The following is a 72,089-nucleotide window of genomic DNA, read 5'->3' on the forward strand; positions in this document are numbered from 1 at the left end:
AGACTACAGCTTTACATCAGGTATTACCCACAGCCAGTGCTTTTAAAAGCAGGTAAATGGCAGATCATAATGCAAATAAAAATTGACCAAACACTATTAATTTTCCTGCAGTGAAAATCCAGGCTAACCTGGCAATTCCTGTTCTTGCATTCAGTCCAAAATGGTCACACTTATCTGAAACATTTGACAATAATGAACACATTTCTATATTTTCAACTCTGTACCACTGAAAAAACTGGATGTACAGGGCCCAGTTTGTGAAATTAATTTTATTTTTGAAACATGATATCCAATTACAAATAAATAATTCATACAATATAACTCAATTAGGGTATACAATGTTCAGGCAGTTCATAGTAACAACCAAGATCACATTGAAAATGAGTTTAAATTAAATAACCCATTACAATATACAATTGGTCATTCAATTAACGTTTCAGCCTGGTCCAAGGTGTAGGCAAGTTGAAAATTGTTCCTCTTACCAGTAAAGAAACAGATGTACATGATTTTATACCAAGTCCAAAGTAGTTGATACACCACAGTAATAAAAATTAAAAATGCTGCATTGCATCACCTAAATGTAGTTTTCGTACAGAATAAAAAGTCTGTGAATTTTAGCAGGACAAAGTTATTGCAAAGGAGTTTTATGTCCTATAGCCATCTCTGCATAAACTTACCAGCTTTACAGGGTGTTCCTAATGTGTGGTTTGGATTCCATACCCTTCTCTGCATCCTGTCTGTACAGGAGTGGGATGTAGGGACCTGTTTTGTTCTTAGCTCCAGTCACACATTGCTTTTCACTGCCATTTCAGCGGAATCTTTCCCTGCTCAGCTACAGCTCCCCTTTGAGGTGTGCTCCTGCCTCTGTGAGATGTGCAGCAGCAAACTCAACACTGTCTTTTCTGACATGCAAATGCTGAATTCCTCACCTACCCCAGAAACCCCATGCTCTGCAAAGAACACTTACATCTAGATTGCATGACAGCCTAAGGTCCTGAAAATTTTTTAAAGAATTGTGAAATTTAAAGGATATTCACAGCATCCCTGGAATTTCACAGTCAACCATTTTAATAATGAAGTACATAGATTTTCATAAGAGAGTAAGTACAATTTTCAACTATTCAGAGATCTGGTAAGTTTTTATTTACAAAAGTTTTGTTAAAAATCCCCCTCTTTTGGGGGCCCTTCAGGTGAGGTATATGCCCCTTGCTCTTAGTTTGCACTCAGATTGTTTAAAGTTACAGCTCTTTCCATTACAAAATCCCCCACGTGACAGAGACCAGTCCTCCCAAACACACAGCTCAGCTCCTGCACAGCTGCCCACAGCCCCTGGGACAGGGCAGTGCATCCCAGCAGGTACTTTTGTTCTTGTTACACAGGGCATGGGAAGACACACAAAAAAAAAAAACCCAAAAAAACCAAAAACCAAACCAAAACAAAAAACCCCAAAACAAAACAAAAGGAGGGAACTCCCAGCTGGCAAGCAGTGCATCTCTGTAGGGCTGGAATAAATCCCTCCAAAGCTGTTCTGGTGCTCAGCAATGCAGGAGCACGGGGTGGCAGCCAGAAGGACCTGGCAGCCCAGAGGAGCAGGGGAGGGAGGGAGGGAGGGAGGGAGCCCCACACCTGCAGTGCAGCCCGACTGAACATCCCATCACAGCCCCCAGCACCTCCAGCACAGGTGGCCTCAATGGGACGTGGAAGTACTCACAATCCAGCAGGAGTGGAGTCTCTCTTATGCTATAAATCAGAAGAAAATACCCCACACTCATCACAAAGATTTTTAAGTCTATCTCCAGCGCTGAGACTAAACTTAATGAATTGCTTTGTTTTCACATTCTGTAGAAGAAATAAATGTCCACAATGAATCTGATACCTAATGAAAGAGGAACTATATATATCACATCCATTTTAAACATAAAAAAACATGAACTGTAAAATCAAATGCACAGTTAGACTGCAACCCCATCTTGTGACTGGATTAGAAAAAAGAAAATAAAACTACTATTTCCAAACCATTTTAAAAGTTTCCTTTACGCAGTTTCTCAAAAGGGGATTTAAACCCTTAGCAGAACAAAATACTGACTTCAGATTTGTTTAACCAAAAGCAGATTTATTTTCTTAAATCTGCTGCACAATGCACCAAGTGATATACATAGTACTTCAGCAATTTATTATTTTTCACTAAAAATCACAAAAATATTTGAACGATGTACAGTCTGTGCTGAGTTCTATTTAAGAACCTGTTGATGGAGCACAGATACAAATTTAAGTGTTAGTAATGTCTAATACATGGTGTGACACTTCCCTACAGCCTTGGCAATTTTTCCATGTTTGGATTCTTCAGTCATTTTTCAACATTTGTCTCATCTCTATTTGCCACAAAGTTTTCATTTATGATCTGGATATCTAAAGGCAGTAATCTCAAAAATATGGTTCTGATTTCTTTTGGTGCTTCTATTTCCATTTGATTACTTACACCAAAATTTACCAAATGTTAACAGTTTGTCATGGACAGCAGCAGAGGAAATCCATAATTAGCACAAAGCCTCTCATCATTTCATCAGGGAACCTGCCTGATAACCTTCAAATCCTATGAATCTGCTTTCTGTAGTCAACAGAGAGCATTAATTAAAAAATATTTCAGAGGTTTATAAAATGAGAATTTGCACAAATACCTCCCAAAACCTCATGTCACAAAGACAATCACCAGGAACTGCCTGTTCCAAACTAAGCTTCTGGCCTTCAGCATTGCTATGTGCTACCACAGCAGGGCACTAAGTAAGCATCTGGACCTTGAGTTTTAGTACTACAAGTAAATGATACACAGGACAGTAATCTCCAAATTAAAGCCATTTTAGTATTTGCTTCATCACAAAGTTGACTGATTTATGCCTTTTCACATTCTCATGCAACCCTGAATATTCTTTCCAGAAATATTTTGAAAATAAAATTCACATCTGAAACAAATCTGAATGCTCTCATTCAAGATGAAAAGAGCTCCCATATTTTTTTCAAACAATATCCATGAATCTCTATTGAAACAGAAATTGAGACTCCTTCTCAAAGTAAGAGTTAGGTGTAACAAACCAAGCAACATAAATAACTCTGGCTGATAAATGCTTCAAATATCTATTTTTAAAGCAAAAAGTGCTAAACAAAAGAACAGAGAATCAAAGGGAGATTTTTAATGGCACAAAGGGCAGCTAGGCACTGTGTGAGCTGAGAACATAACTGTCATTATGACTTTAAAAATCCCCCCAGGAAAATCTGCGTTGCAGCTAGAGCAGAGCAGGGGTCTTGCCAAACCTTAATAAACAACAAAAGAGGAAATCCACTGTAATGTCCATACCTAATGAGAAAATACAAAGGTTGCTACAGTCCCTCTGTTAAAAGGACACAGTCAAGCCTGTAAAGTATAAGGTGAAATTAATGATGGGAGTTCATATTAGCACTACACAATTCAGCTCTGGATGACATGGTCATGAGCTATTAAAAAAGGAGTTTCTGTATCTGAGATATTATTCTTAGGTTTAACTTCTGCTGTGTTAATAGCATCTTCTGTATTAAAGGAGCTTTAACTAACACCTGCAAGAGTACCTGCCTCGAGGCAGAGCTGTGCCATGACCATCCTTCCATTTTCAGATAAAAATAAAAGTAACCATTAGGCACATATTGAAGGTGCATTACACAAGCTGGAATGTCAAACATTTTCTCCCTCAGATTTACACAGAAAAATAGCACAGCAGCAAATAACCTGGTCCTCTGTTCAACAATTACCTCGTTACAAGCATTTTCAATGTACATAATGTCACAATATCAATACCTTCTTATCTTTAAATAATTAGGTAAAAAAAGGCCCCCAGTATAACCATTTCTTATATAGCCAAGGTCTCTCTATATACATCCAAATTTTAAAGATACAAATAAAACATTGTACAGGATTTATAAATGTTTAAAAACTTGAGGCTTCAGAATCATGGTTTCCCAAAAAGACCCGGGAAAATCCACAGACTGACAAGGTAGCAGAGAAAACTGGAAAAAAGGAGACAGACACAAGTTTGCTGCCATAACATTTTACTAAACTTGCCAGTCATCATGGAGACGTCATTAGAAAGAACAGTTTAAGCTGGAAATGAGGAATGGTGGTTTTGAGTGTTGATCTCAAGTGTTGAGTTGAGACAGGCAATTCAAGTATTTCCTATTTGATCCAAGCTCACCGCAGCAGTGGTGCACGGGAGGATTATTTGACGTTTTTGCCGTACATTCGATCAATGTCCGTTTGATAGAACGCCGTCAGCTCCTTGCGCTTCAGTTTGAACGCGTCCGTCACCAGACCAGTCTCTGGGGTCCAAGGATCAGGGCTCAAACGGATCTTTACTGGGATTTCAAACTTCTCCAGGTTTGCTGTGAAAAGAAACATTTTTAATACAGAACCTAAATGGAACCATTTTCCTAAAGTTAAGCACAAAAAGAGAAATCAGAGTCTCACGCACGTGACCCAAATGAAGAAGTGCTCCTCCAACCCCCATGGTTGGTTTCACAAGCCTTGGTGTCACCAGCAGAGTGACAGGATCTGCTAGCACCTGTTGTCCAGTTTCCACAGAAATACTGGAATGAAGCCCAGCTGTTCAGGTATCTCTGCAGCTCCCTAACTTCAAAAAAAGCCTCAGTGCATGGAAATTATATCCTCAAAGCAGACTCTATCAGCATCATGGTACCCATCATCTGGAGAGAAAACCTTCAAATCCATACTATTTGCTTAGGAAAAATGGGGGTGTTTGTTTTTTTTCCCCATAGTTCTAAATTCATCAAGGGAATTAAGTTCATGTGGGAGCTCTTCCCTGTACTGAAAGAGAGCAGTGGTCTCCATGTTGTACCTTCAGCACAAAACACTATCATTTGCAACAATTTCTGCTGTGGTTTCAGATATGAGAAAAAAAATTACTAAGAAAGTAGCCAACAGATAGCAGTAATAAAATCCTCTCCTTCCAAGATGAATTTCAGTAATATACACAAATGTATATTTATCATGTGCAACCTGCCATTTTATATTTTCCTGCCCCTTTTTCTTCTTTTGGCATTAGATTACTAGGTTTGGGTTTTCAGGCTTTTTGCCATTTATCACTAAAACCCATAGTATTTAAAAGTAAAGCCTGTGATATCAGAGTGAAAACCAAAATCAAATATAAAATAACATCAAAATCATTGAATCAAATACTACCTTTCATTCAATTTTTAAAGAGTATTTAATTCTCTTTAGAATAATGTTGCACAAAAAATGAAAGCAACTTTGTATATGCTCCCCATCACAGCAGCTTCTGAGAATGACTTTGGCCATGTGCTCCACACAGTGAAGAAAACCAGACTAGAGAGATGGGGCAAGAAAAGAGCAGCTGCAGTATTGAGACAGCACTCATGGCAGGAGGGATGGGAGCTGGCAAATATCTCATCAGAGTTTAATATATTCACAAGCAATATGGAGAAAAGACTAAAATTAACAAGCAGAGATTGCTGAGAGCATGTAGTTATCCAGGGCAGAAAGGATGAGGACAGAGGGCAAAGAGGGACAGGAGGACATTGTGATACTGAGCAACTGCAAAACAGCAGCAAACATCCATTGCAGGAAAGCGTCAAGAGATGAGTATGGAAAATTCTACACCCCCGGTGACAATTTAAAAAAAATCATTCTGTGGCCATAACTGACTGTGATGAAAAAAGCTCAGTGCTCAGAAATGGCCAAAAGCAAAAATAAGGCAGAAATTATTACAAAGAACAAACAAAATATCCCTGTGGCACTGCCTCATTCTGCACCAGAACAGCCTGACAGAGTACGGCCAATTAGCATGAAAAAGACACTGAGGGGGAAGAATGATGCACACTGCCAGAATCACAACCACCCCTGGGACTGCTCACTGCCCCTCCCAGAGCACAGCTCAGCAGTTCAACCTGAGCTGGGACAAACAAGGCATTTCTTCACACAAACACGCCAAGAAGCTGCAAAATCATACGACATACTATGGACACTGGTACAGAATATCTGAGTAATTTTCAAATGTGGCTAGAAAAGTTACTGTAAGGAAAATCTTCTGAAAATTATTAACTACAAATATGCTGCTTTGGTTTTGGAAATTCTTCAGATGCAAGTGGAAGCCAGGAGAGCCCCTGGCATCATGGGTTTATTTCAACTCTGTACTGGTATGTAGCATGTGAGATTGTCTGATACCAAAAGCTTATTATGATTATGGATCTATAGCTGGCCCACACTGGTTTTGGACCAGCAGCAAGGCCAACAGGGGCATCTTAAAGAACTCCACACATACACACAGAGAACTGTACTTGTAAAGCTTCACTTTTTCTGTTCTTTCTTCAGCTATGGGCCACAGTAAAAGAAGCTGCATGAAACAAAAGGACTGACTCAACTCATGTTTTGTTGTTGGGGGTTTTTATATGAAAATCTCACTTCATACAGGTTCAATGAAATATACAAACACAAGGAAATATTTTAGGGCCTATGCTTATCTATTTCACAGGCATTGCAGTCCACAAGATTGATACCACCTACCCAGCCACTCACCTGCCATGGCAGCCTCAGCTAGCACCTTCAGAACCTCTTTTTCCATCTCAGGACTGTTACAGATCTCTTCCCAGGTTCCTTTAAATCCTTTTTTTCGGGCTAGTTCTGCGAGCTCCTTTTGATTTGGCACAACAAATCCAATGACATAAGAATGGAAGCTGAGAAGCACAATATGCTTGAGTATGAATCTGGCAAAGTAAACAACTCTTCAAAAATAACATTTCAAGTTGGGGGGTTTACACTTCATACAGAGATATTGCTCTTAACAGCTGGCTTTTGTTCACCTGATAATCCTCCTGAAACAGTTCACAAGTTACCTCTGCCTGCTTAAAATAAGTAGAAGGAGAAGCTACTTACCTTACAGTAACTGGATTGCTTCAAGGTGTGCTGTCCATATGCATATTCCACTGTGTCTCATGCCCAAAGCTTTGGGAAGCAGCACCCACACGATGTCACTGCGCCCTGCCTCTGCTCATGCTTTGCAGCCCGGAATGGAGACTGGTGTGCGGCTTCCCTACCTCAGTTTCCTCTCAACTGCAGAGTCCAGTTACTGTAGAGGAGTAGAGGACTGCAGTGAAGAGGGGTTGGACAGCAGGTTGTGGAATGAGCATATGCACAACACATCTCAAAGGATGCCTGCTTCTGTAAGGGAAGTGACTTCTCTTTCTCTTTCAAGTGATTGTCCATACATTCACTCTTACTGTTGGCACTTTTTTTGTCTGCTCCTGACATGCCCAGAACATAGGAAGCTGTGATCTCAAAGTCTTTGGGCCCTAAAGCACAGATCACTCTGAAACAGGTATTCAAAGCTTTTCAGATGGTGTAAAGTTTAGGTAAAATTTGCACAGAACCTCACTCAGCAGCTTGACATGTTCTAACAAAGCAGATCACAGAGCCAGAGTTGAAAGTGAGCTTTCAACTCTGAAGAGCTCCTAATAAATTCACCTGCCCTGAAGCAGGGTGAGATACATCTAACAGATGTTTGTCTACATCTTTCTTCAACATCAGCAAGCACTAATGCAAACGCTTCATCACTCCTAGCACGGATAAGCTGCTGCTGATGGCAACTCCTGACTCTTCCTCTTTGAAATTTACCTCACAATTGTCAGACAATTGTCAGTCCCTCTCTTTCCCACAGAAGCTATGTATGCATTCACAGATTTTCCTTGTCACCTTTTCAGTCTTGCTTCCTTTCTTAGGTTCATTTAGACATATCAGCAGTGCCCTTTCGTCCTAATTCATGTCATCACAGGTCTCTGCACAGACATTGCCATTTTTTTCCTGGACTCTTTTCATGAGGTCCATCTCTTCAGATGTGCTACATGTGGAACTCAGACCCTTTAATACTTGTTAGAGCAAAGAGATCACTGTGCATTTGGTAGGCAATACATCTGATTATGCCCTTTACCTTCTTATAACAGCATGGCACTTGTGAACTCATGTCAGCTCCTACAGAATTGCTACCAACTGGTGGCTCTCACCCTTAACTTCTGCAGTTTGTTTAGCTGTAAGTATAATTTACAACTCCTCTCTTTAAACTTACTGCCATTTTCAAGCAAATCTCCATCTAGCCAAGCTTGCTCTGAATTCTCATCCTATCCTCCACACGGCTTCGGTTCCCTCCCATCTTAACTATCTACAGATTTATTAAATCTTTTCAACTCTCACCAGACAGACCATTAATACAAAATATGGAAACTTAGCCCTAGCATGCAGATTACTGTACTATATCCTTTAAGGTCTTCAAGATACTACCTCTAAATACGCTTTTGATTACTGCACAATTCAATTTTCTCCTTTGTTACTGGCATGAATCATAATGGGCATCTGACAGGAGTTGAGAAGACTGCACCAGAGTCCATTATAAACACAGACTTCCCTGGCAGCAGCATCATAAGTTTTGCCTGCCAGCTCAAAATCATTTTCATTTTCCTCTTCCTGAAAATGTATTACAGGATGATTTCAGATTAGCCTCACTATCACTACTGCTTGCATCTCACCTTCTGCCTTTGTCTCTATCCCATTTTCCCCCATGCCCACTCATGCTGTACTCTGTACTGAACCCCTGTAACCTTGCTCCCTACTGTGCACATATTCTGTGTGAAGGCACCTGGGACACAAAAGACTCTGGCACTTTCATCTCTGGTTCCTGTAGTCTCTTGAAATGCTCAAGATCACGTCCAGCAATATCACCAGTGCCTCCAGGGATAAACAACACATAGAAGTAATCAGCTGGCCGGGTAAGCATCAAACTTTCTGTTCATCTAAAATTCAGCCCCTTCAGTAGAAGTGTACTTGTTCTGGACAATCAGGTTCATCCAACTGTTTTTTCTTGGAAAGAACACCTTGCAGCTCTCAGTTCCTGGTACATGTAGTTTTTCATTCTGTGCTACAACTTGTTGCAGTTCAAATGCTAAAGCACTGTTTTGTCTTGAGAGGTATCCTGAAGGTACATCTTCCCTCTCGAGCAGTTATTTCCCTGTCGCTGCTCCTTATGCTGATCCTTTGTATTTGGTACCTTTGTCTTGGAAGTGATTTTCAGTGGACATTTTCAGACTTTGGTCCTCAAGACCTCCTTAATCATCTCTTCCATGATGAATGATTTTGCCAAAATGTCTGCACTACACTAAGCAGCCTCATTCTTTTGCTGTGCTTACGATTCTACCCACGTACAACTCTCAGACCTGTGGTGAGAAACATATTTAGTGGAACTACACATAGATACCGCTGCTTCTATTCTGTAAAGTCTGGTCCTTATCTCCTTGAGATGACTGAGGACTCCCTCAAGTTTTTTGCCACATTTGCTCATTCCTCAGGTAACTGAGCTACTCATTTTCCTGATGTGATGCTGGAAACCCACTTAATGTGTCTTGGGTGAAGTGTTGATAAAGCAGTAGGAGTCTCCCCTGACAGAGTTCTAATCGCCATTCCTTTCAGCAAATGTTTTTGTTCCTTATCTCACTTCTTTTGTCTCAAGTCAATACAGCTTTTGAGGTAGCAACATCATGCAAACAATTCTGATTCCCTACTACGATGTTCAGAGGAGCTTTGCACCCTAAAATCTAAGGTGAAATCACATATTAAACCCATTTGTAAAAGTCTGCCCTCCTTGTCCTTTTGCATGTGGGAGACAGAACAGCTACAACTAAAGGACTCCTCCTGCATACAGGATCACCCAGGCTAAGTATAAAGAGAGACAGGATCCAAGAAAGGTCACAGGCACAGTTACAAAACCTCTCTGAGCTCAGACTGCTGAGGTAAGCACATGCCCACAATGAAACGTGCTTATGGACAATTATTCAGGGACTCTATTACATGGCTACTCAGGCCACATCACACACATTACTGTATTAAGAAAATACAGCAGCAAGAGAAAAACCAATCTGGAACGTCTTGATTGTCCTTGTTCTGGACTCTTGTTTGTAAATTACCTTTAAAAATTACTCATAGGTTTTCCTGTTTTTAAGTAATAGACATGGCATGGCCTATCAGAGTCAAGTGTCTGCCTTGCAAGTGCATTTTAGCTTCCAATGTTATGTTGACCTGGCAAAATTAACACAAAAATTTGGTAGCACAAGTCCAATTGTGAACTGCAATCCTGGAAGAGAAGAAATCACATGTAGGAAGCTCTTTCTCCACAGATTACAGAGGGTGCTTAAAACAGTCCCAACTTCAGGCTGTCAAAGCGAGCAAACGTGAGACTCACACAGGGAGTCCAAACCACAAATAAAGCTTAAAAGAATGGAAATTTCCTCAGCAGTGGCAGGCCCAATGCATGCCAGCCTACTGATCCAAAACTGTCAAAACTGCAGTTAGACTACACAAACCTCCCCCAAAATTACAGAGAACCAGGTGAACAAACCAAAAGTTAATTGTTTTATTTATTACCACTGAGCAATTCTCTGGTATAGTTATCCTGGCTTCTTTCAAAGTAAAATGGGGCTTTTGGGACATAATGGGAGTCAGAATATTTCTGATCATTCAGAAGCTCCAAAATAACTTTCCAAACATCAATGTCAAATGTAAACAGGAAACAAAGACCACCTGAAGTATATTTATATGTGTAAGAGCTAAGAAACTCTAGAAATAGAAACTTAAGACATGTTTGAGCCCTTATCACCTCATTTACTAGTACACATATAAAGCAAATAGAAATTACATTTGATTGTCATTTATTGTATGTTTGCACAGTGTTTAGAGTGTGTTTTTTCCCAAGCTTCAAGGTGGTGTACTGCAGGGATAAAAAAGTAAATTTAATTCACAAGCCAGTTACTGGGCCACTGATGGATTTTTCCCCATCTTCCTCTGAAGTACCACAATACCTCCCTTGAAGGACAAATCACAACTAAACACAGCAAGAAACAAGGTGTCCTAGGGCTTCTAAAGGTAACAATTCCAAAGTGCTTGAGTGATGCCTGTAATTAATGCAATAGAGCTCAGCTGCTTTTCAGATAGGGGAAGGGGGAATGCAAGACTCATCATTGGTATTTTCCAATAAGTGTTGACAACAAATGAGAAAGGAAAAATAAAAATGGATTTCAGATCTTTTAGTTTTGATAGAGAGTTATTCCATTGTATTATAAGTACAATAATTTTTTTTTAACTGATTAAAAAAATTCTACACGTTGAGTGGCAAAAAATTTTGCTTGAAGAGGACAAAGAACAGAGCAGTAACAAAGTATAAGCTGCTCTTACCTGCTTGCATATGCGCAAATATTATCCACCAGTGGGAGATTCTTCAGAGCTGCTTCGACTTTGCCAAGAGAAACATATTCTCCTGCCTGCAGTTTTACAAGATCCTTTTTTCGATCTATCGAGGAAGAAAGGAATGTTAATTACAAGTGTAATTAAGTAAATGTAAGTGTTAATTACAGAACAGAAAACTTGGAAACATTAATTTTCCATTTTCCTGAAATGCTCATTTAAATATCCAAACCAGAAACCTTTAATGTATGGTTCCCAGACTGCATTTTATCAGTCTGTATGTCCCAACAAAATCAGGGATATTACAATTCCATGCATTTTCTGCCTTCAGAACAGCATTTCCTACATGACAGCATCATCATGTGCATGGAAGACAAGCAGGACTAAAGCCACTGTTAGCCAGAAGCACACATTTTGTGCTGTCTGGCCCAGATCATTTGGCAACATTATGTTATTTATTTCAGGCTAAATCCATATTTAAAGAGCAACTGTTCACCTTCTACTTGAAAAACAACAACAGGAACCAAAAATTACGCCTAAATTACTTGAGGTTATTCAACACAATCATACAAAATTATACAGTATCAGGCATCTTACCTACTCAGCTTATATTTAACTCTCTAATTACTACCCAGTCTCACTAACTTAGGGAGTAAGTGTTAAGACTGTTTCAAAGTGAAACAAAAATCAGCTTCTAAAACACACAAGCAACATACAGTAACATATCAGAACTTCCCTGGGATACATAGGAAGGCTTTAGATTCCATGACAAGATATGGAGGTTTTTTCATTACTGTATTTCACAGCCCTGAAAAATGTGTGTATATGAATATCTACACATATACATGTTACCTGAATTTATTAACTCACCAATAATTTTTAGACATCCATCATGATGAAACTCTCCAATGTCTCCAGTATGGAGCCACCTCTGCCCATTCTCATCAACAGTGAAATCCTTTCTGGTTCGTGCCTCATTTTTGTAGTAGCCCACAGTCACATTCTGCCCTCCAATAAGGATCTCACCTCTAGGATATGGTTTATCAGTATTGTAATATCCACCTAGAAGGATGGGGAGTTTTATTACGTTTATGAGAATCAAAACATATGCCAAAGCAAAAATTTGTGCCATTCTTCTGGCAGAAGTAAGTAATGTGCTTTATCAGTTTCACACAGGCTCAAATAAAACCAAATAATTTTGCCTCATAGTTTAGAAATGAAAAAATCCACAAGGTTTTGCATTAGTCCAAAACACACTTTGGAGTATTTCTACTCTACAGTACATAAAAGCCTACAGTGAAAGGAAATACCCAAATGCATTTCAAAATGTATTATATGTACTTTATAAAGTATCCATTAAGCTTCTATTCTACATGCCAATTTTTAATGGCTTTAAGAATATTATTATGAAGATTATTTAAAAATAATATCTTAATGGCAACTGAAGGTATTGTGCATACTACCCAGTCAAAATGCCACTTGCACTGATAACTTCTGTGTGGATATTTTCCTGTTTTGAAAATACTGAGGAATTTATTTTACGTTTCTTCTTCCCAAGAGAAAACTTTTATAGACAAAAGTAGCATTTAAAATGCTAACAGCCAAAATATAGTCTTTAATTACTGCTACTGAGCAAAGCCCGATAGAAAAACACAGTTCTTACAAACATATTACAATTAAATCATAAGCAGAAATTCTCACCTTCTTCCCAGTTCATTAACTTGATTTCACAACAGACCAAAGGTGCTCCCACTCTTCCTGTAGTGTAGTCCCAAACTAGAATTTAAATAAGTGCATTTTCAGAAAAGCAAAAAACCAAACATAGTTAGAAAAAAAAAGATCTTTTGTTGTCATGCATCCTCAGTGAAGATTAACTGCTATTTATTTCTGAACTTTAATTCACAGAACCAAATCTCCAAGAAAACACAGCCGATTTATCAAGAGAACACAGATAAAATTCTTATCCCACCAGGAAAGTAGATGGCTGTATTAACACATACTCTCAGTTACTAAAAGGCAACTGAAACCATTAGGTTTGTTATATGAAATTAAAATCTGGTGCAGGAAGATTTTAATTCCTGACACCTCAATATACTAAACAAAGTTTGAAAAGAATTATTCAGTTCATGTGGTAAGTACAACGCCAAGATCCCATTCACGCTAGAATGGGCTGCTCCAGCACAGATGAGAACTTTCACTTTACACGTAGGTCACCTGCTTCTGCACAGTGCATCCAAATCAGCACTGCCACTGTTTTATACATTTTTGGAAACACCTAATTCCAGGATTCCCTGCTGATGTTGGTGGCACCAGCACAGGAGCAGGCGGGCTGAGCTGAGCCGCGTGGGGGCGAGCGCGGGCGCCGGTGCCCCAGGGACGCGGTGCCACCCACCTTCGGTGATGGTGCCAGCCCCGGCAGACTCGGTGAGGCCGTAGCCCTGCCCCACGGGGCAGCAGAAGCAGATGTTCATGAAGCGCTGCGTGGCCGCCGAGAGCGGGGCGCCGCCGCACAGCAGCACGCGGATCTTCCCGCCCAGCAGCATCCGCACCTTGCGGAAGATAAGGCTGAAACGCAAAGGGAAAAGGACATCCTGGTGCTTCAAAACAAAGCAAGAGAGCACCTAGTTTGGGATCTGAACTGAGTTTCCACTGTCTTCAAATACACTTTTATGACTTCCAAGGAAAGCCTTGAAGGAACACATTGATGTTTTCAGAAGTACAGGCACAGATTTCTAAGAAAGCTTCAATGTTCTAGTTTGAAAATGGGTTAAATGTTTGAGAACACAGATTTAATGAGGCAGTAAAGTTGCATGATTTTCTCCTAAAAATACTTTTAAGTTGTATAAATTTTGCAAATACATTATCTTTACTCTCATTGAAGCCCAGAGTTAGACTCAATGATCCTGTGGGTTCTTTCCAATTTGAGGAATACCATTGTGGCAAGCACATTTCTCTCCCTCTCAGGATTTTTCATTAAGGTGCACAGAGAGAAATGAAAGAGAAAACAATTTCTATTTCTGCTCCTTGTTTTTCTCTTGTGGAAGGTGTCTGGAGAATTGTTTACCTGGAGTGATCGCTTGGCTGGATCACGGTGGATTGTTTGGCCTGATGGCCGATCGGATCCACCTGTGTCTGGACTCTGGAGAACAGGGTCACTAGTTGTGTGGGGTCACGAGTTGTGTGGTAGTTAGAGATGATTGTTAAAACAAGTAGGTTTTGTAGTTTTAGTGACTTCCTTTATATAGTATATTAATGTACTTTAACATAGTTATAATAAAGAAATCATTCAGCCTTCTGAACTGAGTCAGACATCCTCATTTCTTCTCACTAGGTTCGCTGGCATCAACAAGATACCATTGCTCTCTTCTGCAAAAATGTGGAGTCTACCGTTTTCTGTAGGAATAAACTTCTCATCTTACCCAAAAATTGTATAAATCTATTACTAATTTCCTGATGGCAATGCAATAAATGTAAATTTTCTATCAGTTTTAAGTTAAACAACACTCACTTAAATTGTACCAGTAAGTATTTAAATCCATCACACAAACTCCTGATCTGTTGTTTCAATTTACACTCAAGTACAGATTTGTTCATGTTCAAAGGGTCGACAATAAAATGAAGAAAAGCACAAGAAAACCAGATACTGCTCCCATGGTAAGACTTTGATTTCTTGGTGCCATTACAAATTAAGGTAACATTACCTGTCGCAGAGTGGGGTAGTGTAACCTTTGGAAATCTGTTCCATTTTGTAGTTGTAGGCCAATATAAATAGATTCCGCTGGAAACTGGTCATTTCATTCACTTTATTCATGACATTTTTGTAGATTCGATCCATAATTTCCTAGTTATGTAAAAATATGAACTTTAACTCAAAGAAACAGAAATCCTGACTTCAGTACAGCAAAAAGAAAACACAATCCAGAAATTCAAGTGAGCTTCAGGTGACAACCCACTCCCAGGTTCCCTCCTCTTCCCTTACTAAGAGACAGCAAGATGTTCATGGAATGGAGGAAAGCAAAATCTGGGCACAAGCAGAAGTTAACCCCCAGCTGCCAACTGTCTTAATTCCACTCTTTCACTGTAACAAACTAGAAATGACTAATTAAAATGGGAATTGCAACTCTCTAGCTATCTTAACTTTGAAAAAGTTTGATACTCATGTCATGGTTGTTTATCCCCAACACACAAATAAGTACCACAATTATTATTTTAAGGCAGCTTAACATCAAAGATTCTACCTTTTCTATCTAAATGGTCATGGTATTAATTTTGTTGCTAAAAATCGAATTATAAATTATATTTTGAAAAAGGTTTTAAAAATTATTCACCCTTCAGTTACTTACCGGAACTGCTGCCATTAGAGTTGGCTTCAGTGTAGTAACATCCCCTTTGCTTCCTTTCTTTATCTTAGAAGACTAAAGTGAAGAACAAGTTTACTAGCAGACACATTCAAGATCTTTAACATCAGAAACAAAATTTGTACTGTTTTTAAAGAAATAGTACAAAGATTTAATGTAAGTAATTTTTTTTTTGTTTTGTTTTACTCTAAGGACTTACACCTACCACATACCTGGTCAGCCAGCGTCTGAGGGGAAGAGTAACCGATGCGGCACCCGTGAGACAGACACACAAGCTCAGCACTCAGCTCCAGAACATGGGCAAGGGGCAGGTACCCAATATAAATGTCTTTTTCCCTGCAAAGAATTTTTAAGATCTAGGTTTATGATGTATCACTAGAGTCCTCAGCTGCATCATTAAGCCAAATTTATGCAAAATTTACTGCAGAAATGGAGAAAGTAGAAAATGCCTTTCAGCTTGAGAGCATATTACAACTCATGTGGGTTTTGTTTCAAAAGTTGCACACTACACACTGTAGGTTTAAGGCATGAAAAAAGGGTGATGGTTACTCAACTCAAGACAATTAACCATGTGTTATGGTTGCAAAGGCAACTCAGTGGATGAGATTAAAAACTGCACCAAACAGAAAGAAGCCACAGAATTTAAACACTAACCAAGGGAAGCACTGCTTAGGAAGGATTTCAACCAATCTAGTGCAAGGTGGCCTCACAGGTTTTTGTGTCCTGGTCTTGCCCACATACCAAAGAGGAGAGAATAAAGAGTACATGAAGTAGTATCATGTCATTTAGTGCAGTGCTGGAAGATGCTCAGATGTCAGTGCGTAGTATGATGTGTCACAGCCATAGCAATGTAAAACAGTCCATATTTTACAGAGTAATTAATCTAAAATTACATGCAATTACATGACTTTTTTACTAGCTGGTCAGAAACAGTTGGTACGCACCCCAGGTTTGGGATCCTCTCAGCCATTCCAGTTATCCCAGCAATTATGTTGCAATGGGAGATCATAACTCCTTTGGGAATTCCTGTGGATCCACTTGTGTACATGATCACTGCAATATCCGAGGGCACAGGCCTGGATGGCTGCTTGTTTCCTGCAAGTTGTTAAAAAATAGGATGTGTGATGTGTGGAGAGCCTCTTGGGCTGGGAGATCTGACACACAGACACATTTCAGCAGTCACTGCAATACAGCACCACAGGACTCCTGCTATTACATTCTGCTTTTGCTTGCAAAAGATTGTGGTCAAGCTTAAGTGCCTTCACAAAGAGTAGGAACTTGGCATTAGCTGAGCAATACTTTGACTGATTATCTTTATCCACCACAACAGTTTTCCTATTATTTTTCCTCTACTCCTGAAGCGGGGAGAAAAATAGGCAGAGCTTTGGCTTGTCCAAAGCACCACTGAGCATCCCTGCCTTGGGAAAGTTCACTGCCCTGGTTCCACCCCTCTGTGCCTGGCAGGGAACAACACACTGCCTCATTTGCAACACCTGCAGCAAAGCACTGCTGAGCTAACCTGAGGTCCCATCTCCATAAATATTTAAAAGAAGTTCAACAGCTTTCATTGGATCAAAGTACTTTTTAAATACTTATGCTGAGAGGAAGAAAACACAAAAACTCCTGTGCTTACTCAGAGGAAACCACATCACACACAGTGCATGTGGCACAGTGCACACACTGAATGAGTGGCATAAAAGCAACATTTAATCATTTTCCACTCACTGAATCCTGCCCATCCTGCACAATGAACAACACAGAGGAAAAAAAAAAACTAAGCAATAGCTACTTAATATTAATTGGACATGCTTGACCATAAACAATTCATGATAGCATTTCACAGTTTATGAATGGTTAACTTGACAAAGATAATGTTCCTTTATTGTAGTGCAGAGCATGTGATATTTAAAAGACTGAAGAAAAATTAAATACCTTTTTACATAGCACATAGATTAAAAAATTTCAGGGAGTTAATGAATTTCAGCCAAAATTTTTCTGCTGGTGTTGTATTAAACTGTTTTAGTAGTATATAAAACTGGTACATCAAATAGGGAAAAGCATCTTCTAAAGAAATTGAGAGGTCATGAAGTTTGGAGCAAATCTGCCATTGCCCTGAACATCAAAATCGGATGGATTGAACACCCCCCTACTCCTAAAATACAATCCAACATTCTTATGCCTGCAGTAGTTAAGGGATTCTGAAAACACAAAGAACAAAAGAAAGCAACTACTGAATATATTGAAATCTTAAAATACTGGGATGGGCAGGTCTTCAGAGCCAAGAATAAAAATTTACAATTAAAATAAGTTCTAAAATTCTGAATTTCAGTTCTAAAATTGTTACAGAGACCAGAAATAGATTTCAGTGATTTTAAATAAATCAATACTTTCAGAAATGCAACAAGTGACCAAGTTCTATCAGATCAAAATGATTATTTTAGATTTTGCTATTGGTGAATTTTACAAAACTTAATGGCAACAAATTACTGATTTATTTTGTTATAAACTACACAATGATTTTCCTTCTGTGCCCTGAATAATCTGGTTTTACTAAGTCTAGTCATAAGAATGCTTTTTAAGTTTCTATCCTGAATTAATTGCTTATCCTAAAACCTATCCTTCAACCTGTGACACTTGATTGTAGAGTCAGTTTTTACTCTATTGAAAAACAAAAACAATCTTACACCCCAAAATCCAACCACCCACAACCAAAACAAAACAAAAAAAAAATCACACAGCTTTTATTTACAGGAAAAGGAGATCAGAAAATTTTAAATCTACATTGTTTTGAAATCTGCAGTTTCTTCAAGTTTACTCAATGGGGTCAAATTAGGGCACCAAAAGAGATGGTCTGAAGAGGAAGAACCTACCAGTGTCTGCCTTGGCCCCCATGGCTTGCACAGATGCCATGGTGTGAACAATGACACCCTTGGGGAACTCCGACCACGTTGTGGGTTTGCCATCCACTGTAATTATATGCCGCAGTAGTGGAACTTGAGAAACAATTTCCTGTGAAAATGAAAATTCAGTCCAGAAATTAAAAATTCCTTTTATGCAAGGAAGTAAAAAAAAAAAAAAAAAAAAAAAAAAAAAAAAAAAAAAAACAAAAAACCCCACCCAAAACTAAGAACAAAAATCTCCATGCTATCTGCTGTATACTTTTTAAAAAGCACTAACATAAAACACCTCAGAGTTTTAAAGGATAAACCTCCCAAGCTCAAATAGCTGCAAAGCTTGAAGCTTACCAATTTTAAGTCCAAAAACTTCTCCAAACATTTACTGATTTGTATTTTATTTCATGAAAACCCCACAGATAAGACTGCAGAGATTTGCAGACACAACTGACTTTCCCTTCCCATAGAACACTGAGAGAAACTGGTGATACTGAGCTCACAATAATTTTTAGGTTACTCCTTGGTTATTATGCTATTTAAAATAAACAAAAGCTAGCAAAAATACTGAAAATCACTAGTTAAGCATTTCAAGCAAAACATGAGTTCAAAGACATTTATCAGTGTTCTCATGGACAAAGAGAAGATCATCACCTATAGCAGAGCAAATACATTCTCTCACTGCAAGCTGAAATAAATATGCATGGCATAGATACTGTCATTGTAATAACTTCTTTTTAAAGTCTGGGACATTCTCATTCAAATTTCCACAACAGCACAGTTTTTCATTAAAACAATTGCTTTATCTGAAAGGTCCAGTTTCCCCAAAACACACAATGATGAAACTCATGCAGATTAGCTGTTCCACTTAGGTATTCCATCAGGGTCAGTAAGTCAAAAAAGTTCTTTGACTGCACTAATGTTTAGCGAACTTTTTCTCCCCCTGCATGGAAAAACAGCTCTAACTCTTTAAACACCCATCTTTAGACGTAAAAACCATTCTCTGCTGGGAAAACATCTGATAATAAGCCAGGAGCATGATCACAGTTAGCTCTTTATACATTTTTCTGTTCTTCCCATTGTTACATTTATAGGCACTAAATCCACCCCGAAACCACAGCAGTTTCTTGTAAAGGTGTTTTTCCAGGCAGCACTCCAGCTCTGCAATACTGCAAATTGCTCATTCTCCACTCACTGAGCAGCCTAAAACCCAGTGAAAGCACACTACCACTTTCTGTAGATGAAGACAGATACATTTTCTTCCAAAAGCATCTGCCTTATGGAAAGGCAATAAATCATTGCTCTGTACAATGGAACCAGGCCATTTAACAATGGCAAACAGACACACTGGAAAGAGATAGCCAAGAACAGTTTTCTGACCTTCAATTTTGTTTGCATCAGCTCTTTACTAGTAATGATGGTGGTCACCTCAGTTTCGTTCAGCCCATGAACTATTGCTGGGCCCCCCAGCGTGGCGTACAGAGTAACAACTGAAACACAAAATGGGAAATGGTCAGTCCCCGGGTCACGTTTTTTAGTATAGTTTACAAAAAAGAACTGAGATTAATCTATTCCAACTTAGGCAACAGAGTAAAAATATTTGTCAACTCAAAGATAGGACTGTTTTGTATTTAAAAAGCCTCTTAACAATTGAACTTAAATATAGTGTGATCTTCAGTTACTGCCCAGAAGGCAGAATGAACAACCATTCTCTACGTGATTGTTTACTCTTTTCCAAGGTCTAATTAGAGGTCCCAAAACCACATCACCTTATGAAATTCTCCTGGATCCACTCTCATACTGTCATTGCTTTTACCATTTGAAAAGTAGGCAAGCTTTCTCAGTTTAATCACTGTGTAACATTCCTCTTGCACACAGGAAAGAAGCAGCTTTCATCCATGTGACTTCTCTTTCCAGAATTCACATACTCTGTTACTAACCTTTTACAATTGACTACTAATAACAAATTATTACAGCACGGCAATATGTGTCATCAGCAGAGAATTCTCACACTCAGGAATAAATCTGTGACTAGCCTGTTCTGACATCTATTTAAAATAATGTAATAAAGGTTTAATCATCACACTCATTAGACTTTGAACTGACATCATGAGAATCATACAGAATAGCAAGAAAGAAAATATTTAGAAAATTGTCTATAAGAAAATAGTTTCCTGTTTGTAAGGTCAGCTCATTAGTGAGAGTGTTACACATTGATTTAATATTAACACCTTTAAAAGAATATTTAATTTCCTGGTATTATCAATGGAACTGAATGACAAGAGACCAAAAGAGACTATGGAAGAAAAAAGACAGCTCAAAATTGCAGGGAAGCATTGCTCTCAAAAAAAAAAAAAAAAATTCTATTTTCCAAGCAGAACACTAAACAGGGACATCTCATAAAAGCTCTGAGATCAATCAACACAATCCATAATTACAATATCCTTGCTGGGAGTTTTGTCACAGGTATCAGACTATATTCTGCTTTTTAGTCTGTATATAGCTGAATATTTAAAGAACGTAATTATGAAAATAAGATACCCCATTTTACATTAGGATTGCAATCACTGCAGCAAAGATGAAAAACTAAAATTAAATATAGTTCTGTTGTAGTCTAAGATTTTTATTTTAATATTTTAAATCCAAGGAGTTACTAACCCGAAACAATTCAAAAGCAGTCTCCTTACACAGAAAAGTAAGTCGTTGACCTCTACTTATTTTTTTTCTTGTTAAAACAGCCCATCATAGTTCAGAACTGTTGCAGGGCAAATGCACATGCACTATGTTTTCTTTAATTTGGTGGGAGCAAAGTCCAGAAGAGTGCCTCTCCTCGTTCCCACGAGCTCTCTCTGCTTACTGCAGTGACCCCTGTTATATAAACATGTAGCAGAAATTCAGCTGCCCCGAGCCAACGAGCAGAACTGAGCTGACAACACCGCCCAGAAGGCAAAGCATCATCTCAGGAATAACCACGGGGGTACTTAATTACTCATCTGCAAATAAGTACATTAAGACACTCAGAGCTATATGACAGAGCTAAAGGGAAAGAGACCATTTATATGATGGTGCACTGATGTCATGGAGAGAGAAAAACTGAGCAATGACTCATCTCTGAAATTCTCCCTTCTCCACACTGGCATCTAAAACTTTTTCAGGCAAATCCAAAAGTTTTGATAGTTTTTTCTCTCCTCATTCTCTTGAGAACGTACTGAGACATTATTATTTTGTATTCATCTTTATACATGCGATAGTACAAGTGAGTCTTTGTTATCTGACCAAAGGCTTGACAAAAAGAAAACCCCCAACACCACTAAATTTGTCAGCTCATAGAAGACAAAACCTTACCCTGAAGAAACAGATAGAACTCTTACAATTTATTTCAAGGTAACTGGAATGTTAAACAGTATTTCAACATCCATCATACATCAAGAATAAAAAGCAAAATGAACCTTTAAAGGCTTCAGCCAAATTTAATTCTGACCAAACCACTTCTGCTCAAGCATGATTGGAAAATGAAACCTAAGCTCTCCTATTCCACCATTTGGCTATGTACTTTTGTGTTTTATCTGCCTACTCTGGTGAAGAGCTGTTCACACACATGAAGAGGTACTTAGGAAGAAAATCTGATTTCATGTTAGTACTACTTCTGTCTGATCTAGCAATCCCACTCTACCTCCTGCAAATATAAGACTTAGAGAACTTCAGAAAAAGTCACATTTAAAATCAAGCAAGTATTTCTAACCATAAAATAAATTGTTTGTGCAAGTAATCCATAACAAACACGACTTTCCTCATTTTAATTCTGTAGTGCAAAAGGCATTTTCTCCAACACTATGTACGAAGCAGATGAACCTGCTCTGTTCACACCAGCTCTGGGGCCACTCCATCAGACTGAACACATTTCACATTTGGAAAAAATGTCCCAACACCCCCACAGCAGTTAGCTGGTATCAAACCTGCACACTGAAAAATGCTAACGTAGCAATGTCTTGCCACTATAACCGTTTCAACATCATCTGAATCATGCAATTTGTCCTGCAAGCTGCCTGTGAACACTGCACAGCTCTCTCTTCATCTGCCAGCACAAGTCAGCCAAGTTCACAGAAGATGACACAGCTTAGATGCTGAACACCACGTCAGAGTGTGTGCCGAGGCACGTCTCAGCAAGGGGATTTAAAGCACTAATCCAGCAAACCCAAAACACACACATACCATTCTGCTCACAACATCCAGCCCCTCGCTCAGATTTCTCCTCTCAAATTACAAATCTCCCTAGGATTTGTAAATGCGCTTCAGTTCCAAAGAGAAAAAAATTATACAAGCCCTTGCATTTTATTCCCAGGATAGCCACTAGGAATCTAACAGATCCCAAAAGTGATAAAAGGGAACTGGCACAGAGACACGTAGTTTAAAAGCAGCACAGGCATCTTATCTAAGAATAGTTTGTGCAGGTCTTTGCTCTGGTAGGCAGGTCAGCAGCATTTACTCACTGAAGAACCAACCAAAAACATCACCAATTCAGGTGGGAAGGCACCTGCACAGAGCACCTGCACACTCCACCCATTGCAGCAGAGTGCTCAGAGCCATGGCCCGTCTGGGTTTTATGGATCTCCAAAGATGAAGATTTCACAACCGTTCTTTGTTCCTGTTCTGATATGGAACCACCCTCACAAGGAAGATGCTTGCCCTAGTATGCAATCAAATTTTCCTGCCATTGAACTTGTGACTGTGGCCTGCAGTAGTATCAAAGCACACCTTTGTGAGCAGAGCCTAGCTCCATCTCCTCTGCATGCTCCCACTGGGTAGTGTCAGACAGCAACAAGATCTGAACTCACTCATCTTAACACTGAACAGACCCCTCTCTGTCAGCCTCTCCTCAGATGTCACATTCTCCAACCTCACCAGCATACTGGCAGCCCTCCACTGGACTTGCTCCAGGATGTCAGCACCTTTTTTCCTGATAGCAAGCCCCAATGCAGACACAGTAGTCCAGGTGTGGTTCTAGCAGTGTCCAGAGGAGAAGGATCATTTTCCTGGACCTAGCTACTACACTCATGCTACCATCCAGGATGCTGCAGGCCTCCACTGCAAGAAGGTGCTGCAAAATCCTGGGTGACTCATGGCCCACCAGAACCCTCAGGTCCTTCCCTGCAAAGCTGCTCTCTCCAGCTGTCCCCCAGCCTATACTGGTGCATTCCAGCACACACAGAGGAAATTTTTAGTGCCTTTTCTGAATTCCATGAGGTTCCGGACAACCCACTTTTCCAGCTGACAGGCTCCCCTGCACAACAGCCCCAACCTGGAGTGTACTGGCTGCTGCCCCCAACATGCCACCAGCTGGGACCTCCTGTGTTTGCACTCTGCCCCATCATCCAGGCCTTCAATAAAGAAATTAAGCAGTATTGGAGTCACTGTCAGCCACTGAAGGCTGCCCAGTAACTCTGCTGTGTGGCTTACAATCCTTGCAGCCAATGGTCCCTCTGACTCATCTTTATGTGAAGTTTGGCTGTACAGGTACCACAAGAGGCCATGCCAAAGGCATTGCTACAGTCCCAGTACACAACATCCACCCTCTCCTTGTCCACAGAGCCACCTGCCACACAAGGCAAGCGGCCTGACTTTGAAATGTTAAGGGCCAGAGCAGTGCATCTTGTCACCAGCTCCATTCTCAACACTGAGGGACCAACACAGCAAAAGGTACATGCAAAACAACCAGAGACAGGAGTTTAAACTTATGTAAATGGAAACTGCTACATACTCATCATCATGGTCTTCTCCAACTGAAACAGACTTGTGCTCAGAGCAAAGAGGGATCATTTAAATATAAATCTTATTAGACTTGCTTCCAAAATCTGAAAAAAGTATAATTGATAGACATCTTTAGTGTATCTAGACAGGAAATCAGGAAATTCTGCACACCTGGCTTTTACAGCCCACCTCTTACTGAAGGAGGGTAAATGTGGCACAGGAGGGAAAAGGTCAAAGCCTGTGAGGAACAGCAGTTTCTGGCATGTCTGAGGGACAAGATGTGTCCTCCTGAGAGCATCACAGAAGCCAGCCAAGCTGGGCTTAGTTAGGTAAAGGACATACTAAGGAGCGATGACGAAACAGACATTTAAACAGCTATAGCACACTGAGACCAGCACTCAGTACATTCCTGACCAAGAAAAAATGGCCAGACCAAAATCAAAACTGAAGAACTGACAAAATATCCAGATAAGATAAAACAAAACTTGCAGGCACAGATGAAGGTTTGACGTCAACTCCTGAAACTGAGTCAATGAATTCATGTGTGATTTTTGTTTGTTTGTTTTCAGAAACTTGGGAATCTGTACTGATTTGAGATGAAAAAAAAATAAACCTCTCACAAATTCATTGAGCAAACTATACTTACCCAAACTATTCTCCCCATCTGCCAATAGATACAGGTTTCTCTAGTCACTAAAGCAAAAGGCTACCAAGCGCAAGGTTTCTACCTTATGCAGTATTTTTTTATTTGAAAAGTCTGATGTTCTATATAAAATCTAGATAAAGTTTTCTAAGTACATAAAGCAAAGCAAAAAAGAGTTTTGTTTTCAGACTGTGGGATCAAAAGCCGTAAAAACTTCAGGGAAGACAGGTACTCACGCTGGTAGTTGCACATAAAGCAGGCCTGGGCTGCAATCATCCACTCAGCTCTGGTCTCACAGAAGATAGCAATGTTAGTCTTTGGCTGCTGACCCAAGACTGCTAAGCCATTTCCAAAATTAACAGCTTTAATGTATACATCTTCGTAAGAAAGCCAGGTGTACTTGCCAAGGATGACCTAATAAGAATAATAAAATCAATTTAGAAAATGAAAATCCTTAACACATGTCCTACTAGATCTTCAGCCATAGGAAGAATCCAGGGATGTTTGAGTAACATGTGCTTGAATTGTAACAGCAGTTTACTCAAGATAAAGATGATACCTTTTCTTGCCAAAAGCTACAGGGCCTGTGGAAGTTCCAACATAAATACCATATCACAATGCAATATCTCCATGCATGTTACCACCTCAGTTTCTATTTTCACAGAAGGGAAAGTATATTATTCCCACCATCTTTTGTAGCTTCAGGAGCCCTCTGAAAGACTGTGTGGTAATCTGGCCCACATACGTCTACTTTTTTAAAAAAATTGGTTTATGTAAAAGATAGGAAGCACTAGTTAGCACAGTACATTCTCTATATTTGCTTTCTTGGATATTTGGGCTACAATTTTACACAAACGTGACACTCAGATGTTCACTTAAAAAAAAAAAAAAGGAAATGGAAACTGGACTCCAGAATGCAGTATATCCATGGGCCCTCAGTCAGAAATTGTGAAATACCTTTCCCTTTATTCTGAAACAAATGTCAAGGGGATGAGCAGTAATAATTTTGCCTTTTTTTACTGTTAAATAAAAGCAGGACAGAAGACAGGATAGGAAATTACTGGCAAGCCTCAGTTCCGAGAAGTCATGTAGAATATATTATGCAATCTCACTTTTCCATATGGGAAAGCTGGTGCACAGTAAAACTGGATTTGAATTTACAGGTCACTACCCAGATTTCTGTGTGCACTTGCACCTTGCAGTACTACTTCCTTACTGAGTGACAGGACATTTCTTTGAGACCAACCTAGACATTTCCATATGAAGATGTCTTATACTGAAAATCAATACTCTAAATTATTATATCCTACCTACCTATTCATATAAGCACACTGACAATTCTGAAAAACAAATTTTAATCAAGTATTTCTGACATGTTCTTTACAAAGCATTAGTAATAAATGCAAACACTAAAGACAACCTAGAAAAAGCTTGAACTAGTAAAGCTCGTTCATTCTTTTTTCCATATTTCATTCATCAATGGGAACTAAATTTCAAACTTTGTCCCTTTTTGTTTCAACACAGCAAGATATTTCTGGTTTGGAAAACTCTCACTGCTTCCAAAAAAAATATTGCACCTCTTCCTGTCCATCGAAATTTTGGTAATTTGGAATTTAAATTCCAATTTGGGATTTTTTTTTTCCCCAAAGGCAGTATTTTTGGCAGACGGGGAAGTTCTTGACAAGCTCATCAGCTGAAAACAATTTATGGCAGTGACTTGGGCAATACCCTTTCCCTCATTATGCTTCACCTACAGTGTAGCCTCAGGAAAACTGCTCACAAATAATTAGGCCAAGAAATACAAGCAGATTCTTGTTACTGTTTCTGGTAAGCTTGCCAATCCATAAGAGGTTTTAGTAATTTCCACCACTCTCACTGAACTGGGGAACATAAATCAATGGCCAAAAATTAATCTCTCCAAATAATACTTGCGATTCTGCTTTTCTCCCCCTTTTTTATTCTCTTAAATACTTCATCTTAAGCTTGTTGATATGTAGTGAAAGACCACCTCATTGGTGCTTTCTTTTCTTAAAAGGGAAAAATCCTTTCTAAGGATGCGTAGACTGTTTGCTGTAGCTATTTATATAAAAATACATTTCTGAAGAACACGGATGTGAGAACTGGTAAGACCATTTTCAATGCAGTAATTTTGAGTTTTACTTTCCTACTGCCTTCCATATATTCAAATTCCAGTGTTCCTTCCCCATGACCAGTGTTTCTTCTCTATTCCATCCCTATGACATTTATATTATATATATACATTAGTGAATAACAGACGCTCATATATACATATTACTAAACTGGCTCCGAGTACCTTTCTCCTGCATTTCTCTATCAGCTTCCTCTGCAGGACACAGAGCAGGTTTATCTCATACTCCTCATATTGGAGTGTGTCTCCAAACTCATTTCCCTTCTTGGCCTTGCCCTCAGTAGCCTTTGCTAACATTTTCCAATGTACAATGCAAGAAAGACAAGGAGCTACTGGACAGAGTCCAGTGGATGCCACTGGAGAGATGATGAGGGGTCTGGAGCATCCCTCTTGCAAGGAGAGACTGCAGGATCTGGGCCTGGTTAGTCTGGAGAACAGAAGACTGAGGAGATCTCATTAATGCAATAATGAGATCTCAAAGGGGTGCCAAGAGGATGGTGCCAGGCTCTTTTCAGTGTGCCCAGTGATGGGACAAGAAGCAAAGGCCATGAACTAAAACATTAGCAGTTCTATTTCAACATGAGGAAGAAATTCTTTACATTGAGGGTGGAGAGCACTAGAGCAGCTGCCCAGGGAAGGTGCGGAGTCTCCCTCTCTGGAGACATTCCAAACCCACCTGGACACGTTCCAGTGCCACCTGCTCTGCGTGATCTCCAGTGGTCCCTTCCAACCCTAACAGTTCTGTGATTCTGCTTCTGCTGCCAACAGGTGGAAAGACTGGCATTAGGCACCATAATCCTTTAAACGCTCACACACACTAAACTCCACAACCTTCAGAGCTCACTTCTGCTTGATAATTCATGGAAAGAAACTAACTGTCCAAGAGCTGGCAGAAGGGCGCAAGAAGCGAGTTTGAGCACAGAGCAGAGCCCCACAGAGCAGCCAGCAGGGCCTGCAGCTCTGGGGTTCCACCGGGAACGCAGCATTCCATAGGAAAACGCTGCCCTCTCGTGCTCCAGGCTCAAACTGCACGCTGAGGCACACCTCACACGGCACAAAGTACTAGGAAGTATCCAGACTATCAACACTTGGAAATCCAGAAAAGCAAAAACTAAACACACAGCTAGTATTTCTTTGACCTGGGTTTTAGAAACATATTAAAATTTTTAGTGCAAAGGTGTAATAAAACGTTCTTGATGAAGCTGCAGGCCCATGTAGAGTCATTAAACTACCTGATCTCAGTTACCTTTAAAGTTCTTCCTAAAAACACCTTATAAGGTTTAAAGAACATTGACTATGATTTGGAAACTAGTGATCATGAGTTAAATACATCTTCCTGTAAAAGTATATTAAAAATAATACAAAGGAAGTTATTTGAAATGCCCACTTTAGCCTTTTTCACCTGAACACATGGATTGTAGTTGAATATATCTGAAAACCCTCACTCTAACACACCACTTATATAGCAATCTATGGTTTTCAACATCATATGTGACTCTCTGGCTGCTCAATGACTTGGCATGGCAAGAACCTTCCTGAACCTTCACTTAAAGCTTCAGTATCACCAATAATGAGAAAAGCTCTGAGTTCCAAGAATTGCCCATGTGCTTACTGCCGCACCCAAGTCTCTCTGGCTTTAGATGCATCACCTTTCCCAACAAAGCTGTGTTTTCTTCTCCCCACTATGTCTTATTTATTATGTTCCCAGTAATTCTGTTCTTGGTTACCAACCCTTTTTAAAGCTGAGCAAGACAAACAACCAACCCCCAAAACAAACAGACATCTCTCTCAAAATAAACCAATGGAAGCACACACACACAAAGCCAAATCGACATACCAACACAGCTCAAAGCAAGCACCTGATCGTATAACCTAAAACTGAGACGACACAGAATAATGAAGCTCATCTTTTGGGAATCATAAAATTTCAGCTGTGGTTAAATTAATTCCCTTTTCCAATTTAATTATGTCTTTAATCTCAGAGGTATTTTCAACATTATTTTATACTGACTTAAATACATGGTTTATGAAATTAATATTAGGTATGCATGATATTGAAAAAGGAAATTGGAGAGTACACTATAGAAGGAAATAGAAGAATTAACCATTTATTAATTACTATGAAATGCAACAAGTGCATAAGCAAGTATTTCTATTTTATTCACATCCATGAATTTCTGCTACTTTGGAATTGCCACATAAACACATTTTTGCAACAGTACATTATTATAAAAATTGAAGAAATTACAGATTATCTGAGATATCACTGTTCTCTCAATAAATTAATGGGAGTATCTGATCTTAAAGATGTTAAGAAGTGCTAAATAATTTTAGCTACAAATGCGAGGACACTTAGTTTTCCCAATAATCAAAAGGTGAGAATTTTACTTTTTCTGATATATATACATACACACATATATAGACACATCTATATAAATAATATTAAAATATATTGCAGCTCCTGTAAGGTAGAGAAATAAGATGGATTATACCTAAGAATTAAACTTGTTGTGCACCTTTCTGAAGGACTGCACCAAACCTCAGCAAGCTGGCTTTGTGCTAAAGGAAACCAGGCAATAAAAGCTGCCTGGAATGAAAGAAATCCAGGGAAGGGAACCCCGACATTTAGAATCAACAAGGTATCTTGTGAAATGTTCTGATTTTCCTCACTTGCTAATAAATGCTATGAGGTCTTAAGAAACACTGTATTCCATAACAGAAAAAAAATTTAAACGTGGACTTGTGTGATAATGTCACAACTTGGAACAAGGTAACAGGAGGGCAAGTATGGCAATTGACCACAATGAACGCTTGTGTCAAGCTTAGACAAAATTACCTAACTTGGGTAGTTTCTAAGCCTAAATACTCACAAACAAGCAATTTAAGTGGATCAACACAAACATCCTTCAGCTTTCCAATATTCACAACGTTTTGCTTGCATAATGGAAAAGACTAAAACTCCTAAGTTCTTAAGTCTTACATTCAAAAACATGATTAAAAAACAGGGCACATGTTTTTATGTAAAAAACAGGGCAGCCAAAATTCTGATCTGCGTTCAGAAGCTGTTCTTCATACAACTTGAACTTTGTTTCTTTATAGGGTAATGAGGCAGCAAAATGTGCATCAAGCAAGAATACACGTAACCATTCATCCCAGCATTTCCTTCGTACTGCACAACTACCTCCACAGCTAAAGGGAAGTTTCACTAACAATAAAGTTTATTACAAAGATTTTAACAGAACTAAACTTTGCCATATATTGTCATATTAAGCAAATTAGATTTTAAACATACTCCTCTATCAGAATTAAAACTAGCAGCATGAAAAGAAATGTTTTCCATCTGCACAGAAACTAATCTTAACAAAAAGTTATCTATTGTGGATTTAACAATTTCTAATACAGAAATGCAGAACTTCAACACACAGAGATGCACAAATATGAACATTCTGTTGCAGTATTCTGCCCTTCTTCAGGCAAAAGTGCATTTCTCAATGTGTCTGAAAAAATACAAAGCAGCAAATGACAATACAGGCTTGAACATAATACATTGAAAAAGTCAGTCCCTTGAAACAACAGAGCTGTTTTCAGATACTGAAATCACATCTCCCACACACATCAGGATTACAGATTAGCAGAGTAGTTCACCTTAAAGGAGACTCAAAGAAAAAAAGACTCTTCCAATAAAATCTGAGCAATCCTTTTCCTAACAAAAAACTCATTTAAGTCCTGAATTGCTTGGACAGAACAAAAAATCCTTAAATCACAACTAAGACTGCTGGGAAGGCACATCTGAGTACTGGCGTCTAGTAATTTTTGTATGCTTATGCGATGACAGTTCAGAATAACACAAAGGGAGACTTTTTAAAGTTCACTTAAAAAAGAAACCTTTAAAGCCACTTACATCACCAGCTGAATACTACAAGCACATACTTAAAACATACTTGTGTTTTTTCTTTGACTGAAACCATAAATAGGATATCTATTCAAGAGTACAAAAACATTTAGATTTGGTCCAAACGCCAAGTATTGAAAGATTGGGAATTAGATCATTTAATTCTTTTCACAGCTACTGAATCTAAGCAGTGAAATTTATTTTTTCCCCAGCTTTGCTTTACTGGACTACAAGTGCTGCATAAGAAAGTAAACATACTTTGGAAAAAAAATTCTTGAAGGCAGACTGCAAAAATACTTACCTTTTTAAAAACTTTTCCTGATGGCTGGATTTCATCTTCCTCTTTCAGAATTTCACGTGTTCCCAAGAGTTTTTTGTCCTTATATTTAGTTTTAGCGTATTTAAAGACTTTGTCAAGTGTATCACACCCAGGATATAAAACTGAAGCTAAGCAATGCAGACTGTTCACAGATCTGTATGCACCCCCAGGCTTGTTATTCACAGGTCTGGCTTTAACCTGCTTGGCTTTTGCTATAGCCTGCTTTGATCCTGAAAGTATGTACCATGGAATGTATGTTACAAGGGAGTACACCAGGACTATGAAGTTTATAAACTGTAAAAGAACAGGGTTGATGTTATGCTTCAACTTCATTTTGGCCGCTTGAGAATGTTACAAGAGACAGTTTGGAAACATGGATCAGCTAGACAGGGGTCCAAAAAGATCTGAAAAGAGAAAAGAAAAGGTTTGTAGTAAACTATCGCTGTTGGCAGGGGGGCATTTTTAAACATGATATTACAATCCATATCCCAGTAGGTGTCTTTATGCAGGAGTCAGAAGTCTGAACCCCACACACAAATGAAAGCAGACACACGAGGTGGAACTGTTCATTCCCCTTCAGCAGACTGCAGTACAATGACATGTGCATCACAGGTATTTATCTGAAAGCATTTTGTGATTATACAATTTAAAAGATCCTCATCAACATCAGAGCACCTCCATGAGCACCTTGACTAGGAATCTCTGTGACCTCTGACTGTGAATCATCAGCCTCCCAACAAGCCCTAGGAACATGGGCAATGTCACCGTTCTGCACATGGGAACCCTGACCATTGATGTTGAAACATTTTCCAAGTGCTGGACACACTGGGACACCCACCTGAGAGAAGGAAAGATGTGTATGTGACAGAACTTTGCTGGTTTATTCCTAGGAACTTCCCATCAGTCTTATTATTTCAGTCTCAGAACCAGTATCCAATGAGCCCACTTGTATCAATAAACATGAGCTAAGTAATACTGGGTAAATACCAGAAAAGAGCTTATAAATATCCCCAAATACCTAACAGCACAATGAAGAGATGTGTAACTTTTCCCAGATCCTTAATGGTGGCAGGATATTCACTTTGTCTTTTTTTAAAGCATAATTTACTATATCCAATGACCATAATGATGATGCAACTTTCTAATATAGTCTACTGTTGAGTCATGAAATTATGCAATCTGTCTAAAAGATTAAAAAGGTAAATCAAAAAAATAACTGAAATCCCTATGGAAATCAGGGATGGTTGCCATAATGGCTATAGATTAATTTCTGCAACAGTCAATGAGTCACTAGCTGAAAAACTGTTTTGTACATAATAAACTACAAATGCACTTCACTCAGTTAACCTTTCCAATGTATTGATACAATTTATTAAAAGCAGTATCATAAACCAAGCATTTAATAATGTACACGTAAGATGCACAGCTTTTGACAATTCTAAATTAAGTAAATTTTTATTCATGAGATGTATTATTCTTTGCTGATGTCTTACACTCTTTGACTTTTCCTCCATTAACTCTCTGAAAACCCTAAAGAACAGAAATTTGAGTTGAAAAAAAGTAATGTTTAAATCATGTACGTTCCTTCAGTAGTAATGGAAGGAAACCTTGCTTCATTAATCCTAGATCTGCAGTCACTTTGGGAATGGATCAATCCAGCATCCTTCATTTCTAGGATGAGATTCATTCCATCTTCCCCTGAAACATAAAACTTCCTAAAACTCCAAACAAGAATATTTTATGACCATCTTTTTCCCTAACAAGCTGCTGTCATCTCACTGTTAACACTGCATCATTACAGGCAGTTTGAAGGAACCAAACAACATCAAAGTCTGTTCTGCAGAGCACCCTGAGAAACACAGTCAAATAAATCATTAGAAATCAAAGAGCAAGGAGCTCAAAGTAGGAACTTACTGCAACAAGCAGCAGTGGAGAAAAGATTTAAAATATAAAAAAATTAACTGGAAGTGCATATATTTTAATTTTCAGATCAAAGGCAAAAAGCAGTGACAAACAGAAAACAAACTTAAATAGGCTAAAGGGCAAATCAGTAATCACTTGAAGAGACTTATGTTCTTAGGCTGCCACTGAAGGATACTTAATGAAAATAATCAGGAGCCAGCCAATCAGCTACTGCAGGCCAGAAAAAATATACTGGTGTTGATAGCAGCACAGAACAAGATGTTTAAAAGCTGAATCCAGAGTTCACACTACAAGAGTTTACCCATTTTTTACAAAGTTTTATGTTGTACTATTATTTTGCCTGGCACAGTTCAGGAGATGAAGATCTTTTTTCTCCTTATAAAGCTGGAGAACTTCTCTCTGCCTAAAAAGTAGAAACAGAATTTAACCAAACACTGCTACATATGAAATTAAAGTAACTTATTAAATAGCTTTAGGCAAACTGTTCCCCAAAGAAATTCCCTATCTGACAAATAGTCAAGGCTGTTAAAATAATATTCTTTCTAGGTTTCATAACTTTCCTTGGTTAGAGAGGCACTGAACCCTTCCAGAACAGCAGCCTCCCACTTAATTTTGCAGTTAGTTATCCCAACAGCTTTATGCTTTCCTCAGAAGGAGAGAGGAACCTTTTCCACTATTTCTATAACCATGCCAAAGTGTCACGTCAAGCCGTCTCTTCTGGCTCAGCCTTGCATAATAACCCCCAAACCTGGAAATCTTTGCTTTGAATTGCAAACATAAATTGTGCTTTGCTCACCATTTCAGAGAAGGCTGCATTGCAAGAAAAGGTCTAAGGATCACTCCACAGGACAGATTAAAGGGAAATGTCTTCGACTGTCCCCTGGCTCAGAAAAGCAAGGATCATGCTCTAGAACTCTGCTCTGATGTGCATCTAATAAATTGCTAATTATTTCAGTTGTTCCTTCACAAAAGTGAGACTATTACAAGTCATCTATTGAAAACAGTTTATTTTAAAAATTAAGACAATTTTTTTCACTCAAAATGTAATGTTTTTAAGATTAAAAATTATCTTTTGCAAATGAAGTTTCTTGTCTTACAGGCTGAGTAAGACTCCCTTTTTTCCTTCAAACTCTTATAATTAGGAGATAGCAAACTTTAGCAACAGAGGGAGCTTGGGTGCCAATGTCTTAGCAATGGATTTCAGACTGTGATATTTACAGAGTATCTATGCTTGTAACTAATTGCAATTACCATTGTAATTGGACATGGGAAAAGTGCAATGCCTTTTGGAACAAGAAATAAAAATACATTCCAGTAGTCTCATTAGAAGAATAAGCTCCAGTATCTTTGTAGGGCAATGGTTCTAACGAGAGCTGAGCCATGACACAAAGGTATTCCTTGGTGGCAATATAAAGGCTCCCTCTCTTTTCCTGTGTAACTGAAGAACAGAAGTTGCATTTTAACTCATCATTTTGTTTGTTTGCTATGTTGTTGAAGAGGTAAATACCAGGTAAGCAAAGGAGATGTAGTTTAAAATGCCTTTGTGCCCAACAGATTTATAACTGCCATTCCCAGGAGTACAAAGTCAGCTAAATGGATCACTAAACATTCAATTAAAAAATCATTTTGATGACAATGTAGAAGCAGAACTCTATGCTGACTTGAGGCTGGAGTGCTAGATGTAAGGCAATTACGTTTTACAGTAAGCAAAACCAATGCAGCTGAACATGACAGTACATTTTCTGTTGGTTTTTTTTTCCGTATACAAAAGGTCATTCAACCTCCATTAAGAAAATCACTTTTAATAACAATGTAAAAGAACAACATTGTTTTCATTAAAATACAATGCTTGCTCATGCATTCTTCTCTGTAACAATTACTATTTCAAACCTATAATGTATGCTACTTTAAAAACTCAAAATTAAATACATTATTAAAAATCAACTTGCAGAACTAATCTAAAAATTAGAAGTTTTAGTGAAATTTTCAAGGTTATAGCAGATCTGGAAGGTCTAAAAGGGAAGCAATGTTTGCTGTTTAATATTCTGACTTTTAAAAAAATAGTACCCCAAAAAACCCAAAACTTTGAAAGGTTTAGTGAAATACTATACATGGTTTTAACATGTAATTGAAGTACAATATGTTGTATTTTTTAATTTTGGAAGTAGATGACTGCTTCTGACCATAAAAAGAGTGTAAGCAAACCCATCACTTTGGGGCAGGGAACAGAAAGCAGAGGACATGATCCTAAGCAGTTTTTGCAAGTATGAGACTATGGCACAGTGACAAAGTTCACTGCACTTTCAGCACTGGAATTTTGTTCTTAGGTAGGTCCTGCTTAATCACTGACAAAAAAACCCACATGACATGTGATAATATTCTAACTCAGTGGTTTGGTTGCAGATTAGCTGTAAACACTCAGGTTCTTACAAAACATGCATCCATCCTGGTTTCACATAATCCTGCTGGGGTTTTTGAGGATTCAGTGCTCAGACCCTGACTAGTGATGCAAGAAAGACTGGGAGGTGAAATACTGGATGAAAGAGCTGCTAATTTGTACAACAATACAACTTATAGAAAATCTGCTCAAGCAAAGGGTTCTGGACACTCATAAGATCTGGTCAGTTACATGTAATTCATGTTTAGTCTGGTAGTCACCAAATGGGAAAGAGCAAGACTGTAAATTAAGTTTGACACACTTTTTCAACAGCAGAAAGAAGCAGCAACCAGAGCACTCATTCATGAGTCTGGAGAAGTAAATCAGTACTTTTCAGGACTGATCCTTCTTAATGTATAATCAGTGATTTGGCCTGATATACTACTTATACTAATACTGTTATACCCTTTAGTTTCAGAAGAAAACTTTTGTTAGATGAGAAAGAAAAAAATCCTTCAAGGAATGTGTTTACTAATTGACCTGCTTATAACAATTACATTACAATAAAAGCATGAATTAACAAGAAAAAAGGAACCTTATGCAACTTCTCATCGTGGCAGGTACAGGTACAAGAGCTGATACGAGATGTTCCAGTCTCAGTTTACTCAACAGGAGATGTCACAGGCAACTGCATGAAATCGAAAAAAGGAAAATTCCCATTAAATATGGCAATTATAAAACACATCCTCCATTTTTTTCACTCGTATTTTGTAATAAATAAAACCTTTTTCTCATCTGATACTGCACTGTATCACCTCAGAGAGCCTAGGCCCATTGCAAGTTAACACACAGCCACTGCTTGGATTTGAGTCCCGTACAATCAAGGTGGTCGCAACAGCTTTGGCTAAACTCAGGAGCTCATGGTACTTTGTCTCCCTGACAAATTCTAACTCCCCAGTGCCTTTCAGTGTACACTGCTTCTACCACTGGGGGTAGGAAAAAAACAGACCTATCTTTGAGTATCCACCCACACAGAGAATGCATTTCAGCCTGAGTAATAAAATATTCTTGAACACTTTACAAAAAGACTTAATAAAATAGTAATCATTATATCTATTGATTTTGCTCTACTATACATTAAAGTTTTATTTATTGTTCTTTGCAGAAAGAAGACTTGAAAACCTGTGCCGGCAAATCACATTTAAAATAGGCAAATGTAAACATTTTGTACCTATTACCTTTCTGCAAACATTACTATTTACACAGTTCTTAAAGATAATCTTTTCCAGTTTCAGTGGATTAACTATTTGCTGCTTGAGGTGAGCATCCAGGGTGCTCACTGCCCCATTTTTTGACTTCCATGACTTCACACCTACTAACCAAACTCCAAGCCAGAGATTCCAAGATACTCTTGCAAAAAAAACACTTTGGTCAACAATTTATAGATGTAGAAGTACATATTAAATTTCTCTTATCAGTGAATCTTGCAAAAAAAATCTCCTGATTTATTAACATTAACTGAAAGGATAAAAAGGTTATTCACTGGGTTAGGCTTTAATGGACAAAATAACCAAGTATCTTCATGTACTGCCCAATCTCTTCATTAGAGAACAATAGGAGTTCTTGAGACAATGTAAAAAAGTCCTTAATACAGACTGTACCAAACTGTACCAAAAAATAGCCTCTATTAATTTACATCTGGACTTAAAAAGCAACATTAACAACCCTGAAGAGGCAGGCTTTTAATCTGGGATTCAATCAAGAGCTATTTGCTAGCACTCAGCAAGTAAGCCTTTCTTTTACAAAAAGCAGAGACCAAAAAGAAAGAAATCCCCATTACTGATTTATAAATACTCATGTAGTCATCTATACAGAAGTAAGAAGGCAAACCAAATGTGCACAGCCACAACAGGCAATGCTTCACAAGCCAGCTCCCTGGACTGTGGAGCAAGGAGAGCCTGAGGCGGTGAACGGTGCAGAGGAGAATCCCAACCATGTACCTACCCAAGGGGAAGGTCTCTTTTGCAATATGGGTTTAAGGGACAGTTATATTTGGAAACAGATGTTCTTCACAGGTACAGCACAAGTGTTTTCACATATTTCTTGAAACAGAGAGGCTAGAAATCCCAGCAAGCCCTAATGAATGCTGGAAATGGATGCTTTGGGTCCCTGGAGAGGGCTGGTGCTCAGCACATCTTCCCAAACTGGAATCAACAGCAGAGTGGGCACAAGGACACACCTCACCTCCCCAACTCACCCTTCACTGCTTCCCACAAGCCTCTCCTCCCACCACCTCCTGCACTCCCTGAGCACTGCTCGTGGGAGCTGTGCTGCTCTCCAGGGCCCAGCACCCTCCAGGCCATCCTGGCAGACCCCTCTCTCACAGGCCCTGTGGTTTCCACACAAGTAAACACACTGCCCTTGTCCCCTGCTTGCTGATTTTTCAGCCTCCCCCAAGTCACCCTTTTCCAGGCTGCTGCCTGAGTCTCGGCATCCCTTCTAGCACAAGGGAGACCTTCCATGAGCCTTCCAAACATCCCCAAAACCCTTCTCCAGGCAGACCGGAACCCTGTTATAAACAGGAGCGCCTCTCTGCAGTCAAGCTGGGAACAGGTCCATGGCTCTGTCCCAAAGGACATCTGCTTTCAGCAGGGAGGAAAAGCACTGCTCAGCACCCTGACCCCCAGGAACCACCACGCACTGGGAACAAACCCAGCGGGACCTCCCTCAACAGCTCCACATGACCACGCTGGGCTTGTCACAGGCATTGAACAGCCTCTGCTACAGAAAGATCTAGAAGAGCATTGCATGGCTGTAACACAGGTGCACACTCAGCCAGAGGTTCTTCTGAAACTCTTTCAATCAAGCACACAAGAATGAAACTAATTCCCACATCAACTCCAGTCCTTGACGTCTCAGTCCTGAACAGGAGACAACCTGTCTCTCCCTAGACCTTGCCCTCCTTGCTGCTCCACATTCTGTGAACTGCTGTGGTCTCACACAGAAAGAGGGATGGTGGGAGACCAAAATTGTATTGATACCATCTCTGCTCTCAAAAGGAAGCAATCTTCAGGGCATTGAGAGAATAAACACTCTCTGACAGGACATGTAGGTTAATTCTGAGCTACCTTATTCAGAGCATCTGTAGCTTCCAGCTGTGACCCACCTCTAGCACAACCCTGGGTGAATCCTAATGCTCTTTAAATGCTTCCCCTCACTCTGCCAGGGAGCACAACGCTGGCAGATGGCCAGAGCCAACACAGCACTCCCACTCCTGCTTCCACAACTCAACCCACTCAACACTTCAGCATAAGCAAATCTACAACTCAGCTCCAGTCCCGAGGGAAACTCAGGCACTGCTCTGCATGAGCGTGGTTCTGAAAAGCACAGCAGAGCGCACAGACCGCCAGGGAAGAGGCACCATGACCTGGAACAAACCACTTTCCAGGTAGGAGTTTAACAGACCACTGGGGCAGCAAAGGCTGTGCATGAACCGCACAGCCGGAGGCTGTGATTTCAGTTCAGCTCAGGCAGATTTAACGCTGGGCTGCTAATAAAAACAGACTGCTCATCTCCAAAAGCTAATTCCACTCTTGCCCTCCATTGCACCAACACACGAGTGCCTGTGTGGCTAGGAAGGAGTCAGATTAGCTTGTTGATCCAGTTTAAACCCTCTCCTTCTCAGGCTGGAATGGCAGATTTTCCTTTGTATCAACTTCGATATCATTTGAGCCTACCATGAGTCACTGCAACCACCTAAATCAACAGAAAATTAGCACTACAAAAGATGTTATTCTTCTGCTATCACAAACTGACTAACCTAACCATGACAGGAGTGACTGACAAGGCAAAACCGGAGGAGGAGAGGGAAGGAGCCTGGCAGTAGAGCTGCACATGAAAGCCCACTGGGCTGTGGAAGAAGCGGGCTCAGCACAGAGACAGCAGGACACCCTGTGACACGGGTGTCACAGCACACTGCGGGATCAGGGCAGAGCTGTGGACAGGGATTAACCTGCTGCTCTCCGACTAATGATCTCACTACTTACTTTTATAGGAGCTCAGCCTTGGGGGTTTCAAGTGCTACAAGCTTAAATACCTTTAAACTTTGGGTATAGGCTAATACACATCCTATAAATATAAAGGGGTTTAATTTATGTCCTTCACATGTCAATGCTATGTTTGTAAAATGATACTCCCATTTCCTTAGAAGGCAGCCAGAGGGCATATTATTAGGATAAATAAATTATTATGCCCTTGTTAAACTCCAAAATACTACAAAAGTACAAATTACATGAACCAATTAAGTCCTACTACCCTAGAGAGACACTCTCTATGGTATTAACTAGACTTTGATACAAAGGAAAAAGTTTTATTATCTAGAAAATATTCCTTTTCCTCTTATTAGGTTTATTTACATCAAGTGGGAAAAAAATCACACCTAGTGTGGGCAGACAATAGGGAGACAAACGCAGTAGCACAGAACTAAACTAGATAGAAGGAACTGACATTTCTCAAGGGCACAGAACTGTGCTTTCTCTAAAATAGAGCCTTAGTATATCCAACTACTCTAAAAAGGTAATGGTAAATGGGTATAAAAAACTTCTATTTGACATCAACATCTTTTAGGTACACCCAAGCCCCACTGTCTGAAATATCACTGCACACTGCAGGATAGCAAGGGACCAGGTTCATACATCCCTCCTCTGCTTCCTAATGAAAGAGTGACATTTATAAGAAACTGAAAGCTAAAGTGACATCACAGAGCAGACAAACAGATTTATTTCCCCCACAAAAAAAGCTACAGAACTCCAACGCACAGTCTGACTGCACAGGCTACAAACTTAAGTTTAAACCTTTGTTCCAGGTGAAAAATAAAACTAAATCAAAGAGAGTTCAACATCAACAAGCTCCAGGAACAATAATTAAACACTCCTAAAGCGACCTTGACTCACAACATGAACACCCTTCCAATAAAATCAACTAAAGATGCAAACCTCATTGTAACACTGCATCTTAGATTTTTTTCTATTTTAAAACTTATTTTCCTTAAATAAGGGTTTCTTTTAACTTATCCAAGACAGTTTAGACATTAAGTGGATTGACAAATACACCTTTATTAATAAGAACAATAAAACACAGCTGTAATGTGACAACTTTGTCAGCAAAACTGAAAGCACTTCCCAAAAAGAACTGTGCTAAAAACACATCCTTAAAATCATGTAACAAAGTAACAACTATGCCAGAACACAATCCAGTGCTGCTCCATCTTTCATCTCCTTCCCCTCCCACTACATACATGACGCTTCATGGCAAACAAGTGTCTTAACTCATTTCAGGCACTTTGCTAGATACTGTCAATACACTGCTTCCATTCCTTTTCACAAGAAATTATAAGAGCATTTAAGAAATGCATTTAGTGCCAAACTAAATTAAATGTTTTCATGTTTGTGACAGAGATAAAAAGAAACTAATGGGCAGAGTACCTTGCTAGTGGAGAAGGCCACAGAGGAACTTTGGTATCTGCCAATTCAGTGCTAGAGAGAGATGAAACCACCAACTTCCCCAACATACTGCTAGATTTTCAAACCACAGACACAAATTAAACACGGAAGAGTACATAAACAAGAACATCAACACCACGTATGGAAAAAGTCTGCATAAAAATAAGCTAGAAGCTTCACCAGTAACCTTTGCCTGCTGAAGTTGTGTAACAGCCGAGTTATCACCCCAAATTCCTACAGTCATTTTCTGCTCGTTTAAATCAATTGCCCTAAGTGCTTCCACTGGGAGGCAGACTGCTCTCCATCCCAATCCAAGGGACTCACCAGAACGGCTTCATGTGCTCTTTTCTACTACAAAACACAGCCCAAGATCAGCTCTCCAATTTCTCGGAAATCTGAAATGCTAAGGCATGAACAGTTATGGCTTGTTTGTTTCTTAGAAAACAGAACAAAAATAGATGGTCTACTGCCATACATTCAATGTGGTTTATACTGTATCCTAGTCATGCGTTCATTAGATCAGAACAAAAAAAAATTAACAAAACAATCTCACATATTTTTAACTGTAAAGGTGCTTTGGGATTGTTTTTCGCCAGCAGAAGCTATACATGCATAAAATTGTTCTTATTTACTTTTAGCTTAATTTGAGTTCATGTAGTGCCACAGTAAAAAAAAATTATAACCCATTATCCTATATGCATTTTTCAATTAATTTTGGCCAGGTCCAAAATCCGGTAAGCCTCTATATTTATGTTGTCTTTGCCTTCTTTCTTCAATGTTTCTTCTCTATTTGATGGGATTTTGTTAGTCATAACTGTTGGCCCTGATGCTGGCTCATTCCCTGGTGCGCAGTGTCAATTCACACACCAAGATGAGATATTTGATTTCTTTATTCTAGTTTGCACAAAGTAGAGATCTAGGTGTAATCCCACAAAATCAGCAAAACTTTACACTAGTTATACCTTTTACCATGTGCATCAGTGTTCCCTGGTTACAAATACACAGCCTTCTCACTAACTAGTACTCAAACCCCTATTCACTAGTTACCCTTCTCACTACTCCTTGCTAATTAGTCCACATGCACAGCCTTTCTCTGCACTGGAGTCAGGGTCTGTTTTGAGTAGGGGGTCAGTGGGTGGGTGGCCATGAACCCCCCTGCCACAATCACCTTTCCCAGTTACTGCTCTGTCCTGCTGACTTCACTCCTGGAAGCTCTTGCCCAGACAGCCCTTTCATCCTGGGATTGTGTTCCCCTTCCCCCAAAACAGAAGATTAGCCAAGCCTACAAGTCTCTACAGGTTTCACAATGCAATTGCTTAATCATAACTCCTACCTATAGCTACTAATTAACATCAAAACAACTGCACAGTTTGGTTCAAATCTTGATGGACCTGAAAACCTTACACCAGAAGCTCCTGAAAAACAAGAAGCAGATGAATACTCAGGTAACAAAACTAATCTGAAAGAATAAAATGAAGATACAGACTTCACAAGAAAAAGTGTGAAAATTATAAGTCTTTAGACAAATTTCTCACAAGAACAATATCAGCCAGATGAACCACACTTATAAGAGGAATTTTACAATACATTTCAAAGCAAGAAGGATATCCACAGCATGATGTAAGCTATCAAAATGATAAAGTGGGATGTTTCACCATTTAATTTGAAAGGCTAAGCTGGTGACATTTTTAATGCACTTTCTCTTTTGAAGGATAAATACATTCTCAGGTTCCAATTATTTGGGGTTTTGCTAGATTTGGTTTGGTTGGTTATTTTTTTTTAAACATCATCATTGTGTCCAGTCACCTACAGTGATTTACTGTCAAAATAAATGGAATCAAGTAGATCCCACAAGAATATCTACTTTTCTTACGCTCCATGCTTTCCACTGTAGTGCCTCAAACTCCAGAATAGGAACAACCCCTCTCCTCTGGCCTGCAATGGAAGTCACAAGTCCTTCAGAAAGGATCACTACCTTATTAAGGAAAGACTGCTGCTCCCAACCCATGTGCATGGCTCAGATCGTGTTATCCAACATTTACTCTCAGTACAATGAAGAGATCCCTCTCAAGCCACACAGCAGAAAAACAACAGGAATGCAATTTATAGAAATCACAGCCCTAGTAAGTCTTGCGTCAAACCAATGCTCACACAAGATTCACTGGGAGTTCCAGAGTTTATAGACTGAATCTCTCTGTAAGGACTAAGCAAGATATCTCAAAAGCAGTGCTTCAACTCCAGCAGAAATAAATACAAAAAATAACCAGTGGAGCTTTTCCTGAGCACAAATACAAAGAGAGAAATGAAATTTGCTCTAAGTTCAGGGAATATGTAATTTTCACTTCTGGTAACCCTACCTCTGCCACAGGTTATAAACCTATTCTCAAAACCAGTCATCCGTTTATTAGATTGCCCACAGTGGTGTCTGTGAAACCCCACAACCTAAATACCCAGGTTTACAGATGATTAAGCCTGACTCTTAAGCATAGTATTTCTGTTAAACCAGCTTAAGATTTGGAGTATATGTCCAAATGCAACTATTGGCCTGCAATGGCCAGAAACTGCCACCCTCCTAGTATTTTTTAGGACCTAATGCAAAAAAATTACTTCACTTATTTAACTTAAGATTTAAAAAAACTCCAACTAAACCATACCAATTTATAAGATGCCAGAAAGGCTGCACATACAATCAGTAGAAATGGGACTTCAACAAGTATTTCCTATGGATACAAGCATAGCACCAAAACCACCAAATTGCCAAAAGGAACTGGAAAGCCTGGAAACCATGGCCAAACCATTGATCAATCAAGCACTTGATGAAATCTGGGGAAGACTACCAGAAAAGATGATTTTGGCTGTTAACACTTCGGCCTCACTCCTCCATCTATTTATGGACAGACAGCACACTTTGCATTCAACAAGTTGTGGGGTGACTGATGGGAAGTCACAAAAGGCTGAGCTACAGAAAGACAAGTAGGGCTGTTTCTCTTCAAACTGCTTTGTATGGTTTTTATTTCTCTTGGCTGCTCTAAAGTTCTAGGGACAGTGGGGAATACAGTATTACAAAGGAAACAGCCAAGGACAAAGAAAATACTTCAAATTCAGTGTTTTCCTAAAGAGCTACTTGATCTAGATTTTATATCTATACTGCTTGGGGAAAAATTATTCTTTTGTTCAAAATCCAGCACTGTAATTTATTTAAACATGGCATAAAGAAGTCTACCCTGCTTATTTGAGTCATCATTCTATTTCCTAGCTTTAGAAATAACAGAATATCAGGACAACCTCTCTCCATCACACTGGAACAAATATCCTTTTCTCTCTTTTTATCACTCTTCCTTTTGTAAGCAAAGGAAGGCAGGATCAGTCATGAACATGCTCAACAATTGCATAACTCGAAGCAAACACGGAACAAGGTCTCATTAAATTAGAAGCCATTTTATTCTCTGAGAAGAAGCATTATACAAGTGTTGCTCTCAGCTCCAAATCCTTATGTGTCACCCTTAAAAATAAAACTTACAAACACAGGTGGTGACAATCAGGGGACAATATCCAGTGCCCACAAACATGTTCAGAATGGGATGAAGGTGAGGAAGGAACTACACCCTCCCTGGAGATCACTCAAGTCAGTGGCTCAGAATCAGTACACAAATATTGCGTAGGTAGAGGGAGGTCTGGGTAGAAGAGAATCCTGTTTTTCTCTTCAGGGAAATCAAACACACCCTTAGACTCTGATTATGTAAACATGACCAAAACTGAGGTAGGTGGCTGGGTAGAGCCTTCACTGCTAAGTTTCAAGAACACCGACATTTTTTAAAAAGAAAGGTGCCACAGTAGCAACACCATTTGTAGGAATTTTGTGAATATTCTCAGGAAAAATTATTTTGCCAGTCTTATACAGATGTCAGCATTAGATTAATACAATCTGACAAGTTGGAAGTCCAGAATAGACTATTAAATATTTCTAGAAGAATATAAATATTTTATGTTTCACAAGCCGCTAGCATTTCAAACAAGCGAAATACATCTTGCTTTAAAAAAAAATCCCCCAAAGAATCATGAAATATTAAGCTAATGATGCAATTAAAATATATGCAGTTTCAACCACTGTACTCTTAGAATCTGTTATCTTAGATATATACACATTTAATGAGGGACAAAAAAAACAAGTCTGTATAGCAGATGTGTCAGTCCTTTCACAAGCTGGACCTGGCCACAGCTGCATTTGTGACTGTGTAACACAGGATTAGGGCAGAAGACTATTTTTTTCTTAACTGTAACTGATTTTATTAGTAAATTATAGATTTAAACTTTTTGAGTGTCTGTTTTACCTAGCTTTCCTGATCAAAAACCCTCACCCCACCTTCCAACACCCACTAACAACCTTGGCTTGGTGACCTGGACATCCACACATGAGCACACAGCCCTGCTGGAAAGTGGATTTGTACCTTGTTCTTGAAAGCACTGGATGTTACCAGGTTAAGCCTTCTGTGCAGATTGTCAGAAAAGCAGGTAAGAATCTCCATAAGCATCTTCCCCCTCAAGAAAGGTGAAAAAATAAAATCTACACAGTTTTCAGCACTGCAGAATTGCAAAATGTTTTCTATGCATCTCAAAGTTATCATTAGGAAAAGCATTTCTCTAGAACAATACAGAGCAGCAATACTTCATCAGGACAATTAAACTGCAGCTGTAAATGCCTGGAAAGTTCTGTTAACAGGGCTTTACAAGTCATTTGTGGATTTAGTGCTGGAACAGACCAAACCCAGTTTGCCAGAAAGATCACCAAGCTCTCTGCCTGAGCACTCCTGGAACAGCTGTCTCCCCTGTGTGCCTGCTGCCTTTACCTCTCTTCAGCACTCACAACAAAAATCCTGACAGAATCTGCAGACACAAAAAGGCAGATGTTTCTCTACATAACCACTTAAATCCTCCTGCAAGCTATCACCTCCTGCTTCTTCTGTTCCCTTCTGCCTTTCTCCATACCCATATACTCAAAACCAGTAACAGATACCTCTTTACCAAACACAAATTACCAACTCATCTAAATCCTAAGTTAACCGCAGGTGCTCCACTTTCCAGTTTTGCATGGGTTCTCACAGAATGAGCTTATAAACATTGATTTTAATAATGGTTTGGTGAAAAGACTGCAGACCACACTCAGTTTCACAGACTATCATCTCATACTGTCTCAAAACTTTGGTTGGTAGAAATTTTATTGTATGTCTGATCCAACAGACCTTACATCACCAGGCACATTGATGTATGACACTGTACTAATTGCTCAAGAAGCACAGCACCCATGCAAAACCTTCCTGAGGATGGCCAAGACTTCTCACATGTCCGAGCAGCCACCCAGAACAAAATGAGGGATGTTCCATACCCTGTCCTAGAGAGCAGTAAGGCAAAGGCAGAAGTCTTGCCTCCAAAGACGCAGAAAAAGCATTTTTACACAGTTTTCAGGGCACAGTATCCTTATGAAGTGATCTCAGAAGAGAACACTCTACACACAGGAATGTAACACAGCAAATAGATGGGGACTGAACATGGCAGTACTGTACTAGCGCCACTCAGCTGCTTCACTAAGTCACTTCTAATCTTCATTATCTATTTTCCCCTTCCAGGTCTCATACTGGCTTCATCTAATAGATACAAGCATTCAAGGTAAAGATATTTACCCAGCTCTAAAAAGCAAAGAACTTGATTTCCAGTTTTATAGTGCAATGGGAGAAGGTTTGCACTTTGTTCTTGTTGTTTTCACTATCAACAGTGAAAATCCACAAGCCAGTAACTTCAATAATCTTACTTTCCCTGCTTTTCAGGAAATTCATTGGACTGAGAAGCCAGCTTGTCCTATTTCAGATATTGTAATTAACTAGCACATTTTTGTAATTAACAAGGCTCATGAACACTGACAGAAAGATGATGTCCCAACGCACAGGTGGTAACAAATTGCCACCTCCTCCTCCAGGATTACAGACACCTTAAGTCAGTACCTTGACTTCCCATGAGCTGCAGGCTCACTTAAGGAACGAGAGGACGCGTGGGTGAGGATTCCTTCCCAAGGATCAGTAAAAGACTCCTGCAAGTTTTGAATCGAATTGATTCAAACCATTTTGAGTTGTGAACAACTTTCCTCTAATTGATTCAGAAGGTAATACAGAATAAGATTTGTGTTTCCTTCAGAGTTGCACTCCCCACCCCGTATTTCGGATTAGCCATTCAGGAGGTGTGCTTAGGATATGGCCTTGTACACATTATTTCCTTCAACAGACTCAGAATTATTAGATCCCAAACTTGCAGCTGAGTACTGAATCCTTTGAGAGCCCCTCAGGCTTTACTGCACGGCAAATCCTGATGCAGACCAGGCTCTCAGGATGAAGAGCAGGTTCTTCCAACTCTAACTGCATAATTAAACAAATAAAGTCCTGCCATTTGAGAGCTGCCTAGGACTGGCTTGAGTGCTTGCTATATTGCTCCAAGTCTGACATGTAAACCTGCACTGCCAGACCACATGCAGCCCTAAATAAGCTGGCTCACAACCTTCCACTGCAACTGCTCTGTTGGCAGATGCTAGATAGAGCCATGGGATAAATCAGGGGGATTCTGGTACAACCTCGAGCTCAAAGCAGAGCCAGCTGTGAAATCACACATGTATTCTCAGGGCTTTATTCAGCTGGATTTTGAAAACTTCCACAGAAGGAGTCTGAACGAGCTCTCTGGGCTACCAAGTTCCATCACTTGACACACCTCAGGGTGAAAAATGCCTTATAAACACAGACCTCTGTGACTTCAATTCACACCTGCTGCCTCTTGTCTTCCTACCACGCACCACTGTGAAGAACTTAGCTTCACTCTCTTGAAAACCTTCACACAGGTGCTGGAAAGCCCCCCCAAGCCTTTTCTCCTCCAGGTTCAACAACAGGTACAGTTCCTCCACTTCTCCTCACAAATCAAAAGCTCACAACTCCAGCCAATCTTGGCAGCTCTCCACTGAACTCACTCCAGTTTATTGACATTTCCTTTGTCCCAAGGAGGGGAGCACATCTGGATGCTGGACGTGATCTAACAAGTGCCAAGTGGAATGGGATAATCTGACTTGACCTACTGGCTGTGCTCCTCAGGCTGCCCTGGGTTCAGCTTGATGGCCACCATGACCCCCAGAGCCTTCTTAGCTGGGCTGCCCCCAGAACAGGCAGTGCTGGTGCAGGGTGCAGGGGTCACTCCTGACAGGGAGAGAGCCAGGAAGCCCCCACCCTTAAGGAGTTGCTTAAACGGTAAATTTGCTTAGTAATCGGCAGCAGATGAAACGGATAGAAATTGAAGCCAAGTCCTCTTAGTGTTAATACACCTTACTTAGTAGTACTAAGTCGCCTCTTAGGGCCATATTCAGATGGCCTAAATTCCACATAAATCCTTCTGCCTCCTATTTCTTATTAGCTGGCTTTCAGGCAGCTCCCCACTCCGTGTCTTATGTAAATTCTCTGAATTGCTTTTCAGAACTACCTAGAATTCTCCATTGACTGGGAAAAAGGGCTTCAGTAGAATTCAGGCCACCTGAGCCTCATTTTTAAAGTCCAGTAACACTGCAGAATCAGACTGCGTTATTTTTTGGATTTGCCACCATGGCGGTAAGTAGCAGTTGGCTGTCAGGACAGGTTTAGTTACTCTCCCACAGAAACAAGTATTTCAAAAGAAAATGTAGACTGCAATTCAGGTCTCAGTTCTTCTTGCTACTTTCTGGAAATTTAATCCATAGCTGGATCTCCTTTAACAAGAACCCTTTATCCATAGTTCTTTTGAATTTTGTCCTGAGCCATGTCCGATGTTTGTTCCAGAAGTCTTGACAATCCATTCAAAAAAATTGGGTCTTTAGTATGACTCAATGGCTCAAACCATTCACTGGTCTACAGAAAGGAAGAATAAAAGCCCTACAATCAGCACTGAATGGGGGCTGGGGAAATCAGTGGCTTAAATGCTCACCAGTTCCGCAAAAGCACACCACGCTGTAAGTCAAATATGAAGGCAACTCCTCTAGTTCTTCAGAGATTAACAGTTCTCCAATAAATACCACTCTGATTTTCTGAGGTTTCTGGCTAAACCACATCTTATGATTTGAGAAGTTTTTCTTACAGGCATTATGGTTTTGGAAGTGTCATAAGTGAGAAGTTACACCGGCATATTCAGCTCAACAAGCCCTACTCAGTGTTCTTACATACTCAGGATTCTCCAAGCAAGAGAGATGGAGCAGGGAAGATGGCAACCACCTATAAACACTTCTGAAAAGTGGAACCAGACTGTACACACCACAGTCCTCACACCTCTTTTTAGGCCATTAATAGTACTTTTGTCAAAGCCCCACAGCACTCAGGTACACAGGTATGGAGAGTCTACCCTTTGTCCACAGCTGTAAACCAGAGCTCTCTCAAAACATCCCACTTCTGTGAAATATAAAGAATTACACTGAGGCTGGAATTTATTACCTGCATCCTTACTTGAGTGGAATAGGATATTTGAAGACAGCACAAACATTCAGAACCAAGTGCCAGCTTACTGTAGGTCAAACAGACTACTGTAGAATTAAGTCAGTAAATCTGCACCCCTCTGTGGGATTCTGTATCCATGAGCAAGCAGCCTGCTTTCCTGACCAGCCAAGAGGAACCAGATCCATACCACAGACTGACTTCATTACAAGTTTCAAAAATTTTCATCACACAGAGCAGCAGCTCCCTCAGACTGACTCAAGTTTGTCAGCCAGCCATCAACAGTGAACAAACAAATGTTAAAACTGAACCTACCTCCCATTTCTAGGGACCAACAATAACAAACATGCTGAACAACTACAAAGAAAGACAGGTCTGTAAGTCAGAATGCTTAGTTTCAGCCATTCCTGAGACATAAATCTACAGGTCAGGGAGGAATTACCAAGCTTAAAAATATCTTTCCTTAACTTTTCAAAGCACACAGAGCAAATAGTATGAGAAGTACTGCGTATAGTAATGAATATAAAGTCTTATGAATGCACCCAGATGATTACCTTCCTCTTAGGATACAGTTAAGACCTGATAACACATCTATTATTTCATGCTTCTGTTTTTTTAGCCCCAGGAAATGAAAGTCATAAGCCACAGTGAATGCTCAATGCTCAATGAAGCTCAATGAGATGACAACCAACTCTGGAGAAAGACTGTATGAAGAGCAGAATGTAACCAGTCAAAACCACATTAAGGCTTTTGGTTTCATTTTATGTTTTTCTTTACATGATGCTTAAAACAGTAACAAGACAAAAAAACTGGAATAAATTTCACGTGAACTCAAATTTTTGTATTTTGAGTAAAAATGACTGCCCTTACCCTTAAAAGACTTCTTAAAGTAACCAAAATCTTGTATCATTGGTATTACTCTTTTCCATTAATTCTGTACTGATAACAACACTTTAAAACTGAGGCTACTCAACTACAAGAATTTCACATCTGGTGTTATCAAACCCATTTCACAGGCCAAAAAAAAGTGCTAAACTATAGAACCTGATACTCTAAACAAAATGCAGTAATCTTTTACAATAAGTAATATTACATAGATGTACAGCTGCTGTACATAATAATTAAATGTTTGGGGGGAGGGCTTGTTTCTTCAGTAAGGTAAAAAAAAATGGACTGGTCTTAAACTACCTCACAAATATTTTTATTCTGTTATTGCCCGAATTTTTCTGGAGGTTACTGTTTCCTCATTTCCCAGGGATTCTGTATGAGTCCCAAACACCGAACTTCATGCTATTCATGGAACTATCTGTAGCAGTATTTTAAGGCTTGCTGCTCTCCCTACGAGTGAAAGGGGTTCCTGTGCTGTCCTTCCCGGGCGAGTCCTGGAAGGGAACGCACCTCAGCGCTAAATCCCGCATCAACCCCCTGGAAAACAGATCGGCAATCCTGAAACGAGACTGGAAATCCCGGCCCGCTCCTCCTGCGGCCACGCCGGCTTCGCACCACCCGCGCTCACCGACCACGAGCCGCGGTCGGTCCCGGAGCCCGCGGCGGGGACACGGCACACGGCGGGGACACGGCACACGGCGGGGACACGGCACACGGCGTGTCACCACCCCCGCGGCACCGGGCACCTGCCTCACGCCGCGCTCCCGCCACCCCCGCGCACACCGGAGCCCAAACACAAAGCAGAGCAGAGAGAAAAAACGCGCCTGTTACCGATTATTATCTCGCTAATTATCCGGAGCGCCGGCCCCGTGGCAGCCCCGCCGGGCCGCTCCAGCACCCCCGCGGCCCGGATGGCCGCCGCACTCGCTCCCGCGGAGGCGGCGGGACGCCCGGCGGGGCTCCGCAGCACCGCACGGTCGGGCGGGCGCGCTCCTGGAGGCACGGGGCCCCGCAGCCCGCCCCGGCCCGCGGCCCCGCACTCACCGGCCCCGGCCCGGGGACGCCGCGGCGGCACCGCCCGCTCCGCGCACCGCCCGAGTGCGCGCCCGCGCTCACCCGCGGCCGGGCCGCCCGCCGCCGCCGCGCGCGCTCATTCCGTATGCGCCACGGCGCCTCCTGGTTGGCCCGCGCCCGGTGGCGCGCGGGGCCGGGCTCCTGCGGAACGGGGTTACTACAGGTCACCGGTCCCGGGGGGCGGGGCCGGCGCCCGGGGCCAATCGCTGGCGAGGGGCGGGGCCGCGTCAGCAGCGCGTCGTTCCGCGCCGCGGCCCCGCCGCCTCCGCGCCTGGCGGTGAGCGGCCGGGGCCGGGGCGGGGACAGGGCCCCCTCACGGAGCCCCCTCACGGAGCCCCCTCACGGAGCCCCCTCACGGAGCCTCCTCACGGAGCCTCCTCGTGGCCCCGGGCCCGCCACGGACCGCACCGGCCCACGCGCGTTCCCGCGGCTCCGGACCCCAGGATGCTCCGTGTGCCGCTGGGGCGCGTTAGAGAATGCTTTTTGCCGAGCCGCCCGGTCAGCGAGTGACCCGGCGGCGGCATGAGCGTGCCCCGGAGCCGCCCGGCGCGGGTCGCTGTAAGAGCCGGGGCCGCGGCGGGGCCTGAGGCCGCCGTTCGGGCTGTGCCGGCCCCGAGGGTGTACCGGAGCGAGTCAGCCGCGGCCGCTGCTGCAGGGGCTCCTGGCCTGCATCGCTGCTGCCTGGGCTGACAGATCCCTCGGGGCGCATCCCTCCCGACCAGAGCTGGCGCCACCTGGAAAGGTTTTGGTCGGTGCTGCTCAAGGCTGGGTTCCTCCTTTGACAGTTCCTGAGGATCTTTTCTCAGTATTCACTCATGCAGGCCCTGCAAATGTTCCTTCAGAATTAAAGGTTTTCATTTAACCGGTATAATACAATACTGAAACAAAACAAATGAGCACCCGCCAAAGAGAAGCGAAATAAGAACGACAAATGGGAAGAGGGTTTCAAAGCCCAAGGGAAAGCTTTAGTTACTGCGGGTGCCGGGGTGGCCTCTGCGGCGGTGACAGCCACCATTGTCGCGAGGGTGGGTTCGTTTGGCTCAGCTGGTGCAGGCCAAGCCCCTGGCACAGCAGCCCAGGGATGAGCGGGCACACGGCACGGGGAGAGCAGGATTGCGGAGCTGCGGGCCGGGGCCGGGACACTGCCGTACCTACTGACCATCAGCAGCGCGTCACTGCGAGCCGTTCATGAGCTGTGCGGCCGCCACCGCCCATGGCTGGGTCCCGTTCTCCTTCCCCTCACAGACACCGTGTGCCAGCGGCAGAAACGCTGTTTGCATCTCCAGTCATCTGCAGTTACTCAGTGGCAGAGAATGTGATCTGCTAAAAGCAGATTAACAAGATATATACTTGTAATCCAAAGACCAACTAAGTCAGTCACCTCAGTTACTGGAAAAAACACTTCCAAGTGTTTAGAACTGGAACACAGGAGGTGGCTGCTGACTGTTCTGAAAAGCAGGAAAACATTATCCACAGGATTTATCTGAGCTATAAAGGTCATGAGCTGCTTGAGCAAAAGGGATGCTACCTGAATTATGGGTAAGAGTGTGGAGACATACTTAACAGTTGCACACTCACTGGAAAAAGTGAAAAAGGGTAAGCAGACTTGGAAGGAGAAGAAACTCAGTTTTCAAAGATGAAAAATACAGACATTTGTGCAACAGAAGGGAATTCAGGCATTGTCTGCCAAAAGATTTACTAATGTTGGTAGAGACAGAGTGAAGTTAATAAATATGTTGTGAACAGTAGCACAAGGAAAAGTCCTAGATTTGTGTTACACCATCTTTCACATTTCTTTCAAGGCAAGGAAGGTTCAGGATAAAACTACAAAAGTGATTTGATGTAAAGGAAAATGGGAGCTAAAGCACTGGACAGCACAGAGCTCGTCTGCTCAGCATCAGATCTCATGCTGAACCCTCTGCTCTTATTTATTTCTGGGTTATCACCAGCAACTGAGCCATAAAACACCTTGTCAAAAGCCTCACTTGAGAAATGTTTGGAATCCGTAACTTGAAATTAAATATTATCCTTATTAAACTGCTAGATCTGAATACTGTCAAGTTTTATGAGAAGGAGATTTCAAAGAAACTTTGACTTTAGATAGAGATTTGTTGTAAACTTTGAACTTCAGCCTCACCTTTATTACAGGGTGCATCGATTTAAGTTTGCATGAACTTTTCAGTCATTTGAAATCCAAACACTAACTGTGTAACTGGCTATATTTATTCCAAATAGACTACTGGCTGTATTCCTAACAGTTCTCAGGGTAAATGAGGAGTTGATGGCTCCTAATTCAGCTCAGCATCAGAAGGGAAACAACAACTGCAGCCTACAGTGATAAAGCAACTTCAACTTTACAAACACCTAAGGCTTAAGAAAGTATACATATATACACAAACAACAACATGCTGATCTAAAGATTCCTACATGTATGCAGTATTTTCACAAGGTTTTTCATAGATTCCTGATGTTTACATGCAGCAGAAGTAAAGCTTTTCATGATACCAGAGATATTACCACACCTTTTGCTTAAATGTAGATTTTACAGGGCAGGGCTTTGGAAGATACTGGTGTCATGTGTTACCTTAGCACTTTTCTTGCACGAGTCTATGCTGAGTATCCCACGGGGAAACCAAAGAATGTGGGGATAGATAGTACACATAAGAGTCACCAATAAAATAAGGGAATAACATGTGTTTATAATTGGAAATGTAACCTGCACAAGGTACTACACTCGTGACTGTGGGGGACAGTGGCCTTTCCTACACAAATTGTGCATAATGATAGGAAATTGAAATAGTAGCTTGTTTATATTTTCATTAAAAAGGCACAACAGCACAATTACAGGCAGGAAAGAAGCAGTTGTATCACCCTAGAGCATTCAGGCAGGGAAAGAGTATCTGGGAAAACATGCATGGCTGTTCCTAACCACGTTCATGTGTTCACAGACTCTTGTTTGACTTGGTTCTTTTTGATTTCCAGAAGGACAAGCTCATTAACTATTCCTACGTTCCCTTTTAAAAAGTTTCAGGCATGCAGTCAAGGGGAAAAAAACATTGCCATTTGTTTTGTTCAACAACAGAGAATGAATAGCAAGTGGTAAATAGCAGGGAAGATTGCAAGTGATCTTATGAAAATACTGATTTGGAAGTACAGCCAACAGACTCATCAGGAAAGAGAACAGCAAGCCAATGTTATATTTGGCCAATTCTAGCTAATATCCAGGGGGAATTAATAAAAACAAAACTACGAGCCACACTGAAATAGGAGAGCCTATGAATGGGTAAATATGTGTGGAAGGTTGGCGTTAATCTTTCATGAACAGGCTGCTGCCCACCTATTTTGGGAAGAAGCTAGAGGGGAAAAACCCAACAGTGACACAGATATAACAGATGTGGGAGCTTTTAACTAAAAATCCTTGGAGGGACACAAAATTAAGGAGTACAGGACAGTATATACGTGTAAACTAAAATCAAACTGACTTATGTGAAATAACAGAAACCATTAAAGAAGGGCTTGAGTGGGACAAAGCTCATGGTCTCAACAGAATATATTTCAGCGTATGCCTTCAAAACTGTGAAAAATGAATGACCCTAAAATTACAAAACTGTTTTCATGACTCATTAAGTAATTGAATGCTACAACTTATTAGAGTGTTAGTCTAAATTAAATTAATTGTAACTAAAGATAACATTTTCAAACAATTTGCTTAGAACTTATTTTGCTTTATTACAAACAATAACCTGTTCAACAAAGGGATTCATATCCATGGTCATTTTTAATTAAACTCTCAAACTGATGTTGTAATAATTTATATAGAAAGATATCCTGTTAGTGTGGCATTTTGAATGCCCTTTTAAGCATAGAGAGGGCTGAGCTACTACTGAAGGGGTGGGGAGAGCCAGCTGGGATGCAAGTTCTGGCAGCAAAAACAGCCTGTGTTCCTGAAGTGCTCATTCTCACAGCTGTTAATTTTGGGGTGTTGCTTTAAAAGATGGAAAAACATTTCTAGACCAAGCAACGTGAGGTCTCAATGCTAAATAGTCATCATGTACATATCAGTACATTTGATTCATTTTTATCTGTGAAGTTTTTTGTTTCCAAATAAAGAATCAAATCAGTAAATTGCTAAGATTAAATTGGAAAGCAGCAAACTCTGGCAACATGCCCCAATGATTAATTATTTAGTAGACACTTGGTCATATGGGCATGCCCAGAGCCACTTTTCAACAGAGAGATTAATGACATTAATAATAAGGTGATCGAGGGTATAGTGGAAAATTTATCACCACTTGAGACAGGCTCAGCTTTGTCAATGCTTAAAGTGCTTCTTTAAATTGCTAGCTTGTATTTTCTCATCCTGCAGCTCTGTTACCAACCCACTGTGATAAATCAGTGTCATTCAGGTATTAATAGTAGGATAACCCCACAAACCTGAAATTTCTAATTAACGGAAAGCATGTAAACGGGTTAAATCTGAAAAACAAGCTGCAAGGCACATTCGGCAACACTGCCACACCCTGGAACTGCCATGCCATGAGAAACTGTGTTACCCACGTAAAATCAGGGGAAGGATTAAAAATAGAATTTGTTTCTGCTCCTGAACTTTCTTGCTGAAAAGCTGCCTGTCATTTTCTAGGCCAGTGAAATGGTACAGTGGAGCTGAGTGTCAAAGGCAGCCAAGAGGAATCAAATCATCAAATGGTGTCTCAAGCCTGCAGAAAAACATTCATTCCTGTGGGCTCCAAAGACAGTGGTATCCTGAGAATCTGACAATACAATTTAATCATCAAATAGACCATAAAAACATCCAAGCCCAGTCCTGTGTCCATGTCTTAGTCTTCCACACTGTACCCCAGCAGCTGTCCAGACTGGGCAGCACTGGTTTACGAGTGTTTCTTCATTTAAGCAGCAATGGCACAGAGCCCTTTTGCTTTGCAGGCTACCCTAGTAAAACTCACCAGGTTTGTCTGGATTACCCTGTATGCACCTGGTATTTGAGATGGGTGGAGAAAAGCTCCTTCTCAGGACAGTTCTGCTTTCTTCTGAGATTCTGAATAAATAAACATTGTACTGTTATACAATAACAGTAATTGTTAAAATAAATAAACGTGTACTGTTACAGATAGAGATGGTACATTATAAACTCTGTAACATGACAGTGAGTGGCCAAAGCAATCCAAGAGTGCTTTCCTGGTCTACCAGGTGAAGGCTGCAAAGGCTTCCAATAGTTTGCTTTTATTCAATGGGCTTTGTTTAGTCAACTACTGTACACTGTTTTCATAAAACAAAAGTACTTTGCTGTCTAAGGCTTCAACCAGAAAACTAATTTGGCCAAGGGTTTCCAAAACCGAAGCTGAAATTTGGGTTCTTGTACAGGTGGGATGTTTGGGGTTATTTGAGAAAATTGAGGCAAACTACCACATCTTTGGCAGCTTGAGAAATGCCATGACTTAGGTGGGTGCCCAAATGTACCCAAGACACGTCTCTGGGAGAACATCCTCCAATTATCCTGTCTTCTGTGCAAACAACATTCATGCTGAAACTTCCCCTCACAGCTGGGGTGTGTAAAAGCCAAAACTAGAGTATACACTTTAAAAAGAAAGATACTGCAGTAAGTTCCAGATCTGTTGTGAAAAAACCAAGTGTTAAGGTTTTGTGACTCACAGATTCTAAGGTGCTGTTAGTCAGTATACTCAGGGAATGACTATTCAAACTGCATTGTGAGTCATACATAAAGCTGATTTTGAATTTGGGGTTGCCGGCATCCTAATAGTTGCATCTGATTTCGCTTTGGGATAACAAATCAGTCACGTGAAATTTAGTCAGCAAAACTTAAGATCATTGAACACACTTGGAGTTCCTTTGTAGTGCAGTACACCAATGCTTCCATAAAAGTGTCAAACTTTGAAAGGTTAGCTTTCAGTGTGTTTTATAAAGGAGGGAACATCTTTCTTGTGGCAGAGATAGGGAAAGGAAGCCAAAGCCATCCCAGTTTCAGTAAGCTTAACTAGGGAATTCTTCAAAGTATCGGGGCTGTAGCAGGGGTGTCTTATTTGGCAGGCTGATCTGATCAGGGCCAGGCTGTCTCCTGCTTGGCCCCTGCAAGGCAATGCTCTGGGGCTTGTTTTATTTAGTGCCATTTGCCCATCACCCTTCTGCAGAGCGCTTGGGAGACACTGCAGCTACCAGGAGCGGAGTAGCAGACACGTGCCAAGCAGAGTGGAGATAAAAGTGAACTATTTCCTTAAAGCCTCACTTAGGACATTTGTACATGTCCTAAAACAGGGATTATTCAGGGACTTACTTGTCCATGGGTTCTTCTGGGAAATGCTGAGCTGAATGTCAAATCTGCTGACATTACATTTTCAGTGTTTCATTTTCATTTTTACATTTTCAGTGTTCCTTACTGATTGTACCAGACAGTCCACGCAACCTACAGCTTAAAGGAACCTTCAGTCTCCAAATCACTCCTCAGTAATGACAAAATGAGGCTCATTTAAGTTTTGGCTGAGGGACATACTCCTTTGCTTCATAGCAATTCCTGTGTGATTCAAAATCTGATATCAGAAACAACAGACTATGAAACAGAGCTTCCCTAGCAGATAGGTTTTATATGCATAAGAAAATAATTGTATGTTAAATAAAGTAATTGCCAAATTCAGTAATTCAGTACATTTATACTTGCAAATACTTGCAATACTTGCAAAATTCAATACATTTAAGGCTATCCCACTGAAATACTAGAGAAAGAGATCACCAATTAAAAAAGAATCTAAAATTAAATACTAATATACTTTCATATACTAACATTCCATTCTATACCATGAAAACATATTGAAAGATATTAGAAAGTATTAGAAACTTATAGAACCGAGAACTCACAGTAACAAGTACAATCAGAAAATATGCAGAAAATAGAAAGAGAATATGCATAGGATAAAGGCAGAAGGATTTAAGAGTAAGGTCTCATTCAGGATTTCAGAGCTGAAGGTGCAATAATGAAAGTATGATTTTATAATCCTCCTACATCTTGGCATTATTCTGAAGTAAATCTATGAAGGCATAAGTAAGTGAAGGCAGTGTGATCTCTTTGCTGATTAAAGTGATCCAACACTGAGTTCAGACCTAGGGTGGTCTGGGTTTAGGGAAACTAGGCCAGTGATAGCTGGGAGCACATGGAGCATTCATCCTCACCTGATGCAGGAAAGGTCTAAGGATTAAGGGAGACAGTTTATGTGTGAGGAAGACTACAACCACGCTTGCTTAACAACACACAGACCATGATCTGCATCACTGCAAAATGTTCACTTCTCAGCTAATGGAACATATGTGTGTTCCTCAAGACACTGCATTCTGTACCTCTTCACTCCTCTGATAATTTCAAAGACATGAACTTTTCCAAGAAATCAACGTAGAATATATGGAAATGTATAAAAATTGGGAAAAAAAATTTTTTTAATGTGCTGTGAATGTTTTTTAAGGGATATATCCTAAATGTTTCACATATGAGACCAAAAGCCTGCTACATTCACAGGAGAACACCACAATTCAAAGAAGTCTTTTATTCTGAATGGTGGTCCAGCTTGAACACAAGCAGCATTTGCTCCTGAATACTGATGCCGGACCTTTCTGGAGGCAGCCCACGCCAAGAAGTTCTAACGCCAATCTAAATAGCTGTTACCTTTGGCAGGAAGACAAAGAACGTGAATTTATCCTCACACACTATAAATCACTCACAAAATACTCTTGGGGCTGGTCTTTGCCAGCCAGTTAAGTTACTGGGCCAGTGTGTTCCGTAGTGGGCGTGGGCCAGGAGCCCTGTGCTCCTGTGCTGTCAGCCAGCACCCCCAACCACAGGTACTCAGGGGACCTCCTGCAAACACACATTCTGTGCCTTTAGGACAGTAAGTTCCCACACACACCAGCTTGGGGAAAACTGAGCATACTTTAACTGCAGATCACCCAGTTACTCTCTGTAATTTTTTGAAATTGTATCTGCATTTTGCTTTGTACAATTTGGGTTGTTTTAAACACATTTTGTCTCATCTAATTCTCTACTTGAGACAAAAGCTTGGAATTCTAAATCACAGTCATTAGCACAGCTCACCAAGGCCATAATCTCACATAACCTGTTTTGCTCCTGAAAGACAGCTCTGAGGGCTCCACTGCATGCACTGAGTCAGCTCCCTTTTCTTCCAGAATAGGATGTTAACACAGAACAGCATTGTTTTTGCTTGAAGTAAGGTATTGCTGTTCACCAGGGGAGGGTTTGGCAATAGTTGCTTCTTATGTAAACAAGCAGACATGAATGATGTTTTCTGGAGACCTAGATAAAAGTCTTGTTAATTATTTGCAAAGATGTATGGATATAAAATCTCAGGCTTGATAAATATTGTCATTATACACTTGAAGTTCTATTTCATCTCTTAAGTTTAAAGAATAAAGCAATAGTGTTGTAGTATGTGGATGTGTTAGAAATGTCTGCAAACTATAGGGCTAGTTTATTGTCCAGTATTCTTAGAATACATTAGAGCACAGTTTTTTCAAGATATTAAGTCTGCGGTAGACAAGTAGACTACTCAGCTAACTCTAATTACTGTGATATAAAGGTTGTGGTGAATAATGAGTGTTGTTGCTGAAAGTATATTGTGGAATAATGAATCAATGTGTGAAATCTGGATATATTCAGGACAGGATCAGCTAGAAGAACTGCCATTAGGTGTTAGTTGCTTTGTTCTATCTGAGGCAAACAAAACATGGTACAAACCATTAAGAACTAGTAATTTTTAGAAACTTACTTTAAAATGCTTTCAACTCTCCTTACTACTTCCTTATTTGACTTGTGCAAGGGAAATCAGATTTTATAACAATGCTAAGTTTCCTCTGACTATCTGAAAGGACAAAACTCCTGGAAAAAAGATGTTGAACTGTTCCATCTTTATTTCTATACTTAAGAGCTTTCAGTGCTAATTCATGAAGCCTTTAATACTTATTACTCCATCCATCCCCTCCTCAGTACCCAGCACTGAAGGTAACAATCAACATCACAGTTATTACACCATGAAAGGAGCAGTTATTTCTTAAGTGAGAAAAATCCAGCTTGCAGTTTGATCTTAGAAATTCATTGGTAATATTCTGCAAACATGATATGTAGTGTGGAACACAGCTACATCCCATCACACTTATTTAATAGTTTGATAATATATTTAGTAATGTCTTTTGCCTAGATGAATACTAAACAGCCGCTTTCAATTTTAAAGAATCAAATGATCTCCCAATCTCTTGAAGACACCACTCCCAAAGCTCTTCTAGCCCTCACAGTCTGTCTTGGGGAAGCACACAGTTTTCCTATGTTTCATTTGCCAGAGACAAGTACAAAAGAAAAATTAATCTTCACCTTAAAAATTCCCAGCAAATAAGACATTGGTGTTTCTATAAACAAAGTTTGAAATCATGACAGTCTTCAAACTCAGAAGGATGAATCTTAGATTTGCTATTGACATTTAAAATTTTTTTTCTGTAGTGCAAGTAAAGATTTTGGTTTTTTTTAGATTGAGGCTTGCAGTGGGGCTTTCAAGAGACACTTATTGCCTACAGAACCCAGTTCTTGGTTTAGGAAAAATATATATGCTATTGCTATATATAGGGGATTGGCTAACCTAAGTCCCACAAAAGTCATGTTTGAGGTGCCAGCTGCAGGGCAGCCCAGCTGTGGCCAGCTGGAAATGCAGGCAGGAGAACTGCCACTGGTATTTCAAGAAGGTATTGCATTTCAGCAAGAGCTCAACAAAACTGGCACTGGGAAAGGGCAGGCCAAAACACAAGTAATCCTCCTGTTGAATTAAATGTTTGGGTCCCCTCAAAGTTCTGATTTTTCCCTTTCTGCAAGAGCTGTAGACATCAAGTGCAACTTTTTCTGGAGCAGGCTATTGCCAGCACGTGACTCACAACACCACACAACTCAGCTGCAGTAACCCCTGCTCTCCATCCTCCCCAGTGCTTGTTGTGCTAAATGGAACACAGCCCTTGATCTCACAGCAATTGTGCTGGACTAGAATCAAAGTCTAGCAACTGGCAAATTAGCATGTGGGACTCCAGCCACAAGGAAAAGGCCTTTTCATACTTGAAAAACAACGTGCATGCTTCTGCTGCCATGTAACAGAAAACATAGTTATGGTTAGATACGTGATGATGAGTAACAAGGATACAGATCACTGGCTCTTGAGTGCATGGAAATGTGTTCACATCATCCAAAATGCTGACAGTGCCAGGATTCATTACTTGCTTTTAGTGACACCTCCCCCTTTTATTTATCTCTCATGAGCTAAAATTTCAGAATGTGGCAGTACAAGCTAGTTATGGATGTCCTGAACTGACAAGTTAGTCACAGAAAGCCAGATATATATGTAAAAAATGGGAAGTTCATGCATGCGTATCCTGTTTTGTCAGCACTACGTGTCTGCATGACAGGTTTGGTGATCACCCCTCACCAGCTGCATTCCAGGCCCCTTAGCCTGGCCAGGAGGTAGCTGACAGCTTCTGCTCAAGTGAGACAAGGAGGGGAGTTAAGAGTGAGCCAGCTTCTTCAGGGCTTGGTGGCCCTGAGCAGCTCTTGCTCTTGATTTTCAGTCAGTCCTTCAGAGGGTGATGAGGAACACAGGACAGTGGGCAGTGGTAATTCTGGGACCTGCAGCCAGTGTTGGCAGGATGACAGTTCTCACTGGGATCAGTGGAGGCACTGCTGCTCCCCAAAGCCAGTTATTTTAAGTCACATCTAAACAAGGAATTATCAGCTTAAGATCAGCCTTTCTCCCCTGCAGGTTCAATTAGATGCAATACTTGGTAACTGAAAGGCAAAATCACCCCCCTCGCACTTGAGCCAGACTGCTCTTGCCTTCAGTGGGTGTTGGCTGAACTGAAGAATTCCCAGCCTGGCCAGAGGTATGTGGGTAAATACCTGGGAGGCTGACATGCCCTGTGTGCCTGTTTGCTTCAGCAGAGGCACAGCAGCCTCATTTCAGTCACTTCCCTGCACGCCTGCCTGACATCCCTGCCTGTGGGAGGGCAGGTGACTGCACCATTTCTTGTACCACCTGCCTGGCACCACCACACCACGGTGGTGGCTGTTTGCCTTCTCTTTTACTCATCTCCTGGGCAAAATTAAACCAACACACCACCAGAAACTACCACTGGACTCTACACTTCACAGCCTGCCCCATGCATGCTCCTTTCCCTTCTTCCCTCCATACTCTGCATTTGCAGCGGGTATTTGCTGCTCCAGCCATTGTGTACTTGGTGGCAGCACATCTGCACCAGCTGTCTGCATCACTGCTATAATGCAAGCAGAGACTAAAAGCCCATTGCAGACCAGGTCTTAGAAACATGAAGAGGCTTGCAATAAGGGAAACAAAACAAAAAATGTTCTTAACACATCTATGGGGCTTTTTTCCGTGAAACTGTTTTTATGAGGTTGGGTTTTTTAAAGACATTGCTAGGTCCCTATGCAATATTATTGCCCATTAAATAAAAAAGATTTACATACCAAAACAGAAAGACATACTGTATTTACTAACAACCAAATCCCAACACCTTCATAGGTTTCCAGACCTAGCTCAGGAAACTTCTTTCTGGGCTGTAGGGCTAAGCACTAGCCAGGTGCTGACAGACATTAGAGGCACACCTGGGCAGTGATGGCCAGCTCCAGAGTGAAGCTAGGCACTCCTTTTCTCACTGCTGCATTAAAACCAGCATGAGTAAACCCCCTGCCCCCACAAGTCAGAACATCTCTGTTAACATCTGTTGGATGAAGACTTCACTCTATATCCAAATACCTCTGGAGCTGAGGTGGGTGCAGATCTAGGGGTGGCTCTCGTGTCTTGCTGAAATCCATGACGTTGCTCCTCAGCTTCCTCGCAGCATTCCTGGCCCACATCTGAGGCTGCAGCTCCACCAAGCTTCTCCTGCAGCGTGCAGGGCTCCCGAGAGACCCCGCTCAGCTGCGGTGCCCTCAGCTCTGGTCAGCCTTCTCAGCTCCTCTGGCTATGGCTGCCTTCCCAGGCAGACTTCTGGAATGATTCAGCTCCGGGAATAAACACAATGGAGTTTCCTCCCGGGGGGAGAGGCATGAGCAGCAGGTGAGCAGTGAGAATACCAGCACCCTGCTGTCACAGCCCAAGACTGTCATTACCTCACACCACATGTAATTAAAGCCACAAATCAGGCACACTGAATTCATGTGTTCAGTCCTCATCCACTTGCTTTTAGCGGAGGGGAATCTTTTGAAAGCAGCTGAAATCATGGCATTGGGTCACCTAACTACACATGGGTTTCAGCTGTGAAGTCAGACTCCAGGTATGTATTCTTGAAACTTAAAATCAGAAAACCACTGTCAGACCCCTTTCCAGTTCTTTGTGCCTATTTTCTTCTGTTGCAAAGATTTGTTTGAAATTACTGATAAATCAGGAAATGTTTGAGGTACCTGAGCAGAACAGAAATCCAGGTGAATTCTGTGTATATATAAAATTTTAAGTGCTCCATTTAATGTCATCAATATTGCTGTACTAAGTGCAATAGTTTTGAGAATCTAGATTTGCACTTCATGTAAAAGAATGGAACGAGCCTGTGACTGATGATGAGAGTGCTGATGGAACTAATGCACACTTAAAAAGAACCTTGCCTTCAGTTTTAATTTGATCTGAGCTATTGTAGAGCAATCACAGCCCTCAGATTGCTTTATACTCCAGTCTAACTTACTGGAGTATAAGTGCTTCATGAGAGAATTAAGAGAACCCAAGATATGAAAAGTATCATTCAAAATTTCTAAGAGCTATTAGGAGCGGAAATCAGCTACAGAAGGTTCTGTCATTTTATTACATATATGCAAACACATACATGTAGAACTACTTATTTACTCATGAATTAACTTTTTGTATCTCACATGCATTGTAGCTCATTTGCTACAATCCCCTAATCCAAAATTAGAGTGGCTATACATCCCTTTTCAAACAATAACTGGACCTGGGAATTATGTTCTAATTCTTTGTATCTCAAACGTTCATAAATTATTGAAATAGGAGATGTAGCTGACTGCTGTAGAGAAATCATGTTTTACCTAAGTTCAGACTGTTTTTTAAACAATTGTTTATTTCAATAACTGATAAATTCAAATATATTGCCAGTGAACACCTAATAGAAAGCTATTTTTTCTGTTGAAAATGTAATTGAAAGTTATCCCAAGTAATAATTGAAGCCCACAGCAGCACTGGCGTTACATCAAACAGTGCTGGTGCATTACAAAGGCACCTCTGTACTGTTCATGATCAGAGAAAAGGTTAAGTGATACAAAGGGCCAGCTGGGGCTTTTTTAACAAATTCTGGCAACAAGGTTACAACTCTGGACAGTGGCCAGGAGTGCAGTTTTCATGTGCAATCAAGGGTATAGCTTAAAACAGAGAAGGAATCCAATCCTCCTTTGCAGCCAGGGCTGGAGAGGGGACAAGCCAGCAGGTGGCCACAGTGGAGCCCAGGAGCCACAACTGGGGCCAGTTGTACACTATACTCCAATTAATATTCACACATTTTTTAAATGCAAGTGATTAAAAGCATAGCTGTCCCTCTGCACTGCCCAATGACAGCTGGTTTTGCCTTCTCCCAGATTAAGTAAAGACAATCAGTCTCCAGAGCCCACTGAGACCACTTCCCATTGATGTCAGTGCCTGGCTCAGCCCCACTCCCACTCCACCCTCTGACTGGGAGCAGCAGGTGACTCCAGTGGGACACCACCATGGCAAGGGCAATCCAGAGGCCTTTGTAAGACAGGCCGTGCTGGGGAGGCTGTGCTTGACCTCTCAACCACCACAGGGCAGAGCAGCCCTTCCATTGTGTGGATGGGTCAGGAGTGGCAGCAGGCTGAACAGGAATTGTGAATGAAGCAGAAAACATCATACTCAAGTTGGCCTTTGAGAAGCACCTTAAATCTCAGCACACAGCTAAAAGGACATCCTTCCACAAATACCACTCTGCCTTAAGCAAAGAAGTTCTATTTATATCAGAAAGTGTCACAGGGTCCAGCAATATGAATCTTCATTGGAAGTAATATCAGGTATTTTTGATGCAACTGTGTAAAAACTGTAATAGCATGTGATTAGCAATTTCACGGGAAAGGATCAATTTCATGCTCTTCTCTATATTTTCTAGCTCTTACCATCCTGCACTGTGAAATCCTAGACAGTAAACAGCAATACAGTCGAGATATCTTAGAAGAATATCCTTCCAACACTGACAAGGATACATCACATATGTTAGCAAAATCTGTAATAATGCCATACAAATACCAAGCAGGTCATCATTGTTATTCAACTGCCACCATGAAGGACTTAAAACAAATAGTGTAATAAACAGTTTTATAACTGGTAATTTCCATGCAGGTATCCAAACCAGTCAGGTTTTTTCCCAAAGGTTCAGAGTGCCAGGCTATCATCAAACAAAATCAGGTGAAGAGATTCTTGTAGAAACAAGACACGGGGTTTAGTATTCAGGTTATAAAACAATTAGTTGAACTTCAAAGTCATTTCATGTTATTACTTTCATACTTTTGGTTTTGTTCTTTTAAGTGGGGATCATTTTCTTGTACTATTTTATTTTACTAATGTAAATAATTTATCCACCTAATTTTCCCATCTTTTATAGAAAAGAGCATATATGGAGTTTATACCTGATTTTAAAACAAAAATTATTTTCTAAAAGAGATATCTAGGAACTCTCCCTTCTATTAAAGTAAATTTCAGCACTCAGAAAAGAAGATCCAAGTTGATGACAGTATCACTTACTAGTTTTACCTCCACTGACAGCATGCTCAGACTGAGATAAGAATCAGAGCACTTCACACCCATGAGCAGTTTTCATCAGAGGGGAATGAGCTTCTCAAGATACTCCAGGTAGGGCCGCTCACCCTGCAGTGAGGGTCAGGGTTTTGGCACTGGGTTTTGAGAGACAAGCAAATTCAGCTACTGAAATACCTTATTCTCTTCTAGATTTTACACCAGTGTTTGTACAGACTAGTTCCAGGTGCCACGGGGGAAGCAGCCGTGACACAGCCCTTCCTGCCAGCGAGTACCAGCAGGATTTGGGATCTGGCTACATAAACTTCCAACACTTTGAAACAGTAGATACCTGGGAAGCAGTAATCATGCTGTGCCATAGAATTTAACCCAGGCAGAGGATGAGGGCCCGTTCCCAATCCCAAGGCAATCAGTTAATGAACTCTGATTTGTTTATTACAAAATGGTTAGTCCTTTGTCAGCCTGCTCCCTGTTTGCTCCCTGCTCCGTTGTCCTGACTTCTGGGCCATGTTTAGACTACTGGGCCAGACCTACTGTTAGCTGGTTAAAAGGATTGAGGACAATTTTCCCTTTTGTATTTGCTTTCACATGCTTCAGGCAAATTGTTGCACCATCAGCACCTGTAAGCAGAATCCTCTTGAGCTGATTATTCATCGTCAGTAACTTCTCCCAAGGTCACTACAGGTTTTCTAGACTGAATGCCTCTCTGATGTGCTTCATGCCCACAGGGTTTGTGACACTACTCTGAGGTACATCATACCTAAGGGTTCTGCTTACCTCAGCAGTGCACATTTCTCAATAGTTCCTAAGGCATCTGCACTGCTATGGGACTATTTGGGTGATGAGAAAATTTGCAGTGCTTTGCTCTGAAATGTCTGAAGATAACACACCCAGAAAGGCAAAAAGGTCTTGAGAACACATTCCTGTGAGGTTTGCAGGAGGACCCTGAGTCTGCAATTCAACAAACAAGAAACCCACATGGTCTTTGAGACAGACTGGATCAACCCCTTTTCCTCAAGGAGTAGAAATTTCAGCTGACCTGCTAGTGACTCCTCACTTTTGTCTCATGTAAAAGTAAAACAAGCTCCACATAAGACCCAGGATAACACACAATATAGTGGGAAAGTGAAATCTCAAGTTTTCCTGCTGACTTCGAGACCCTTCCCCTGGCACCATATGTTTTCAAAGAAAGAGAAATTGCTACAGGCCAATGCATTTCAGCCTTCCCTGCTGTTCCTCTGATTCAAAGCAGATCTGAATTGGCTGCATCAGATATGTTTAAGAGTGAAGAGAAAAAGACACAATGCTTTGGACTTATTTCTATAGTGCTTCTTGGGATGGACACCTTAAAGTCAACAGACATTTGGCCACTGACCAGAATCCAGCACTCAGGACAGTGGAGATTATGGAGATATCTACATTTTGGTTCAGCTTAGGCTTGCACATTTGAACTGAATCTCCCAAGCATAGCAGTAAGAATTAGTTAAAGGTATGATTCCTGATGAGTAAAAACTATAAAACTGAAGGAATACATTCCTAGGTACAGCTTCACTTCTCACATAGGAATAACACAACATAGGACTAGAAATAGAGGTATTTCTTCCGTAGTTGTGTGGGTTCAGTGAGAGCTGTAGATACCAGTGCTGATCCTGCCTTTTCAACACCTGTATGATTTTCAGCACAGCTTGACTCCTGAAAAAATGACAACAGCTATTTCATTGTGACCCTGTGTGCTTCCTCTCCCCTGCTCACTGTTTCCAGCTGAAATTCCATCTTTCTTTGCTTCTCCCCACCTTCTCCCCAAGCTGTGCCCAGCCTACAGAGGCCATACACCACATATACAGGACAGGCTGCAATTCAAAGGCCGAAAGTTGCTAAAGCGCTTATGCAAGTTAATTACTGTGCCTGTTTAATCCCATGTAATGCAGATTAGTGCTGTCAGCTACTGTTGGGAGAGCAGCTGATGTAACAGGGCTGGCCCTTCCACAGGGAAACCAGAGGAGATGCTGATGCTGAGGAGATGCTGACCAGCGCTGGGAACAGAAACCTCTTGTGCTGCTCCCCAGCTGCTGTCAGAATGGAGGAGTTGGGCACAAAAGCTGAATATGAAAACCAGGCAAGTTTAGAAATGGTATCACTCCCCTCATTTCAAGAGGAAATTGTCAGCTTTGGCCCTGTGCCCCACTTCTGCACCTTGTGATGAAAAATTTTAAATTCCAGAAGACAGATGCACAAAAGACATCCTTACATCAAGACATGAGCCATGGTGAACTCAAGCCACTAGACCCTACTTACATGTCAAACAAAAAATCCTAATACATGTTTCCTTCATGTTTCCTTCAAAATCAACACCAAGAGGTTACAGAAAACCATCCAGTTTGAAAGGCCTATCGTCCCTTTGGGCAGGAGAAGATGAAAAGGTGGAGGGAGACCTTCCTGGGAACTTGCACTTCTCTCCACTTGAGTCCAATCTGACAGGATTAATTTACAGCCATTACTCAGGTGAAATGCCCTTTGGCAGCAAGGTGTGTTTACATAGGGCCTGCTTATTCCCCGAAAGAGCGCAAATACGCTGTGTTCAGATGGCTCATCCCAAAAATCAACGGCATGTTGTATTTCAGGATTTCAACTTGTCCTGTTTGAAACAGTGAAATAATATGGGTTGTCTTGATTTGTAAGAGGTAGCCAGGAGTACAGCATTTCACATGGCACCATTGGTAACCCAGCTACAGTAATAACATCCATTTTCTCAACCCACGCATTACATGACAGTTAAGCAAATATTTTCCCCCCAGCAGGTTTTACGGTCAAATTAGAGATTTTTCTCTTTCTGGTTCATGGCTGATAAAACTTTGACTGATGGAAGTAAAAATGACAGAATATGTGATAAGGTGGTCTGCCACTGGCTGAGAGTAAGGGCATAGGACACTAAACTTCCTTTAAAAGCCCTTTTTATTCCACATTACTTACAGACGCAGTAAAATTTAATCATTATTTTTAAAAGAGTATAATCAAGTCTAAATCACATCAATTCTTTGTTTACATTAGAAATCTAAGTATTTTGTATTTTGAACAATTAGATTTTGCAAACAAAAAATAGGAGAGATTGAAAGATTAAACATTTTTTTCACAGACTTTTTTTCCTTTTTGTTGGAGATCAAAAAGCAGTTACATATTCCAATAGCTTCCAAAGCAGCAATGGTTGTGTTACTTTTTTTGTGCCTTCCTTCCTCCTCCCAGCCTCAGGAATTAAAATGTCAGGCTACAAAATCATATGTAGGCAGACTATTTTTCAGGTGAGACACTGAATCGGAAGGAAAGCAGGCAGCGAATAAAGGCATTCGAGCAGCAGCACCTTCCCCAGCGCGGAACACGAGCAGGCGAGGCCGGGCAGCCGGGAGGCAGGGCCGGCAGGGCTCCACAGAGCCGGAGCGAGCCCCGGCGCCTCAGCTCCGCTGGCAGCAGCGGGAGAGGGAGAACGAGCTCGTTTCCTCCGCTGTCCCCGCTCATCCCTCCTGCCCGCCCTTCCTGCTCGGGGTCGGAGGGAAACGGGGAAGCGCTCCGGCGCCGCGCACTGTCGGGCACGACTTCGTCCCTCCGCCTTAGCGGGAGCGAGCACCTGCCTGAATCCGGATACCCAGGGACGCGAGCTCAAGAGCATCGCACCCTCTCCCGTCCCCGGGAGCCGAGCACCGGCCGTTCCCGCCCCGTTCCCCCCATCCCGGCTCCGTTCCCCAACTCCCGGTCCCGTTCCCCCCATCCCGGCCCCGTTCCCCCCATCCCGGCCCCGTTCCCCGCCTCCCGGCCCCGTTCCCCAACTCCCGGTCCCGTTCCCCCCATCCCGGCCCCGTTCCCCCCATCCCGGCCCCGTTCCTCAACTCCCGGCCCCGTTCCCCCCATCCCGGTCCCGTTCCCCCCATCCCGGCCCCGTTCCCCAACTCCCGGCCCCGTTCCCCCCATCCCGGCCCCGTTCCTCAACTCCCGGCCCCGTTCCCCCCATCCCGGCCCCGTTCCCCAACTCCCGGCCCCGTTTCCCCCATCCCGGCCCCGTTCCCCGCGGCTGCGGCCGGCCACGGCCCTCATCTCACGGGGCCGCGGCGCGACGGCGCCACCTGGCGGCCACGGCGCTCCCTGCGACTGGGTCGCGCCCGGGCGGTGCGGCTCTATCCTGACCCCGCACAGCTCTATCCTGACCGTACAGCTCTATCCTGACCCCGCACAGCTCTATCCTGACCGTACAGCTCTATCCTGACCGTACAGCTCTATCCTGACCCCGCACAGCTCTATCCTGACCGTACAGCTCTATCCTGACCGTACAGCTCTATCCTGACCCCGCACAGCTCTATCCTGACCCCGCACAGCTCTATCCTGACCGTACAGCTCTATCCTGACCCCGCACAGCTCTATCCTGACCGCACAGCTCTATCCTGACCGTACAGCTCTATCCTGACCGCACAGCTCTATCCTGACCCCGCACAGCTCTATCCTGACCGCACAGCTCTATCCTGACCCCGTACAGCTCTATCCTGACCGCACAGCTCTATCCTGACCCCGCACAGCTCTATCCTGACCGTACAGCTCTATCCTGACCCCGCACAGCTCTATCCTGACCCCGCACAGCTCTATCCTGACCCCGCAGAGCTCTATCCTGACCGTACAGCTCTATCCTGACACCGCACAGCTCTATCCTGACCGCACAGCTCTATCCTGACCGTACAGCTCTATCCTGACCCCGCACAGCTCTATCCTGACCGTACAGCTCTATCCTGACCCCGCACAGCTCTATCCTAACCGCACAGCTCTATCCTGACCCCGCACAGCTCTATCCTGACCGTACAGCTCTATCCTGACCCCGCACAGCTCTATCCTAACCGCACAGCTCTATCCTGACCCCGCACAGCTCTATCCTGACCGTACAGCTCTATCCTGACCGTACAGCTCTATCCTGACCGTACAGCTCTATCCTGACCCCGCACAGCTCTATCCTGACCGTACAGCTCTATCCTGACCCCGCAGAGCTCTATCCTGACCGTACAGCTCTATCCTGACCCCGCACAGCTCTATCCTGACCGCACAGCTCTATCCTGACCCCGCACAGCTCTATCCTGACCCCGCACAGCTCTATCCTGACCCCGCACAGCTCTATCCTGACCCCGCACAGCTCTATCCTGACCGCACAGCTCTATCCTGACCGCACAGCTCTATCCTGACCCCGCACAGCTCTATCCTGACCCCGCACAGCTCTATCCTGACCGTACAGCTCTATCCTGACCGCACAGCTCTATCCTGACCCCGCACAGCTCTATCCTGACCCCGCACAGCTCTATCCTGACCGCACAGCTCTATCCTGACCCCGCACAGCTCTATCCTGACCCCGCACAGCTCTATCCTAACCGCACAGCTCTATCCTGACCCCGCACAGCTCTATCCTAACCGCACAGCTCTATCCTGACCTCGTGCCCGAGGTTTTTTGAAACTTTAAAAGCCAGTGCTGTATCACTTACCAGAAGCACCACTGAAATGAGAAATAGCATAAATGTTAGCAATAAATCTATCACCTGGCTTCCATTTTAACGTGGACCTCAGTGAGTTCTCAAGCACATACATATCCATATTATTACATATAAGACATAGTCCTAAATAATTTCCCTTGGAAAACACTATAATTCACTTCTCTAGAGGAATGTCTCTGTTCTGTAAATAAGGAGAGTGCCAGATT

At 41.4% G+C, this 72,089-nt stretch overlaps 1 protein-coding gene and 1 long non-coding RNA gene across 3 annotated transcripts; one reads left to right on the top strand and one right to left on the bottom strand.

Moving 5' to 3' along the window:
* Positions 1-1,980: 1,980 nt before the first annotated feature.
* Positions 1,981-36,328, bottom strand: ACSL3 (acyl-CoA synthetase long chain family member 3). Of its 2 annotated transcripts, none has more exons than XM_068200949.1 (15): positions 36,177-36,328; positions 31,264-31,685; positions 25,158-25,335; positions 19,911-20,020; positions 18,510-18,648; positions 16,584-16,734; positions 15,852-15,975; positions 15,625-15,696; positions 14,983-15,122; positions 13,674-13,846; positions 12,983-13,057; positions 12,152-12,343; positions 11,273-11,387; positions 6,578-6,735; positions 1,981-4,407 (listed from the first exon to the last, which is right to left on the bottom strand). In XM_068200949.1, exons 2-15 carry the CDS (start codon positions 31,612-31,614, stop codon positions 4,244-4,246), a joined length of 2,142 nt encoding a protein of 713 aa, XP_068057050.1. In that variant the 5' UTR covers positions 31,615-31,685; positions 36,177-36,328; the 3' UTR covers positions 1,981-4,243. The 2 variants fall into 2 exon arrangements, 1 of the variants encoding a protein (XP_068057050.1); XR_011002690.1 differs by lacking the exon at positions 1,981-4,407 and adding an exon at positions 6,935-7,127 and having other exon boundaries at positions 6,607-6,735.
* Positions 36,329-64,419: 28,091 nt separating this feature from the next.
* On the top strand, positions 64,420-66,662 carry LOC137480073 (uncharacterized). Its single transcript, XR_011002691.1, has 3 exons — positions 64,420-65,291; positions 66,219-66,466; positions 66,563-66,662. It is a non-coding gene; the product is annotated as an uncharacterized lncRNA (long non-coding RNA).
* The last annotated feature ends 5,427 nt before the right edge of the window (positions 66,663-72,089 follow it).

The sequence above is a fragment of the Anomalospiza imberbis genome, chromosome 10 (genome assembly GCF_031753505.1).
Source record: "Anomalospiza imberbis isolate Cuckoo-Finch-1a 21T00152 chromosome 10, ASM3175350v1, whole genome shotgun sequence".
NCBI classification, from domain to species: Eukaryota; Metazoa; Chordata; class Aves; order Passeriformes; family Viduidae; genus Anomalospiza; species Anomalospiza imberbis.

Coding starts and splice junctions, on each gene's coding strand:
- ACSL3 (XM_068200949.1), bottom strand. CDS start 31,614: ATGAAGTTGAAGCATAACATCAACCCTGTTCTTTTACAGTTTATAAAC. Junction 25,336..31,263: donor CAGGAAAAGTTTTTAAAAAG/GTAAGTATTTTT, acceptor TATTCTTATTAG/GTCATCCTTGGCAAGTACAC. Junction 15,976..16,583: donor GAGAGGATCCCAAACCTGGG/GTGCGTACCAAC, acceptor AATTCTTTGCAG/GGAAAAAGACATTTATATTG.